Below are 72,089 nucleotides of genomic sequence, written 5' to 3'. Positions count from 1 at the left end.
AGCATGCGACTAAAAGTTTCCATTTGCTACAGAAATTCGTATAGACACCACAGTAGCTCTTCTACAATTTCTGTTAATTAGTAGGTAATGACGAGCACAATTACTGTAATTATGGATTAATGATGGACAGGACACTTGCATACAGGGTGCAGGTAGAAACGCGGCCTCTGGACCAAGGTGCGGGGGGAGTGCGAGGGGAGTTTCAGGGGCACGGCCGAGGCTGAGGTCGAGCAGGGCTTGGTAGAGGCTGAGGGCAGCTTATTTGTTACAATTATGGAGGACCAAGACACTACATGAGAGACTACCCAAACCCGACGTGACTGTAATGCCGCTATTGTACTCAGTTTTACAAAGCGACTGAGGATTCCCATATATTTTTGGCTAAGATTTGCGAAAAGGGGGCGCAAGATTCACAACCGACATAGAATATCCAGATGATGAGGGTTGAGTCTCGCGAGGAATACCCTAAGGTAAACATTATGCTGTGAAGTGGAACGACGACTGGTGAGGATAAAGGGAAGCAACCTGCAGAATGTGAGTGGGTCCGTAAAGCACTAGAAAAGGAGACTGGGCTTGATCTAGAGCACGAAAAAGAAACATTTATGGAAGAAAAGAAAAGCTTCACTGAGGCCTCTACCTTAGGAAGTCAGGAGAAACCAGTTGAAGAAATGGACCCATCCATGATTACAACTTTCTTGGAGACCTGCACGAAACTACTCCGCAATAGTAAGGATGTGAAGGACCTGTAGGAATGGATCAATCGGTGCATTGGCAAGGATAGCACTATTGGCGAACTACGCATAGTCAGAAAGCTTGGTAACCATAAGGCAAGGATGGGACATGAGATGAGACTCACCGCACAGATAGGAGAATATGAGGATCAAGTTATTTTGGATCTAAGGTTAGACGCGAATGTTCTACCTAAGAAGACATGGGAGCAGATAAGGAGACCTATGCTGGAGTTGTCTCCGATTCAGTTAAGAATGGAAAATCAATAGAAGATCATCCCCATGGGACGATTGCAGGGAGTAACTATAGATATTGAAGGCACAAGTTCATTGGCTAAGTTTGAAGTAATAGAAATTGTAGATGACAACAACCCCTACCCTGCACTCCTTAGGATTGATTGGGTTGCTGACATGGATGGGATGATCAACCTGAAGAAGAAAAAGATGATATTTGAAAAGGAATTGCTTCACGTAGTAGTACCCCTGGATCTTGTAGAAGGACTGCGCTATACTGGACCAGTCCATGATTACGAAAGAGATGACGATTTGGACCGTATATATAAGATGACATCATGAGATTAAGATCAGATGAATCCAACAGTGGATGGCCGTATTTCATGGGACTGTGAAAGTTCCTCCACATCATACTCAGATGAAGAATTAGAGCACTGGCCGAATCGATTACATGAAGTATCTCCACTGCGCTATGTATCATCAGAGGTAAGGAATATGCTTTCTTATGATGGGTTGACTGAATTGGATGCATTTGAAAGGGAAGTGCCAGGAATTCATCGCTTCCAAGCTGGATTGGGCACTGTGCGCTACACTTGCAAGATGGTGGGGTACCATAAGGGTAGTTTCGATGATTGGCACGAATATAGGAGGATGATGAGAATACACTTTGGACAATCGAAAGTACAGATGACAGATAAGTATGACGAGAGGGATGATCTGCGTTGTCACTTGCCCAAATGGACTAAAGCTTATCGAGTAGAGCCTCAGCCTGAATAGGTGCATATGTTTTGTCATACCAATGAATTGGTACCTGGAGATAGAGCTCCACCATGGCACTGAATAATGGGATATTTTGTGCCAATGGTTTGTAATGACATTCATCTTTGAATATGGGTTTGACTGTATTGAAAAAGCACTACAAGAGGTTAACGCAATGATCTTTAGCATACCACAGGATATTTTAGATCTGATTGAACATGATTGGGCCACTCAACTGAGCCACGGGTTGGAATGTTATAACATGACCGTTGAAGAAGAAGACGAGGATCCCAGGAAAATTAATATTCCAGAAACTGAAGGTCACCCTGAAGTAGAAGGACCGCAGATAGAAAACCCAGACATAAATACACCTCTCAAAACTACACAGGTGAATATTGGCACAGAAGCAGAGCTGAAGTTTGCAAAGATTGGGGACTATTGGGACGACGCGACAGTAGATAAGGTTGCCAAACTACTCTTCGAATATCAAGATTTGTTCCCCACGAAGTTTTGCTGACCTAAATGGAATAATAGGAGACCTAGGTGCCATGAGGATCACCCTGAAACCGAATGCAAAACCTATGAAACAAAGACCTTACCTCCTCAATCCGAAGTATAAGGAAAGGGTCCGCATTGAGTTAGATAAGATGCTTGCGGAAGGTATTATTGAACCGGTAGAAGAATTTGATTGGGTAAGCCCAAAAGTGGTTTAGGAAAAGAAATAGAAGGAATAAATAATGATATGCATATATATTGGGAAATTGAATGATGCTTGCGTGCATGATCCTTTCCCGACCCTGTTCGCCGATGAGGTCCTAGATAATGTAGGCAGCCAAGAATCATACACTTTCACTGATGGGTTCTCTGGGTACCATCAGATCAGAATCGCGCTTGAGAATATAAGAAAGATGACCTTCACGATTGAATGGGGATGTTTTCAATACACTGTAATGCGCCAGCGATATTTCATGCGTAGTGATTACGACATTCAAATACTTCATTCATAAATTTTTGGAGGTATAATTTGACGACTAGAAAGTGTTTGGATTGGTCAAACGCCATGTGACAAGTCTGCGCTTGATGCTAAATACATGTAGGAGATACCAGGTCGCGCTCAATCTGAAGAAGTGTTTGTTTTGTGTCTCTTTTGGGATCTTGCTAGGTCATGTGGTACGCAGACAAGGATTGATGGTAGATCATGCGAAGATCATGGTGATAATCAACTTGGAGGTGCCGAGGAGTGTGAAATAGCTGTCCATAACTATGGGGCACACCAGATACTATAGGAATTTCATCAAGAGCTATGCCCAGATCACCACGCCTATGGAGAAATTTTTGAAAAAGGATACTATGTTTTGTTGGAATGATGAATGTCAGAAGAGATTGGATATGCTGAAACAGAAAATGGTCACCTCGTCGATCCTAGTCTTCCCAAATTGGAAGAAGGAATTTCATGTGCGCGTGGATGCATCATGTATTGCACTGGGAGCCGTACTGACACAAGATAGTGAGGGGGAACTGGATCATCCTATAGCATTCGCAAGTAGGAAGCTCTCTAAAGTGGAGAAAGATTATTCCACGACAGAGCGTGAAGGATTAGCTATGGTGTACGTGCTCCAAAAGCTCAGACACTATTTGTTGGGCGGACATTTTAAGATGTATACGGATCATTCCACATTAAAGTACCTGGTCAACAAGCCTGTGTTGGGGAGAAAAATATGTAGGTGGTGGCTGTTGTTCCAGGAGTACGACTTCGAAGTTATTGTGAATCCAGGATGACTGAATGCGAGACCTGATCATCTGTCGAGCATCAAAACTGGAGAGGAATCTACTAATTTAGAGGAAGGACTGCATGATGCGTAGATATTTGTAGTACGAGTCATGAACAGTCATTTTGAAGATATTATCCACTTCTTGATGACACAAACGACTTCGGAAGGTTATACAAGTCAACAGAAGAAGGAACTTGTAGTGTGCGCAACAAACCTTTCTATCATTGCAGGGCACTTGTACAAAATGTGATCAGACAACATATTGTAACATTATGTGCCTGAGTTTGAACGAAGCAGCATCCTTGTTGAGGCTCATGGAGAAGCCACGGGAGGACACTATGCAGGGAAAGAAACAACGTAGAAGATTCTACACATTAGGTTGTGGTAGCTGACCCTACATAAGGATTCAAAAGCATACTGTAGGGCATATGATGTGTTGTAGCATTTTTTGGTTTTGGTAAATTAGCATTAATTAGTCCAAAAAAAATAAAAAAATGAAAATATATTTAAAGAAAATGTTAAGTTATGATATGGACAAAAAGAATAAAGAAACAAAAATGTTAGGAATATTTTGATGAATAAGTCCATATCAAATCAAATGTTAGAATAGATGCCCTAAAAAAGGAAGGAAAAAAATAAAATGTTATATTATAAATAAAAGAAAAAATAAGAAATTTTGAAAGTGTTTCACATCCAAATTCCACTACTCTTAGTCAAATACATTTCTTCAAATAAAGTTGTGTGTAGATTGTTTAAATGCCACACTAGTTCATACAATCCAATCGTATAGTTTAATCATGATTGGATTAGATTTAAATTGTTTTTTAATAGCTAGAAAATAAAATTGGCTCAACAGTTTAATTTGAGGCAATGGAAGCAATAAGGGATAGAAGTAGATTAATCATTAAAAGGGAAATGTTGAGTTGCTAGTCTAAATGCACTTGGGTGACTAAGATTGCAAAAAATGTTAGGAAAGTTAAGGGTAGGTAGAGAAATAAAATGAAATTGGAGCATGATAGGACTTTTATCCTAAGTTAAAAAATTGGATATATGTGCATATAACAAATGGTTTTAATTAACCATAATTTGCTAAATCTCAATGTTATTTTATAATATTCACGCTTTATCCATTGATTCACTAAGAAAACCCACACCTGTCACGTCCATCATATCTATTTCGACCCCACCATCACCTTCCACCTCACTTCATTGAACTCCCTCCATTTTCCTTTCATCCTTCACATATCCCTCCAATCTGATGACCTGTATTGCTCCTCGGCCCTCCCTTGCCCTCCAAACGTTATCAATAGAGGGGGGGTCTGAAGTCAACAGTTTTAGAAACCACCCTCCGAAACTACCAACCTTCTCTACTAGTTGTTCGGGACTTAAAATCCCAAACTGCTTACCGCCCAAACTCACCCCTGAACGCGGTTTTCGGCCTCCTCCATCACCGCCACTCCCACATCATTGTCCACGTCAACACCCACGTCACTTCCTCTGTCCCATCATCCTTACGTGGACCAATCTTCTGCCTGTCTGCCCATTATCCATTTAATTCTCCACCCATTGCAAATGAATATTCCATCAATACGTTTTTCAGTCCCATTGGAGAGTTAATACGAATTTTGTCATTGATTAAGAGACTTGCTCCATTTTATGCCTTATAAACCATGTTCTTTACTAAAAATTGTTACACAGTGCATTCCTGTAACTCAATTGATCATTGGATACTTGTAGCTTACAGTCAAAATGACAAATTCACCATTCAAGCAAATTTTATGTCCTGTTCACAAGCAAGTCAACATTTAGGTTCACTCAATCTATTTCAATTAAACTGTTTTTCTGTTATCACTGTATTTTAGCCGAAACCTTCCCATTTATGTCACTTTCAATTTGTAATCCAATCACCAGAATGCCTCCTAAGGGGAAGGAAGTTTCAAAAACCCCAACTCCTATAATTCATCCACAAGTTGATTTCCATCATACTCCCTTAGCTGACAGAGACTGTAAAATCCATGAGTCCTTTTTCGAATTTGACTTGTTTGAGATCTATTGCTAGATGGAGGACCAATTCGTTGATTAAACAAATGAAATTGGACTTTGGTACTCCCATATTCATCATTACATCTTCCCTCAGATCCACAGAGCACCTAAATTTGTTAGAAAATTTCATGCATCTTATGACCCCAGTCAAAGATCTATTATCTCACTGATAGGAAAAATCCCATGCTCCATCAATGCCTAGTCCATTGACCAAATGTTGCAGGCCCCAACTATTTTTCCAACCACTCCTTTTTCTCATGAAAGCCTAATAGAAGCCTATCAGAAGGTGGATTTAACTAAAAGATCTCAAACCCTAGAAATTTTCCTAGTTGTAGGTAACCCTCTGCCTAAAAGAAACCCTCCCTATGATTCATCTATATTCCCAAACAAAACCAAGCAAATTATCACCATTCTCTCTTATCCCCTTGGTTGCTATTCTGATTAATATGTAGATGAAGTCGTCTTTGATTTCTTGTCTATATTTTAAGCTGGTTCCAAACCCATTGTTCTTTTTAACTTTAGTCAATTTATAGCTGAGGCCATTCATGAACAATTTGTCCAGTTCAATACTGAAGAGGTATTCAAGTATGCTTCATTACTTTTATATATTTTTATCTATTTTCAGGGGGCAAGTTTCCATTCACTTTGCAGAAGCTAGATGAAGAAGGGAACCAACAATTAGTTATCTTTTGGACTTCTATGGGAATGAAGGAGAAAGAAGAATTTTCATATAAACAGTTCATAGAATTTTTTGTTCATCCAACCATTAATATTCTGAGCAGCACTCCAAAACCAAGAATTAGTGATGAAATTGTAAAATTTTTGCAGCTAGTTGACGAAGCCACAACCAGAGATTGGTACCTTTACCAAAATTATATAGAGATCAGAGTCTATGGCTATGAACTTACACCTTAAAAGCTTCCTAAGTACCTCCCTATGATAATTTTTGCATTAGAATATATTAGGCAGATGCTCAATACAGATGAAATGCATTTTGTTGCTGCAAGGAAGTAATCATAGTTTAATCTAAAAAGTCAGGTTGGTCCATTCATTTGTAACACTAGAGAAGTAGGAGAAGAAGCATACATGTTATTGAAAGAGATGAAGTTTTGCCTCATCTTTACATGGTCTTATGACCTAATGGTAGTGATTTCAAAACTTAGAGTAGAAAATATATTTACTCCATATCATCACACAACCAGGCCTGAGATTGAGCAATATAAAAGTCTATTAGAATGGAAGGAAAACACCCTTCAAGAAGCTAAAGAACAAGCAGTCTCTACTTCAAATATACAAAATCCACTTGTACAGGAAAATACAACCAAACGAGGAAGGGAAGAATAGTCATCCCCTACAACTGAAGTATCAAGTAAAGGCTTTATAATTGTGCACAAAAAGAAGAGACCTAGGCTATCTTTGAAGGTCAGTGCAACTAATGAGTCACAGAAAGGAACATTTGACAAACTTGGAGAGGCATTTGTTTTCACATAGTCTAGTGGAAAGTCTACTCAGTCTCCCACTCATTCCAGCACATCTCATGAACAATAGGTGATTCAGATCAGTGAAGGCAGTCAGAAGGATTAAAACAAAGAAGATGATAGTTTCCATGTTTTCAATGAAATTAAGAATAAGAATGAGGATTTAAAGTTGAGCACTTATATTCAATTCTAGAAACATTCTTCCAGTTCTCAAGCCAGACTTCTTTTAATGTTTGACTCTGAAAAGGGTAAAATGCAAATGGATTTCTTACAAGCTCAGATTCCACAACCCATAACTATTGCACATTACTAGAAGAAAACTTCCTTTGAATTTAATGTTAAAGATGTACATCCAATTGACCAAATTGAGATGCATAAATAGAATGGCCAAATGATCTGTTCTACTTTAACTAACACTGCCATGAGTCTGTCAAAGTTGCAGGTCACCTTGGCTAATACATAGTCACAACTCAAGTTTGAAAAAGTTTCCTCATTGGCAAAAGACACCAAGAACAAAGCTTTGGAAGATATGGTGTTCAAGATTGGATATGATCCCTCCAATATAAATGTTGCAGAAGGAATTGTCAAGAAGAAAAATGATGAGATTTTAGCATTAAGGAAGCAACTCAAATTTCCAGCTTCAAAGGACCCAATGACTAAAGAAATTGAAGAAATTGAGGCTCAGAAATCAGACATGATGAAACTCATTATCGAACAAAATTTGCAAATAAAATAGATGGAGGAACAAATGGAAAAAATTGTCAAAGAGAAAGAGGAAGCTCTGAAAAAGGCCAATATTTCAATGGATGTAGTTCCTCTTGCAGCAATCCCTATAACTACAGTTTCTGCCTCAGGCACAGCAGAAACCACAGGTACAACAGAAGCAACTGAACAACTTGCTGAAGTTGTTCAGAACCTATCTATTTAGACAGAGGAAATTAAGAAATTGCAGGATCAACTAAAGACATTACAACACCTGAAAGCAGTTGCAGAGAGCTCACATGTAGTTGAGTTGCAAGGGGCAAGAGGTCAAATTGAGAGATTGCAGAAAGAAGTCAAAGACTCTTACCTTGGAAATACACTAGGTTTAGTAAAGGAGATTATATGGGGAGAGATTATTGAATCAATCAAAGATATCTGGCCTTATATCAGAGTAATTTTTGATCAAAAAGACTAGTTGGAAAAATCTCAAGAAGCTATTGAAACTATCTTAAATGAACTTGACGACAAGCCAGAAACAACCATTGAAATAATCAAGTTTCTGAATTCTAAAGACAACTATGAGCTTGAAAAATTGGGTATTGATGATAGGACAACAACCATAGTAGAAGTTAAGAAATTTATTACAAATAAAAATCACACTCTTCTGTTGGAGGAAAAGTGCAACAATGTCAATGTCATAGTTCAACTTTTTTCAACAGGCTGGAACCCTTGACCAGCAAGGGTTTTCCCTCCATATTTGTGATAAATGATAAGTTAATTCCTAATGAAGACTATATCCACAAACTCAGAGAGGTGGTAGCCAGCACAACTACAATTTCAAATATAAAGGGTACAACAACACCAAGTCTTGTGCTGAACGCACTCCGAGATACCTTTTTCATCCTTAATGAAGTAAAACACATATTTTTAGTAAAACCTACTTTTACTAAATATATAGAAATGGATGAGGTTTATCGAAGGGTAATTAAGTTATCTATCCCAGATGAAAAACGTTGGGAATAGTTAACTGATTTACTCGACTGAAAGAAGGATCAACAACATTCAGAATTTTGGGGAACAATCATCAATAGATCAACAACATTTAGAATTTTTGGGAACATTCATCAACAAATAAACAACAAAATAGTGACAGATCAACTATCAGTTATTTTTTTTAATTTTGTATTAAGCTACTTTTTGTAAACTTGTTTAAGATATTTTATTAACACTAAACTTGTATAAATAACTCTCTTTCACGAGTTATTAAGGGTTGCACCCTTGAAGAAACATTTGTAAGCACTAAATGTGCTCAGATTTTTCTGAATCACTAATAGTAGAGCAAAGGATTCTGAATTTAGATTCATACAGTTTTGCATTCCTTATAAGTTTTTCCATTTTTCGTTCACTGTGTTTTCTTCATATTCTTAAATTTTACAAAGATAACAAGGTGGGAGTAGTTGTGTCTCAATTACTCCTAGAAACTCTCTGAAGTGATCATCTTTAAAGAGAATGAATTACAAAAACTGTTTGTTTAAGTCTCTTTGTAATCTTGGGCATATTTTGTTAAACTTTCTGAACATTGTTTGAAGGTTTTTCTTACTTATGGTTATTTGATTTTCTATTTGAAAACTGTAATAGTCATATCATCTTTCTATTTCTACTCATCACCAGATAAGCTTAATCACTGTGTGGATTTTAATAGTAGCCTTTTGTTTAAATATTAGTATTATTCAAAAAGGTTAGGCATCATTGTTTTAAATATGTTTCACACATTGGTCCTCCAAAATTAAAACAAAACATCCAAAACATTTTAGATGCCCTGGCATGATAATTGACCATTATCATCTCAGAGATACAACATCAATCTGGTGTCATTGTCGGGGACTCGAATATGATTAGTTTTCTTGGGACAATGATATAAATCCTATTCCTTTAAGGGTGACTAAAGGTCTAGATAGGTCAAAATCCTTCACTTGGTGACTCCACTATGCCAAACTGGCACCTTTTAAGCACACTAGATCTCATTCTAAATCTGACATAGTTAATCCTCTGTCAGATCCAGAAAAACTTGTGAGAAGGGCCAATTCTAAAAGAAGACATCAACCATCTTCTTCTTCTTCAGCCTTGCAGTCTGAAGATATATTACCATTTGATCCCTATAGTAACATTCCATCCAATCCAGATTTGACACAATTATCACCTAGGGTTTCTGAACTCTTAGATAGGGGAGTTGATTTCAAATCAGCTTTCCTCATTCACTCATTTGAAACGTGTCAAGAACCCCCACTACCATTAGGATCACCTAAATCTGAGTCTGACTTGGGTGTTCATTTACTTGAATACAAACCTACAGACTTCATATCCCCCACTACTTATTCATTTCCTTCCACTTCTGAACAACCTAAAGGGACCTTTTCTATATATTCAAATCCACTCTTTGAAACAAAAGAGGATATTCATTCTTAGGTCCAGAAGTTAGTTATTAAGACTCCCTTAAAGTCATTCAGGACGTCTCCTCCTTCTTTATCCCCTCCTTCTTCACCTCCACATAGTCATACACCCTCTCTATCACCATCCTCTTCTTCTTCTTCTTCATCCACACAAACACCTCATACACCACCTTCTACTATGGCATTCCAACCTATTGTACAGGCTAGATATGCAACTTTAGTCTTACCTCAAAACCTTGATGCATTCCCTCTTGGATATTTAAAACACCTTCCAAGGTATCATGGAGAAATTGGTTCCTCAGTTGAGGACCATCTTCAAGAATTTCTATATTTTGCAAATAATATGAATATTGAGAAAGAAAATGTTTATATGAGATTTTTCTTTCAATCTCTTGAAGGAAATGTGAGAACCTGGTTTAGGCAGTTACCTGCGAATTCCATTAGGTCTTGGGAAGAGTTAAAAAATATATTCAAAAACCAATGGAGTGTGAAGAAATATGCTCTTTACTTTTTGACTAAGTTTGAAGAACTTAAAAGAAACTTTGGAGAACATGTATCTGATTTTATTAAAAGGTTCAACAAACTTTATCATAAGATGCCCCTTGATTGCAAACCCCCTATAGCAGCAACCAAATCTAGGTTTTCAAAAGCTTTTGAAGATGATTTTTTTGTAATGTTAAGAGAAAGAACTTCTAGGAATCTTGAAGACATGAAAACTAATGCTATAGAGGTGGAAGAAAATAGGGTTGCCTCAACCACTTTAAAAGTTAAAGAGAAAAAGGCCCAAAGAAAGCTGAAATCTAGTCAAGAGGCCTCTACTTCATCAAAGACTAAAATGAAGATTCTAAAATAGATGAGATAACTTCACTTCTTGGACATCTATCCAATAGAATTTTCAAGATTGAGATTCACCCTAGAATAGTTCAATAGACGGTCACTCGACCTCAAAATCAGAATCAATGTAAATACAAAAGAACTCCACAATTACAAATTCTTCAAATACCTAGTAATGATCAACAAGTTCGAACTCCTTTACTGATAGATTATCAACAACCTAATGACAATACCATGACTATCACTGAAGATATTAACAACATGCATACCTCTTCTGGTCAGACAACTATTATTCCTCTTTCACAACATGATCAAGTTCAACAAGATCAAGAATCCTCACAGGTTTCCAAATACCATGCCTTTTCTGAATTCTTAATTGCAGAGCTAAACAAAAGATATGATCTTAGACCTAGACCTGGCACTGGAAGACCTCCTAAGGAAACTCCAACAATTGAACCTCATACCAAAGCTATTGAAACTTAGACAAATACTATTTGACCATTAAATCAACCAAATGATATAGCTCAAATTGAAAAAATTGTCTTAACTGCATTTAATATTGAAAAGGAGTTAGAAAGAGTTAAAATACCTATACCACTTTCAAAACTTTCCAAAAAACCTGGATATAAAAATCAAGTTTCGAAATGGATATAAAACACCTATATTGATGCTGAAAGTGATGTTATTAGCCTTCAATATGAAAAACTAGCAGTTGTCTTTGGCCCTAGCTCAGATATGATAGATGAAATAGTACCCGCTTTTTGTGTGACATTAAAGACAAATGATTCCATGCTATACAATTGTATGCTTGATTCTAGAGCATCACATAATCTCATGCCAAAAACCATCATGGATCATTTAAATCTTGACATAACTATATCATATCATGATTTGTACACCTTTGATTGCAAAAGGGTACCTTGTCTAGGACTGATTAAGGATTTAGTAGTCACTCTTTCCCAAATCCCAATAAAGAGCATAGTTTTAGATATAGTTGTCACTGATATCCCTCCCAAATTTAGAATGCTCCTTTCAAGGTCTTGTTGTGCCAAATTAGGGGTAACTCTTCAGATGGACATGTCTTATGCCACTATTCCAGTTTATGGGGGAGAACAACTTAGGTTGTATAGAGAGGTAATATTTGTGCACACTATATGCAAAACAGATCAACCAAGGAACCATCCCATTTATGCAATTGATCAAGATTTTGGCTATTTTCAACTCTCTTCAAATAAAATACATGAATCCCAAGTAAAAATTGAAGATGTAATTGAAAACCCTATACCAAATCAAATTGATGTATGGAAGCTATTCTTTGATGACTCTTGTACAAAGGATGGAGCAGGGGCTAGGGTAGTACTAATCTCACCAGAAAAATAAAACATTACACAATCATGTAAACTTGATTTTGAAGTTACCAATAATGTAGCAGAATATGAGGTTTTCCTTCTAGGACTACAGTTAGCTAAGAGTTTAAAGGTACACATCCTGAGTGTTTTCACTAACTCAGAGCTCATTGTAAAACAAGTTAGAAATCTTTGCCAAACAAAACATCCTAGGCTTAGATCTTATCGAAATGAGGTTTTGGATTCAATTGAAAATTTATTTAATGCTTTTAACTTGACTTATATCCCAAGAGATGAGAATATTCATGCAGATTCCCTAGTTGTCTCTGCTAATTCATTTAAAATTCCTGATCAAACAAATGTGCTCTATCAAATACAAGTCAAATACAGGCTATCCATCCTAGATAATCTAAAATACTGGCAGATATTGGAAGATGATGAACAACTAAAATCTTTTATGTAGGTTGTAGATGAATTTTCAGTTCTACAAATTGATGAAGATAGAACAAAAACAAATGAAAAGACAAATGAAAATGATAGTTCAAATTTCAATTCAAAAATTTCCAATCATCATATCATTCAATTGTCTAACAATTTTATTCCCAAAGGTCTCATTCCTTTAGAGAAATTATTTGATCAAAATGATGTCCCTAGAAACCCATAGTCAATCTCTCCACAAGATGACATAGAGGAAGTAGATATTGGAACAAATGATGAGATTAAGAACATCAAAATCTGTGCATCCTTAGATCCTGAAATCAAAGCTCAATACCTTAAGTTGCTTGAAAAATATAAGGATGTTTATGCCTGGACCTACGCTGATTTAAAGACTTATGATACATCACCTATGTAGCATAAGATTCCTTTAAAACCAGAAGCTAAGCCTTATCAACATAAAATTACGAGGATTAATCCAGTTCTTCTACCAACTGTAGAAAAGGAACTTAAGAAAATGCTAGATGCCCAGATTATTGTGCCTTAAGATACTCTGATTGGGTTGCCAGTCTAGTTCCTATTAGAAAGAAGAATGGGGAAATCAAATTTTGTGTGGACTTTAGGAATTCAAATAGAGCATCATTAAAAGATAACTATCCTTTACCCAAAATGGATCAGTTACTTCAGATGGTTTCAGGAGCAAAAAGACTTTCCATGCTTGATGTCTTTTAAGGTTACAATCAAATAATGGTTGATTCTAGGATGCCCTTTGGCTTATCCAATGCTGGAGGAACATTTTAGAGAGCCATGTACATAGCTTTTGTGGGTCAAGTAAACAAATTTGTAGTCATTTATCTTGATGAAATCATTGTTTTTTCTAATTTTGATCAAAAACATCTAAAGCACTTGATGAAGGTTTTTGATAGGTGTAGGAAATTCAGAATATCCCTGAATCCTAAAATTCCTTTGTTTGCTATCCAAGAGGGAAAACTTCTAGGCCATATAATCTCAAAATAAGGAGTGGTGATTGATCCCAAACATGTATCTGCCATACAAACATTGTCATTACCTAGAAATAAGAAAGAGATTCAAGATTTTCTAGGCAAGATTAATTTTTTAAGAAGGTTCATCCTTAATTATGCTAAATTTGTAAAAGACATAACTGATATGCTCCGAAAGGATCATGAAGTTAAATGGATTGTCTCTTCCAAACATGCATTTGATCAAATCAAGAAAGCTATCTCTGAAGCTCCAACCTTGGCCAGTCCTGATTATACCAAACCATTCAGTATCTTTTCCTTTGCCACTAAAACAATCCTTGCTATTGTTTTATTACAAAAAAATGAAGATTCCCATGACCAACCTATAGCCTTTTTTAGTAAGGCTATGAGAGATGTCGAGCTTAAGTATGACATAATTGAGAAACAAGCTTATGCCCTCATATAAGCCCTTAAGTAATTCAGGATGTATTTCCTACATTCACCTATTACTGCTTACATTACTAATAGTGTTGTAAAAATTGTTTTAATCCAACCAATCACTGATGGGAAGAGAGGTATATGGATCACTCAAATACTGGAGTATGATTTAACTATCAAAACCACAAAGCTAGTAAAGGGTCAAGGATTAGCTAAGATTCTAGCTGAATCCAACTATAAAGTGCTAGGCATCAACTCTATTTTGGAAATATAAGGGGAGAATCCACAAGAACCTTCCCAAAATTCAAATAAGAAGAATCCACAAGAACCTTCCCAGCATCCTGAAGAAAAGAATCCCAAGAACCTTTACCTTCAGATCAGATCATTTCTATACACATTGCTGAGAAATTTCTTTTATCAAATTGGCATCAAGATATTGTAAATTTCTTGATCCATTTTGAATGTCCAGCATCATTCTCCAAAATTCAATGTAAAACTCTCAAATTGAAAGCAGTCAGGTATTGTATCATAAATTAAAATCTATAGTGGAAGGACCCACTTAATATCTTGTTATTATGTTTAAAAGAATTAGGGACTGAATGGATCATTGATCAGTTTCAGACATGATTTTGTGGAGGACATTATGCTTGGAGAGAAACAACATATAAGATATTAAGGGCAGGATTTTTTTGGCCAACATTTTTTTTACAAGTAGGAACAAAAGTCAGAAATTGTGTCCCTTGTCAGATGTTTGCTAGTAAGAAAAAAACTAGCAGCTCTTTCACTGATTCCAACAATAGTCTCAACACCTTTTCTCCAATGGGGATTAGATTTTATTGGAGAGATTCATCCTACTTCAATAAATTAGCATAGATGGATCGTCACTTGAACATACTACTTTAATAAATGGGTGGAAGCAGTTCCAGTAAGAAATGGTACTGATTAAGTAGTAATCAAATTCATTGAAGAAAACATTTTATCTAGGTTTTGTTGCCCAACCAAAATTGTTACTAACAATGCCACAACATTTTCCCGTGTTAAAATGATGGAGTTCTGCCAGAAATATCAGATTCTGCTACATCATTCAACTCCATATTATCCTCAAGGTAATGGTATTGCAAAATCATCCAATAAAAGTCTGGTAAAGGTTATCAGAAAAACTTTAGAAAATCATAAAAAGAGCTGGGACACTCATCTAATTTATGCAGTCTATGAAAACATGATTACTCCAAAGAGATCTATTGGAAAATCTCCTTTTCAGTTAGTTTATGGGAAAGATAAAATTTTCCCTACAAACTTGGCCTTCCCTGTTTTAAAGTTTTTGCAGGATTCAACTGATGAACCTGATGATTTTCAAGGAGGATAAGTCAAATTGTTGAACTGAATGAGAATAGAGATGAAGTTCAATACAAATTGAAAATGTATCAAAATAAGATGAAGAGCCTGTTTGACAGAAGAGCCAGGGAAAGGGACTTTAAGGAAGGTGATTTAGTTCTAAGATGGGATTCCATAAGAGAAGATAAGGGAAAGCACGGAAACTTTGAAAACCTATGGTTTGGACCTTTAGCTATTGCTGAAGTAAAGGGAAAAAAACTTTTGTGCTACAAAATCTAGAGGGACTATATTCCACATATCCTGTTAATGGAAGATTTCTCAAGCATTACATTCAATACTGAGAAGTTGAAGTAGATTTCACTACTACCATTGTAAAAAGTCCGGTTTATTTTACTTTTTCAACTGTCAGTGTGATTTTTTCATTGCTAAGACTCCATAACCTATGGAGAAAGCACATGGATCTACAAGTTCTCTACATTCTACAGGAGAAAGCAGTCCCCAGTTGGAGTCGATCTTGTGGTATGGTCTGTGGTATGGTCTCGGTTTGGGGTCCCTCAGGCTATCGTCACGGATCACGGAAAGCATTTCCGTAATCACATGATGACGGAACTAACGACCCAATTAGGCTTGTGTCAAGATAGTTCGACGCCGTACTACCCTCAATCCAATGGCCAAGTTGAAGCTGTGAACAAAGTTTTGATCACAATGCTCCAACGTACCGTTGGTACACACAATTCTAATTGGCATCTAATGCTATTCCCCGCCTTGTGGGGTTACCGGACCTGTTACACAGTAATTTGTCACTGTCTCCCTGTCAGTCTCCCTACTGTGTCATGAAATCAAATCCATCATGCTCATGCTCTCTAAACTGGCCAAATGACCCTCTTTGCCAAAGTTTATTTCATCATCGCGACTGTTATTAAAATAACCGCACTAACTGGCGCTGATAGTGCAACTGATGCGCCGCCAGCGCGGAAGCACACGGGTTTTCTGCGCTGGTCGAATTTCATGAGCCAGCGCATCCTATGATTGTATTAAGTCACGCTGACATAGCCTGCTCCGTTATTAAGATGCGACGTCAGCGCTCCAGTCCAGTTACACACCCGCGCTGATCCAGTTTGGGCGAGTTTGTTCTAACAGCCAGCCTTCCAGATGCCTCCAGACCTGGTTGTTAGCCTTGTGAATGTCGCCCTCCCTTCTATGGCATGTCTGTTCATCATTTGAGCCACCTTCCTTGGGGCTAAGCTCATCCTTCCACCATTCATGGAGACTCCTTCTCCTATATAAACCTCTACCATTGCCATGAGCAGCTAGTTTTTGGAGATAGTTTTTGACAGTGTGGAATTCATAGTGCTTTTAGTGCTGCTGCTAGTAGGTAGTTGGTGTGATAAGTGTGGATTGCTATAGAGCTTGAGGAAGGTTGTGAAGTCTTGTTTTCTTGTGTGAGGGAGAGTTGTTTGTCTTGGGAGATCTACCTCCAAGGGTGAATGCTTATGAGACTTGCTGGTTGGACCCTCTTGAGAAGGACTCAATGTCAGAACTTTGGTTGTACTCTTCTCTATTATTGATTAATAATAGATGACTACTGTTATGGTTCCATTCTCATTTGTCTTTGTAATAGTCAATGTGAATTACATCCTTTCTGACTGATGTATAATTGCTTTTATTAGATTTCACGCTTGTATTTGTGTTTCTCTTTGTATGTGCAGGTGTCTTTCCACGAGGATTGTGGAGGATCGTGACCGGCTGGAGCAAAGGAGTGAGAGCGACATCTCTTCATCAAACAAAAGTGCTGGAATCCAAGTAGGTGTTCATTGCCTATCTTTTATTTGCAATTAGGAACTTGCATAGTAGCATTGACTGATTGTTGCTAGACCCTTTCTGGGCTAGTAGGGATCACCTCTATCCGTAGAGGCGATTTACCTCTCCAACAATTTGGCGACTCCACTGGGGCTGTTAGAACAAACTCGCCCAAACTGGATCAGCGTGGGTGTATAACTAGACTGGAGCACTGACGTCACATCTTAATAATGGAGCAGGCTATGTCAGCGTGACTTAATACAATTATAGGATGCGCTGGCTCATGAAATTCGACCAGCGTGGAAAACCCATGTGCTTCTGCGCTGACGGCGCATTAGTTGCACTATTAGCCGCCAGTCAGCGCGGTTATTTTAATAACAGTCGCGATGATGAAATAAACTTTGGCAAAGAGGGTCATTTGGCCATTTTAGAGAGCATGAGCATGATGGATTTGATTTCATGACACAGTAGGGAGACTGACAGGGAGACAGTGACAAATTACTATGTAAAAGATGCCCCCTAAAGCATGAAGCCCGAGAGAGTGGGAAGGGTGAAATGCTTTACAAAACTGTGCTGAACTGGAACACCACCAGGAAGAATCTGCATGTATGTACAACTGATATCTCTATCACATATAGTCCAGGCATGGGCGCAGCCATCCAAAAGACATACGAAGGAGGTCTGTGGTATGGACGCAGCCACCCAGCTGAAGAGATCCCTCAGGCTATCGTCACGGATCACGGAAAGCATTTCCGTAATCACATGATGACGGAACTAACAACCCAATTAGGCTTGCGTCAAGATAGTTCGATGCCGTACTACCCTCAATCCAATGGCCAAGTTGAAGCTGTGAACAAAGTTTTGATCACAATGCTCCAATGTACCATTGGTACACACAAGTCTAATTGGCATCTAATGCTGTTCCCCGCCTTGTGGGCTTACCGGACCTCTGTGAAGGACACCACCGGTTTCACTCCTTTTCAGCTAGTTTATGGACTGGAGGCCACCCTTCCTGTTGAGTGTGAGATTCCTTTGTTAAAGTTAGCTGTCGAGTTGCTTCCCAACACCACTCCGGTGGAGGAACGGCTTCTTTATTTAGAACGGCTAGACGAGACCCGTCGCTTAGCTTCTCTAGCTATTGAAGCGCAGAAGAAGAGAGTTAAGGCTCACTTCGACCATAACATTCAACCTCGTTCCTTTGTTGAGGGAGATCTAGTACTGCTCTATGATCAGGCTAAGGATAAGCTAGGGGCAGGCAAACTCGAATCCATGTGGCTAGGCCCCTATATTGTGAAGAGAGTTTTGCAAAAGGGGGCATATGAGCTGATCGATTACGAAGGAAATCCTCTCGATAAGCCCCGTAACGGGCTTTATTTGAAGAAATACTATGCATGATGTCATGCACCTAGTTTGTACATACATGTGTCTTTAGCAAGTGTGTCATGTGTGTATGATTTTCGTGTTTTGCTTTGGTGTGAAGGCGTGTTTGCCTCTTATTGTGTTTTCTGCTTCTTGTGCATATGTCTAGTGCACCCTATGTTGGTTTCGCTGATGGTGCCTGCCGTAGCACGTGCAACTTGTCTTCTGCGGCGTGGTCAATCTATGAACCTCACGGCGAGTTGCTAGACCTTCAAGGCGTGTGCTTGGGTCGTACCACTAACAATGTTGCCGAATACAGCGCCGTAATTGAGTTATTAGCCGAAGCAGTCGATCTCGGCATTCGTGCATTGGTGGTGAACCTGGACTCCCAACTTGTCGTCCATCAACTCAACGGGCGATATTCCGTCAGAGACCAACGCATTCTAAGGTTGTACCTACGTGTAAGATTGTTAGAAAGGAATTTTGATTACATCACATATCAACACATTCCGAGACGATTAAATACGTTAACTGATGCATTGGCAAACCATGTGTTAGACAGACATTTGCGTAATAGATAAACATCATACAAGAAGACATAGACAGCATAATAAGACCATAGATAAGCATGTGTATATAAATTATTTTCCAAGCATAGTTTGCATGTGTGTGTGCTTTTAAGCTTGTAAAAAATAATAAAATATGTGGATCGTATGTTGTGCAACTGATACATTAGATCACATTTGTGTTAAACATTTGCATAGCATATAAAAAACATCATCATATGTAAAAGATCCATCCAAAAAACAGCATATATATATAGCGTGTGGCGCACCAAGGCGCTCAAAAATAAGTGTATATGTCCAAACATAATCGATGTCCTCAGTACATCTGAGACATGTATCTCTCAAAAAACATCAGTGGGAAACAAAACCTAGATGACTACTATGGGTTATGCTCTCTGTAGCATACAACTGCCTGTGCCACCCCCCTCAAAAGGCGGTGCATCCTGGGTTCCACCCCCACTGTGTGGATCTGAGAGGCCATGGGAACCTCCTCAATCCCCTGGTAATCTGGTACCCCCACTAGCAAGCCATCAAGGTTCTGCATCACAGTCTCTGGCGTGTTGACTCCTGGTGGAGCCAACGCCAAGGCTCCAACACCTTCTGCATCTCTCCGTGCCTCCGGGGCCAGACCAAGGGGTCTCGCTGGTCCTACATCTGTATACCATAGCGTTCATCGTAAAGACATGTACATGAAAAATTAAGAAACATTACAAAAAACAAAAAACTGAAAAGAGATCAAGTGGTTTACCTCCATCATCCCAATGCTCTCCCGCAGGCAGTGGCATGTCTGGGTCACCGCGGAAGTCCATACTGGCATATGGCCAGTCCTCTACAAAGATAACCTGGCGATCTAGCCACTCTTGAAAATAAACACCCCATGCCACTAGGCGGCTGCCACCTCCACGCGGCATGACACGGGCCCATCGACTGGCCCTCATCTCTCGTGGACCTTTAGGTGGATCCACGACCATATCCTGTAACTGTAAGGCCGGCACCCACTCCAGCATGAGCGGAAGTAAGAGCGACCCATAATCGAACTGCTTCGACTCTCCGCGTCGACAGTTGCTCAGTTGCCTCTTCATGCTAATCGTTACAGCGGCTGCCCAGTTGAATATGGTGGGCTGTAAACACTCGAGAGCTAATAGTAGATGGGTCTTTGAGGCCTCGTGATTGGCCAAGCACCCCGCTGCCCGAGTCACCATAAAGAGGATGGTGCGAAGGACGATGTCATCCGCCGTTGGAATGCTCACCTTTCCACTCCATGATTTATTTGCTTGTGGACACACTCGAGCCATGAGCTGGTCAAGAGTCTCACCGCTGGGCCGTTGCCCCTCCAGAATGGGCATCGCGCCCCGGCGTGACAACCCAGTCAAAAAATAAATATCCGTGTGGTCAAACTCAATGTCACGGCCTCGGATTGTGAATTTTCTGTCAACTGGGTTCCAAGCTCTGATTAAAAACTCAAGGAGATCAGGTTGTGCTCTTAAGCGCGGAGTGAGGAAAAATTTAAGGAAACTGCATGCCCGCATTGCATTTCGGCACTCCGCATTGGCATAAGCTGCTATATCTTCGTTATCATGAGCCCTCTCTTGCCACACAAACGCCATTGCGTCCTGCATGACCACAGAAAAATATTAGGGCCCTGACCGTTGAAGTTTGTACGTTAAAAATCTTAAAAATAAAATTTCACGGCGCCAGTGCGGCTGTTTTTAAAACAGTCGCGTTGATCATGGCGCCCCTTTGTTTTTTCCTTGGGTCAGCGCGGAAGCACACGTGTTTTCCGCGCTGACCCGGGAGGTGGTGTGTGTAAATTTAATCGATCAGTGCAGACCTGAAGAGCGAATCCGCGCTGACCGAGAGCGCATCAACGCTCAAAAAATTCGCCCAAATGGCCAAATCCCACCGTGGGAATGCTCCAAAAAAGACTCAAAATGAAGCACAGGGAGAGGGGGACCTACCTGGAACAAGCTGCCGGATGGATGGTGTCCGCACGGGGTGAAATTCGCTCCGTCAACCTCGCAGCTCCACGACGTTCTCCACGGCTCAAAATGGTAACAATGGTAAAAAATGTCTTTTACCCCCTATTTATGGTTAAAAAATTTAATTGACTATGGTTTTTTATCAATGTGGGTTTTTGTCATGTTTTTACCATGGATTTAGTGCTAATGTCGCTATATTATGCCTTTATGCATGTTTTACTATGTTTTTTAACATGTCGAACAAGTTTTACTCGGGTGGTGTTCTTGTGCAGGTTCTCGAAACCGGCAGGGTCACAACGGTTCTATATACAATTGGTCCCAAAAACGTCGTCTTTAAGCTCTTTTCCGACATAAAGCAAGAAAATATGGCCGAGCTCCCTTTCAGCTCATTAAAAGGAACAAGAGGCAGTCACTTTTAAAGCTCTTTTTTCGACCGTTTAACTCAAAAAAGATTGCCGGGTGTTTGTCGTTTCGCACTCGTTATTGGCTCCAAAACGATGTGCTTCTGACCGCTTTTTTACTTTTTCGGGTCGAAGTCACTACTCACGAAAAGTACTCCTCGATCATTTTGGTCGGGCGGTTCTTTCGAGCATCGTTTTATACTTTTTCGGGCTCGAGAGACACAACTTTACGAAAAAGGACCCCCCTGGAGTTTTCTTTTCCGCTATCTTTTCAGACTCTCTAAACAGGAAAAGACGCCGAGTTCTTCCTTTGTTAGACTCGTTAAAACTTAATGACATCAGGCGCCATCGAAATGACACTTTTTCAAGCATATGTTATCCCTGTCAAGCTTGTCATCCAAAAATAATTGGGGTACTTGCCAAAAATGGTGGGGAAAATGGAACTATAATAATTGTCGTGTCGGCAGTATGTCGCTCTTGAACATGGCACTTCTTTGCTTTCGTGTCTGGGTGGGAACATCTCATCTTGCTTTTCACTGGCCTCCGTGGGTTTGGGTTATCCTATTTGACCTCTCATCTGCTCATTGCCTTGTCACCATGACCTCTGCTCATTTGACGTCAGATACTGCCAAATCCGTTGTCGTGCCGCCGATATGTTCAAGAGAAGTTGACCTCTGCGAATTTCCAACCCCCTTCTGATGTCTCACACAAAATATTTTATCCTTCTCTGTCTCGTGTCGATGATGCGGGAAACATTATGGCCCGCCTTCGATCAAGGTTACCTACTGTCGACTTCAGCACATTATCCAGGAAAGGTGACTTAGAGACTCCCTTCAGGTGCCTTAGAGCCTGCATGCCTCAATGGTAGGTTCTTCGTGTTCGACGTGAGGTTTTCATCAATGGCCTCCGATCAAATGATTCCGCGGGTGTTCGACGCCAGCTTATTGATTCGCACGTCGTGGATTGTACCTATAGTACCTTGAGGGCCATTGTCATTATTGGTGGCCCCTCTTGCGTATGTTAACAGTTTTCACCATTGACTGGTAATCAGACGATGTTCTTGCATGTTCGACTTCAACTCATGTATTCACATGCTTGAACTTGTACTTTTTTTCGGATCGAGATGGAGCGCAAGACCCTGGTTTTTATGTCTGTTACAAACCAGGTTGTGATTTTGTGGACTATTATTACATGACTCATTGATGGATGGCTGCGCCCATACCTGAGTCTTTTGGGATGGCTGCGACCATACCTTATTATCATCATGGTCTCTTCAGCTGGGTGGCTGCGTCCATACCACATACCTCCTTCGTATGTATTTTGGATGGTTGCGCCCATGCCTGGACTATATGTGATAGAGATATCAGTTGTACATACATGCAGATTCTTCTTGGTGGTGTTCCAGTTCAGCACAGTTTTGTAAAGCATTTCACCCCTCCCACTCTCTCGGGCTTCATGCTTTAGGGGGCATCTGTTACACAGTAATTTGTCACTGTCTCCTTGTCAGTATCCCTACTGTGTCATGAAATCAAATCCATCATGCTCATGCTCTCTAAACTGGCCAAATGACCCTCTTTGCCAAAGTTTATTTCATCATCGCGACTGTTATTAAAATAACCGCGCTGATTGGCGGCTGATAGTGCAACTGATGCGCCGCTAGCGCGGAAGCACACGGGTTTTCCACGCTGGTCGAATTTCATGAGCCAGCGCATCCTATGATTGTATTAAGTCACGCTGACAGAGCCTGCTCCGTTATTAAGATGCGACGTCAGCGCTCCAGTCCAGTTATACACCCGCGCTGATCCAGTTTGGGCGAGTTTGTTCTAACAGCCAGCCTTCCATATGCCTCCAGACCTGGTTGTTAGCCTTGTGAATGTCGCCCTCCCTTCTATGGCATGTCTGTTCGTCATTTGAGCCACCTTCCTTGGGGCTAAGCTCATCCTTCCACCATTCATGGAGACTCCTTCTCCTATATAAACCTCTACCATTGCCATGAGCAGCTAGTTTTTGGAGATAGTTTTTGACAGTGTGGAATTCATAGTGCTTTTAGTGCTGCTGCTAGTAGGTGGTTGGTGTGATAAGTGTGGATTGCTATAGAGCTTGAGGAAGGTTGTGAAGTCTTGTTTTCTTGTGTGAGGGAGAGTTGTTTGTCTTGGGAGATCTACCTCCAAGGGTGAATGCTTATGAGACTTACTGGCTGGACCCTCTTGAGAAGGACTCAACGTCAGAACTTTGGTTGTACTCTTCTCTGTTATTGATTAATAATAGATGACTACTGTTATGGTTCCATTCTCATTTGTCTTTGTAATAGTCAATGTGAATTACATCCTTTCTGACTGATGTATAATTTCTTTTATTAGATTCCACACTTGTATTTGTGTTTCTCTTTGTATGTGCAGGTGTCTTTCCACAAGGATTGTGGAGGATCGTGACCGGCCGGAGCAAAGGAGCGAGAGAGGCATCTCTTCATCAAACAAAAGCGCTGGAATCCAAGTAGGTGTTCATTGCCTATCTTTTATTTGCAATTAGGAACTTGCATAGTAGCATTGACTGATTGTTGCTAGACCCTTTCTGGGCTAGTAGGGATCGCCTTTATCCGTAGAGGGGATTTACCTCTCCAACATTCCACATATCCTGTTAATGGAAGATTTCTCAAGCATTACATTCAATACTGAGAAGTTGAAGTAGATTTCACTACTACCATTGTAAAAAGTCCGGTTTATTTTACTTTTTCAACTGTCAGTGTGATTTTTTCATTGCTAAGACTCCATAACCTAAGGAGAAAGCACATGGATCTACAAGTTCTTTGCATTCTATAGGAGAAAGCAGTCCCCAATTGGAGTCGATCTTGAAGCATTTTCTGGTTTTGTTAAGTTAGCATTAATTAGTCCAAAAAAAAAATTGAAAATATATTTTAAGAAAATGTTAAGTTAGGATATGGACAAAAAGAATAAAGAAACAAAAATGTTAGGAATATTTTGATGAATATAAAATGTTAGAATAGTTGCCCTAAAAAAAGAAAGGCAAAAGTTAAAACGTTAGATTAGAAATAAAAGAAAAAATAATAAATTCTGAAAGTGTTGCACATCCAAATGCCACTACTCTTAGTCAATTTTATTTTTGTAAATAAAGTTGTGTGCAAATTGTTTAAATGCAACACTAGTTCATACAATCCAATCGTACAATTTAATCATGATTGGATTAGATTTAAATTGTTTGTTAATAGGTAGCAAATAAAATTGGCTCAACAATTTAATTTGAGCCAATGGAAGCAATAAGGGATAGAAGTAGATTAATCATTAAAAGGAAAATGTTGAGTTGCTAGTCTAAATGCACTCGGGTGACTAAGATTGCAAAAAATGTTAGGAAAGTTAAGGGTAGGTAGAGAAATAAAATGAAATTGGAGCATGATAGGATTTTTATCCTAAGTTAAAACATTGGATATATGTGCATATAATGAATGGTTTTAATTAACCATAATTTGCTAAATCTCAATGTTATTTTATAATATTCACACTTTATCCATTGATTCACCAAGAAACCCCACACCTATCACATCCATCATATATGTTTTGACCCCACCATCACCTTCCACCTCACTTCATTAAAATCCCTCCATTTTCCTTTCATCCCTCACATCTCCCTCCGATTTGACGGCCTATATTGCTCCTCGGCCCTCCCTTTCCATTTGAACGTTATCTGCAGAGGGGGGGTCTGAAGTCGGCAGTTTTAGAAACCTCCCTCTGAAACTGCCAACCTCTGCTCCTAGTTGTTCGGGACATATAATCCAAAACTTCTTACCACCCAAACTCACCCTTGAATGCGATTTTTGGCCTCCTCCATCCGTGTCGCTCCCATGTCATTGTCTATTTTAACACGCACGTCACTTCCTTTGTCCCATCATCCTTACGTGGACTAATCTTCCGCCTCTCTACCCATTATCCATTTAATTCGCAACCCCCTGGAAATGAATATTGCATCAACCCATTTCTCAGTCCCATTGGAGAGTTAATACGAATTTAGTCGTTGATTAAGAGACCTGCTCCATTTTATGTTGTATAAACCCTGTTATTTCATAAAAAATGTTACACAGTGCATTCCCGTAACTCAATTGATCACTAAATACCTGTAGCTTACAGTTAAAACGACAAATTCACCATTCAAGAAAAATTTTTGTCTTGTTTACAAGGTTCACTCAATTTGTTTCAATTATACTTCTTTTCTGTTATGGTTATATTTCAGCCGAATGCTTTCCATTTATGTCACTTTTAGTTTGTAATCCAATCATCAGAATGCCTCCTAAGGGGAAGGAAGTTGCAAATACCTCAAATTCTCTCATTCATCCACAAGTTGATTTCCATCATATTCCCTTGGCTAATAGAGACTGTAAAATCCATGAGTCCTTGTCCGAATTTGAATTGTTTGAGATCTATTGCTGGATGGAGGACAAATTTGTCGATCAAACAGACAAAATTGGACTTTGGGACTCTCATCTTCCTCATTACATCTTCCCTCAGACCCACAGAGCACATGAATTTCTCAGAAAATGTCATGCATCTTATGACCCTAGTCAAAGAGCTATTATCTCATGTACATGAGAAACCTTGTGCTCCATCAATGTCCAGTCCATTGACTAGATGTTGCAGGCCCCAACTATTATGCCAACCACTCCTTGTTCTCATGAAAGCCTAATAGCAGCCTATCAGAAGCTGGATTTCACTAAAAGAGCTCAAACCCTAGAACTTTTCCTAGTTATAGATAGCCCTCTACCTAAAAGAAACCCTCCATATGATTCATCTATATTCCTAGATAGAACCAAGAAAATTATCACCATTCTCTCTTATCTCCTTAGTTACTATTCTGATCAATATGTAGATGAAGTCATCATTGGTTTCTTGTCTATCTTTTATGCTGGTTCCAAACCCACTATTCCTTTTAACTTTAGTCAATTTCTAGTTGAGGCCATTCATGAACAATTTGTCTAGTTCAATACTGAAGAGGTATTCAAGTATGCTTCAGTACTTGTATATATTTTTATCTATTTTTAGGGAGACAAGTTTCCATTCACTTTGGTGAAGCTAGATGAAGAATGGAACCAATAATAAGTCATCTTTTGGACTTCTATGGGAATGAAGGAGAAAGAAGAATTTTCATATAAACAGTTCATAGAATTGTTTGTTCATCTAGCCATTCTTCTCAGCAGCACTCCAAAACGAAGAATTAGTGTTGAAATTGTAAAAGTTTTGCAACTAGTTGACCAAGCCACAACAGGAGATTGGTACCTTTACCAAAATTATACAGAGATCAGAGTCTTTGGCTATGTGATCTGAGTTGACTCAACTCCTAGATTTAACCAAGATCTTTTGCTTTCGTGATGTGATTAGAATTTCATTTAAAATAGCATAAAGGAACATAGATGCATTTTGTAAAGAAGAAAGAACATGACAAGAATCAACAACATAAAACACAAGATGTTGATAATAGAGTTCATCCAGGAGGGACTACGTCTCTGGGCCTCGGTGTCAAGATGCTGTAGGCTACTACATTAACTACTGGAAAGCGTGATGATGTACATGCATGTGTTTTCTCTATCACACAAGGAATATGCCCTCACACAAGAGTGGCTCCTAGAGATGTTCTGATGTAGGAACTCTCATTGAAAAAAAGGACTCCTATTAGCGTGACATAATTACACGTATGTTAATAATGAGCATCCCGCCAACATGGCATAAAAGGGATCTTAATTCAAACATACATGGCGACATATGAGTATCCCATCAACATGACGACAAAGGGATCTTAATAAAAACATGACAATCAGTACATCTCACATCAAGAACAAACAAGATCCCACATCAAACATCGAACAAGGATCTATACAGCATAATGCATCTCAAGCAAAGTGACAAAGAGGTACATGATCACACTGCATATACTTCACATCAAGGAGTTATCTGAAGAAGAGGATGATAAACTGCTGGATCTGGCTATACCCTCAGTCTCGTGGCGTCGAATCTCATGGAAATGACTGCTCACACATCGAATGCTAACACCTACACTCCACTTTGAAAAGTGGCTGAAAATGAAATGATCAAATGAAAAATCTAATTGCACCATCATATTTGTGGCGTTGAATAGTCTAAAATTGACTGTCAAATTTCTGAATTCTGACAAAGTGGAAATCTAGGGCTACAGGAATATTTTAGATTCCCCCTAGATTCCTAAAAGATTCCCTCCTCTGGGTCATTTGAAGATTTTTTTCTCATATCAAAACTTTTTCTGCGCCATTAGGTTCGTGCCGCTGAGAGGTGTACGATAGACATAAAATTTGTCAAATTTGGACACTGGAAAAATTTCTCCCTCTAGAAAATTTGGTTCAATCATGGTTCCGCCTGCCTGTTCTCTAGGCTCATGGTTCCACCTGCAAAAATTAATTAAAAAATCTCCTCAAACTCCATTCCGCGTTCTACCTCCATCCTCTAGGTGCACTGTGGAAATGTGGGTTTATAATAAAGTTTGTGGGCAGATTTTCCAAAGAAGCATTGTGACTTGCTGGTGAAGGCAGATATATTGGGCGTGCAGAGGTCGGGGGATCAAATCCCGACCCCTCCAAACTTATGCATTGTTTTGGTGCATTGGTTGTGTTTTGGTAACCATGCGCATTTATGGTGGAGTGTTGGTTTAAATATGGGCGCATTGAACCGTGTCATGGTAACATGTTGTAGCCGTTACATATTAATGGGGTTTGGTGTGAGCATTTGAGTTATGTTTGGTTGGGCCGCCCATGGAGCGGGCTAGCCACATGGCCAGGCAGGTTCGATTCCCACTGGCCCACAACTATTTCATATTATGTTATGTTTTGTTTGGTGTGGTGGGGCGTGGTTCAAGTCCACCGGCAGTGGCCCACCCACCACCGTCACCATGTAATACATATTTTGAGTGTTGAATGGGGGGGTCAACGGGGGTCATGGCCTGCTACCTCATAAAATATTTTTATTTAACAACAACCACATTTTTCGATTTTGTCTAATATAGGGGATATTAGACAAATTAACTATCCAACAAATTTTCCTGCTTTTGGGAGCTAGGTTTCATGCCCTGGGATCAGTAAAATTGTAGGATAGTTAAACCTAGCCCACAGCCCAACTTTGAATACAACTTTGACTCGCTCTTTCTCCCTCATACGAGTGCAAATTTGAGTGACATTCGCCAAGTTGGAATCCAAGCAACGAGCACTTCGATCTGGTGCTAGTTTGGGAACAATCTGGCCACTTTGAATTTTTCCCCTTTCTAAGTCCTCTTGGACTTTTGCCTGTGTCTAGAGCCACCTAGATCAATCCTCCCCACTGAGGAGATTTTGTTCCTCCAAAAGCATGAAAATAATTTGCCACTTCTTTGTACCTTGTCTTCACATACAAATGCCTGATAAGTCACCCTTCCTTCTTCTTCACCTTTGTCCTTCGGAGCCATAAGCGATGAGCCGAAACTTGCAACCTCTGCAAACCTATAGCACATTATTTTTTGCATTACATGCTTGACTTACATGACCAACTAATGACCAAAGAATTCCATACTTGCCACAACTTTATAACACATACTCGGTGGTCAAGTTTACATCAAAATGGAAACAATACCCTAGCTATGAAAACAAAGCAAACATATCATTGTTGCTTCAACAAGTGATGGAAAACACATCATCACTGCAACACATGATTTACAAAAATAAGGCCAAACACTGTTTTTGTTTTGACAAGTGATGGAAGCACAACATCACTTTCAGAGTGTAAAATGCAACACAAAATAAGACTAGACATCATTGTTGCTTAGCAAGTGATGGAAAACACATCATCAATTTTACATTTTAAAATGCAACACATGATTGGAAAAAAATTAGACCATGACATTCTATCACACCTAGAAGAACCATTTCTCACTTATCAATGTGAATGGGTCGTTTCCTTGTGGCGAATTCGTTGGTCAAACAACCATCTCATCTGGTTCATACACTTACACTTTTTCTTTAAGGCACTGCTTTGGATGGAGCCTCAAACAAGTTGCTCTTTGATGGCCACCTCTATTGCAATGACTGCAATACATCCTCTTCCTCTAGATTTGCTTAACATGTTTCTTTACCTGCTATTGAGAGGGTCTTTCATGTCTCCTCCTTTTGTGTGATTCTATTCTTTTCCACCACTCAACAAATGTATGGTTATGTAATCCAAAAAAGGTACATGTTTTTCGATGCCTTGATTTATGTTCATCTTTAACAACATGATTATAATCGAAATGAACATTCGGATATCGAGACTGGTTATACCTTTCCTTGATGCCTCTAGTGTCATTATGGTGATGAGAGCTTGCCTCATCTCTTTCCCTGCAATGGGCACTGCCATGGGATGATGGTGATGTGTTCCTATCATTCTCTTTCCTCGACGATTTTGACGATGTCTCGGAAGAATCTCACACCTTCGAGCATTCTCCTTCGGTGTATCTCAAGCCTGCATATCGAGGTCTCTACACAACCTCCAATGGATGAGTAATGCCTTGGTTATTAACACCAATTTCTTTTTCCTCCTTATCCCTCATCCTGGTAAGGAGCCTCATGTTTTTCCCTGTAATTGGTATCTCCACATCTCCAACAGAAATCATACTATGTGAAGATGAAACTGAAGGGAAATCAACATCCTTTACCTCCATTATCGAGTTGGAAAGAACTAATGAGGGCTTCTCATCATACGTTGTTGGTGGTTCACTGGTTGTCTTGGCACATTCCCCAACTTCCTTTCTGACATACCCAAGTCCCGTTCGACAGGGTAATACCTCTACTTTGATAGGGTTGACAATGCCTCAGCCATTAATGCCCAAGCCTTTTCCTTCATACCCCATTTTCTTCAACAGTTTGGAGCCAATTCCTATGGTATGATTTTAAAAAATAGTGAAATCATCATCAGGACACATATATGAATTCAGAGAATTACTTTTTACCTCACATGGGTCACACTGCAGTTTTTCCAAAGCCTCGTCCTTAGCTTGCAGCTATAGTAGAAAACTATGTTTCTCCTCTTTCTCTTCCTGTAGAAGCATCTTCAATTCAACATTATCTTCTTGAAGACTTTGGTTGTTGTGCTTCAGTTCTTCCAGGGCCTCTTCTGTGGCTCGCAACTGAAGCTGCAATCACTCCTTTTCCTCTATTTCGTTTTGTAGAGCTTCATACACTATTTCCACCTTTTGGAAAATTTTGAGCGTGGACTCGTACATCGCTTTTTCATCCTCCATCATTGCATGTTCCATTGTTCATTCTCACAATTCACTTCCATGCATAGACCACTCTGACATGAAACTTGATCTAAGTTGAATCAACTCCTGGATTTAACCAAGATCTTTTTCTTTCGTGATGTGATTAGAATTTCATTTAAAATAGCATAAAGGAACATAGATGTATGCTGTAAATAAGAAGGAACATGACAAGAATCAACAACATAAAACACAAGACATTGATAACAGAGTTCGTCCAGGAGGGACTACGTCTTTGGGCCTAAGTTTCAAGATGGTGTAGGCTGCTGCACTAAGTGCTGGAAAGAGTGATGATGTACATGCATGTGTTTTCTCTATCATTCAAGGAATATTCCCTCACACAAGAGTGGCTCCCAAAGATGTTCCACTGTAAGAGCTCTCATTCAAAAAAAGGACTCCTATCAGCATGACATAATTACACGTAAGTTAATAATTAGCATCCCGCCAACATGGCATCAAAGGGATATTAATTAAAACATACATGACGACATATGAGTAGCCTATCAACATGAAGACAAAGGGATCTCAATCAAAACATGACAATAAGTACATCTCACATCAAGAACTAAACAAGATCCCACATCAAACATCAAACAGGGATCTATACAGCACAAAGCATCTCAAGCAAAGAGACAAAGAAGTACATGATCACACTGCATATAACTCACATCAAGGTGTTATCTGAAGAAGAGGATGATAAATTGCCAGATCTGGCTGCACCATCAGTCTCGTGGTGTCGAATCTCATGGAAATGATTGCTCACACATCAAATGATGACACCTGCACTCCACTTTGAAAAGTGGCCAAAAAATGGAATGATCAAATGAAAAATCTATTTGCATCATCAGATTCATGGCATCAAATAGTGTAGAATCGACTGTCAAATTTCTGAATTCTGACAAAGTGGAAATCTAGGGCTACGGGAATCTTTTAAATCCTGCCTAGATTCCTCAAATATTCCCTCCTCCGGGTCATTTGAAGATCTGCTGCTTAGATCAAAATTCTGTCTACGCCATCAAGTTCGTGTCACTGAGAGGTGTAGGATAGACATAAAATTTGTCCAATTTGGACACGAGCAAAATTTTGCCCTCCTGAAAATTTGGCTCAATCATGGTTCTGCCTACCTCTTCTCCGGGCTCTTGGTTCCACCTACAAAAATTAATTAAAAAATTGCCTCGAACTCCGTGCCACTTTTTGCCTCCATCCTCTAGGTGCATTGCAGAAATGTGGGTTTATAATAAAGTTTGTGGGTGGATTTTCCAAAGAATCCATTGTCGCCAGTTAGTTAAGGCAGATAGAGGTTGGGGATCAAATACCGACCCCTCCAAACTTATGCATTGTTTTGGCGTGTTGGTTGTGTTTTGGTAACCGTGCGCATTTATGGTTGAGTGTTTGTTTAAATATGGGCACATTTAACCATGTGATGGTAATTTGTTGTAGTAGTTACATATTAATGGGGTTTGGTGTGAGAGTTTGAGTTGTGTTTGGTTGGGTCACCCTTGGAGCGGGCTGGTCACGTGGCCGGGCAGGTTCGATTCCCACCAGCCCATAATTGTTTCATATTATGTTATGTTTTGTTTGGTGTGGTGGGGCATGGGTTGGGTCCATCGGTAGGGATCATGGCCTGTCGGCCATTTAATAATGTTATTTTCTAATTAACACTATATGTAGTTCGGAAGGGAGGTGGCGGGGGTCATGGCCCACCACCTCATAATATATATATATATATATATATATATATATATATATATATATATATATATATATATATATTTAATTTAACAACAACCACATTTTTTGATTTTGTCTAATATAAGGGATATTAGAGAAATTAAGTATCCAACAAATTTTCCCGCTTTCGGGAGCTAGGTTTCATGCTCCGAGGTCGGTCAAATTGTAGGACACTTAAACCTAGCCCACAACCCAACTTTGACTATAAGTTTGACTAGCTCTTTCTCCCTCATATGATATTGGATTTGAGTGACGTTCATACCGTTGGAATCAGAGCGACAAGCACTTCTATCAATTGCTGGTTTGGGAACAATCTGGCCACTTTGAATTTTTCCCCTTTCTGAGTCCTCTTGGACTTCTTCCTGTGTCTGGAGCCACTTGGATCACTGTGAGCTTCCACCCTACAAGCTACCTAAGTACCTCCTTATGAGAATTTTTTCATTAGAATATGTTAGGCAGATGCTCAATGCAGATGAAGTGCATTTTTTGGCCGCAAAGAAGAAATCACAATTTAAGCTAAAAACTCAGGTTGGTCCATTCATCTGTAATACTAGAGAAGCAGGAGAAGAAGTAGACAGGTTATTGAAAGAGATGAAGTTTGACCTCAGCTTTACTTGGTCTTATGACCCAATGGGAGTGATTTCAAAACTTAGAGTAGAAAATAAATTACTCCATATCATCACACAGCTAGGCCTGAGATTGAACAACATAAAAATCTGTTAGAATGTAAGGAAAACACCCTTCAAGAAGCTGAAGAATAGGCAATCTCTACTTCAAATAAACAAACTCCATTTGTGCGGGAAAATACAACCAAACAAAGAAGGGAAGAAAATTCATCCCCTACAACTAAAGTATTAAGTAAAGGCTTTAGAATTGTGCACAGAAAGAAGAGACCTAGGCTCTCTTTGAAGGTTAGTGCAACTAATGAGTCACAAAAAGGAACATTTGACAAACTTGGAGAGACATATGTTTTCACATAGTCTGGTGGATAGTCTAATCAGTCTCCCACTCATTCCACCACATCTCATGAACAACAGGCGATTCAGACTAGCGAAGGCAATGAGAAGGATAAAAACGAAGAAGATGATATTTTTCATGTTTTTAGTGAAATTAAGAAGAAGAATGAGGATTTAAAGTTGAGCACTTATACTCAATTCTGGAAACATTCTTCCAGTTATCAAGCCATACTTTTTTCAATGTTTGACTCTGAAAAGTGTAAAATGCATATGGCTTTCTTACAAGCTCAGATTCCACAACCTAGAACTGTTGCACATTACTAGAAGCAAACTTCCTTTGAATTTAATGTTAAAGATGGACATCCAATTGACCAAATTGAGATGCACAAACAGACTAGCCAAATGATATCTTCTACTTTAACTAACACTGCCATGTGTCTATCAAAGTTGCAGGTCACCTTGGCTAATACATAGTCACAACTCAAGATTGAAAATTTTCCTCATTGGAAAAAGACACCAAGATGAAAGCTTTGGAAGATCTAGTGCTGAAGATTGGATATGATCCCTCCAATATAAATGTTGCAGAAGAAATTATCAAGAAGAAAAATGTTGAGATTTTAGCATTAAGGAAGCAACTAAAATTGCCAGCTTCAAAGGACCCAATGACTAAAGAAATTGAAGAAACCGAGGCTCAGAAATCAGACATGTGAAACTCATTATGAAACAAAATTTGCAAATAAAACAGATGGAGCAACAAATGGAAAAACTTGTCAAAGAGAAAGAGGAAGCTCTGAAAAAGGCCAATATTCCAATGGATGTAGTTCCTCTTGCAATAGTCCCTATAGCTATAGTTTCTGCCTCAGGCACAACAACAACCACAGGTATAGTAGAAGCAGCTGAACAAATTGTTGAAGATGTTCAAAACCTGTCTATTCAGACAGAGGAAATTAAGAAATTGTAGGATCAGCTGAAGACACTACAACACCTGAAAGCAGTTGTAGAGAGCTCACATGCAGTTGAGTTGCAGAGGGAAAGAGGTCAAATTGAGATTGCAGAAAGAAGTCAAAGACTCTTACCTTGTAAATACACTGGGTTTAGTAAATAAGATTATATGGGGAGATATTATTGAAGCAATCAAATATATCTAGCCTTATATTAGAATACTTTTTGATCAAAAAGGCTTGCTGGAAGAATCTCAAGAAGTTATTGAAACTATCTCAAATGAACTTGAGGACAAGCCAGAAACAACCACTGAAGTAATCAGGTTTCTAAATTCTAAAGACAACTATGAGCTTGAAGAATTGGGTATTAATGATAGGACAATGACCATACTGGAAGTGAAGAAAGTTATTACAAAGAAAAATCTCACTCTTCAGTTGGAGGAAAAGTGCAGCAGTGTCAATGTCATAGCTCAACGTTTTTTCAGCAGGCTGGAACCCTTGACCAGCAAGGGTTTTCCCTTCATATTTCTAATAAATGATAAGTTAATGCCTATTGAAGACTATATATGCAAGCTCAGAGAGGTGGCAACTAGTGTAGATATAGTTTCAAATATAAAGGGTACAGCAACACCGAGTCTTGTGCTGAATGCACTCTAAGATACATTTTTCATCCTTAATGAAGTAAAACACATATTTTTAGTAAACCCTACATTTACTAAATATACAGAAATGGATGAGTTTTATCGAAGGGTAATTAAGTTATCTATCCCAGATGAAAAATGTTGGGAATAGTTAACTGATTTACTCGACTGAAAGAAGGATCAACAACATTCAGAATTTTGGGGAACAGTCATCAACAAATCAACAACATTCAGAATTTTGGGGAACAGTCATCAACAGTTCAACAACAAAATAGTGACAGATCGACTATCAGTTCATTTTTCTGATTTTGTATTAAGATATTTTTGTAAATTTGTTTAATATATTTTCTTAACACTAAACTTGTATAAATAACTCTCTTTCATGAGTTATTAAGTGTTGCACCCTTGAAGAAACATTTGTAAGCACTAAATGTGCTCAGACTTTTCTGAATCACTAATAGCAAAGCAAAGGATTCTAGATTTTGATTCATACAGTTTCGTATTCCTTGTAAGTTTTTCCAGTTTTCATTCACCGTGTTTTCTTCATATTCTTAAGTTTTACAAAGATAACTAGGTGGGAGCAGTTGTGTCTCAATTACTCCTAGAAACTCTCTGAAGTGATCATCTTTAAAGAGGTTGAATTACAGAAACTGTTTGTTTAAGTAATTCCCTCTAAATCATAAAATTATTGGTCTCTTGTAGGTTTTAACCCCGTACAGAAATTATCTGCATACAAATTCTAAAACACAAAAAATAAACAATGTGAGAGCATAACGCATAAAAGACATATACACAGAGATTTTCCCTTGGATCCCAAAACTGGGACTACCAGCTTGATTTTTCATTATATTCCTTTCAATGTTACAATACATATTTATACATGCTGGAGCATCCAATATAGTGTCCAAATTTTTTTTCCCTGGGGTGTTGCCATTGACCTCGTAGAGGGGGGATAACCATCCCCCTCAAACCCCCTATGAGCCCCCCATTGTGCAATCAGTGCAACGAAGGGGGAGCTCCACCCCCCCTCTAACCCCCCCGTAAAATACATGGAAAGAATATAACACAACCTTACATTATCCCACTTGTTGTTTTCTTTTGATAGGGGACCACAGGAGAGCTTAGTCATTTATCCAACCCTGAAACACCCATTGTTTCTCTACACCAAGAGAACTTCTTAGAGCTCACAGATTTTGTTAATGCATTTTCAGTATTCTTCAAAGTGTCCACCTTTACCAGCAACACCTTTTTATCTTCTATCATATCCTGCACAAAAGTGATACTGAACATCAATGTGTTTTGGACATGGAATCTTCCCCACAGCATGTTTTGGGGCTTAAAGCCCAAGTTTTGAATTGTTATTATTGTAAAAACGTCGTGAATTGCGGGAGGAGAACGCAAATTGTATGTTAGAGTCATAGGGTTGTTTGCCCTAAGTTTTGAATGTAGTGTCAGCCTACCCATGGTCCACGGACCATGAGATTGTATAAATAGAGCGAGGCTCTAAGTTGTAAAGAAGGGAGAGTGAACCAACAGATGGAGTCTATAAGATAGCAGGCATAGAGTAAGAATCTAAGTGTCTTGGGTTGTAGTAGTAGGAAAAGGCTCTGCAACTGAGTGCGCAAAGGCCTAGTAGAGTCCGCAGCTGAGTGCGTGGACCCCTGCAGCTGAGTGCGCAGGGTAGAATCGAGTATGTAACCAGAGAAGGAGATAATAAAGAGAAGTTTGATTCCAAATCTTGTGTATCTATTTTGAATTATTATATGGTTGATATCTTCTGCAATTATACTATTTGATTTATTGTGCGCACTTGTATAAATGCTGAACACTGTTAAGTATAACTAACCACGTACATATAAGCTAAATTGATCAACTAATATCGGGTTAATAGTGAGGATTTGGGTAATAACATTGTTTGGGCCCCGAATAGGGCTGCGCTAGGGCAGCATCGTAGGTTGCGAGGTACTGATAGGGCGTAGCAACATGCATGCAGGGTCAAACTGTGAACCACTTGAAATCATCAAACATCTTTACGGTGTGGAAACCTGGTTCTAGCACCCTCCCATACTACTTCGGGTGAGACCTCAGTCTGCGCTCTACGGACTGTTGTTGAAAGGGCAGTAGTACTGGGATTTGTTTGGCTAAATCACCTCTAAACCTAGTTCAGTCCCCTACAAACCAACAAATGGTTCTATTGCCAGGATCGGGATCTGCATAAGGGATGTCTTATGTCGTTTCATTGGAATCTAACAAAGAAATAAATTGAAGGGTGGTTGGACAAGAAGATTCACGAGTTCGTGGTAGACACGACAGTCAGCTACAGTGAGGTGGAACATCATTTCCTTAAGGGACCGTGAGGTAAGTACATTAAATCTTTGAATACCTGGATTAAAATGCTACTATGTGAAAAGCGGGTTATGCGAATAAATTAATGTTTGGGACTACGCGAAGTGGGAAGATCTATAGAAATGGAAGTAGTGAAGAATTAGAAATTAGCCCCTTAATTTCACCCTCGTGGGAGAGTGAGGAGGATCTCGCGAAAGTTTCTCTGAGAAGGATGATTAGTGTGATAAGGCAACAAATTCCATGCTTACCACCTCCACCTACACCCCCACCGGTCTCACCATCTTCACCTCCATCTCTGCCCACCCCACCTCCGCCACCTCCAGAGTTCAATATGGCAAGCGCGATCAAATTTTCAATATTTAGAGTAAGGAACGAATATCTCGACTAATTTTGGTTTGTAGTAAGGGCCGTATGGGAAGCACAAGGAGTCGTGGATGAAAATATAAAGAAGGCTACACTGGTAAGCATGTTGCAGGATTATGCACTAACGTGGTATATTAAGCATTCTAATGACCATCCAAATGCAGGAATCATAGATATCTAGGCCACGTTGAACAGGGAATTTAGCAGACCAAAATTAGAGACACAATCGATTATCGGGTTTAAGGAAATCATGATGCTTCCAAGCGAGATCCCATGGGTTCTGGATCAAAGACTGAAGAGTATGATACGTGAAGCCAACCTGACCTTGACAGATGGGAAACTTCGTGCATGATTTGTAGCATCACTAACACTGCATTTAAGGACAGTGCTGTCACAACAAAAGCTAACCAACCAAGCCAAAGCTTCGGAGATTGCAATGAGATTGCACAAGACCACTGTACAAGATCCTAGTCTAGGAGTCCAACAAATCCACTCGCAAATGAAAAATTTGTGTCTAGAAATGCAGATTTTGAAACAGGATAGGACACCTCGGCCAGAGGCGCGCAAGGAGGCATGGTGCATAAAATGCAAAGGCGAGGGGCATGACAAGGACCATTGTCCAGTTTTCACGAATTACATGGTGGGAGGAGGGACGATGTCGTTAAGACCAAAGGAACAAGTAGGACCAAGCGCAGTGCCTGCATTGTGGTGTGCGATATGTCAGATAATAGGAATACACACTACAGATAATTGTCATCAATTGCAGAAGTATACGCAGACGTCCCAAAAATTGTTTTGTAAATTCTGTAAGTTGGTAGGCCATGATGAGCACACCTACAGAAGTTACGAGCTAATAATTGATCACACCCCTGCCTATAGAGTGTAGACCAAAATGCGAGCCCTCGATCCAAATGCATGGATGGTGCGCACTAGATTTCAAGGGCACGGACGAGGTCGAGGTGGAATGGGACCAGGAAGGGGTCGCGGACAACTAATTTGTTACAATTGTGGAGGGCCACGGCACTATGCCCACGATTGTACGAATCCGACGAGAACATCATGTTTATACTGTACTCAGTTTGATCATGAGGCAGAAGACTACCCTACACTAATAGCAAGGCTATGTGAGAAAGGGGTACTCCAGCCTCCCCTGACTCAAAATTTGCAAATGATGAGGTCTGAGCCGCGCGAAGTGGACTCGAATGTAAGCATAGTGCTCAGAAGCGGTATCACAATCGGAGATGACAAAGGTAAGCAGCCAGAAGAAAGTGCATGGTTTCACAAGGCTACTACAAAGGAACTTGAATTTGATTTGGAGTGCACGAAGGATACATTCATGGAAGCTAAGAAGAGCTTCACGGAGGCCTCCACTTTAGGTAGTAAGGATCAACTAGAACTAGGGATGGATCGTTCAATGCTCACTACCTTTCTGGAGACAAGCATGAAACTGCTGTGTGACAGCAAAGCTGTAAAAGGACTATAGGAACTTATCACTAGGTGCACGGAGTCAGGAGAATCACGCATAGTCCGGAAACTTGGAAAGTATGCATTGCGAACAGGAAGGGAATGAGATTGATTGCGCAAATCGAAGAGTACGAAATGGATCAGGTAATCCTGGATATCAGATCGAACACAAATGTATTGCCGAAACAAACATGGGAACGCACGGGTAGGCCCGCGCTACAATGGTCTCCTATTCAATTGTGAATGGCGAACCAGCAAAAGATCTTACCCATGGGAAGATTGAAAGGGGTAACGATGGATATTGAAGATGCGAGCACGCTGGAAAATTTCGAAGTGATAGAGATTGTCGATGATAGCAATCCCTATCCCATGCTACTGGGCATAGACTGGGCCACTGATATGAACAGAGTCATAAATCTAAAGAAGTGCAAAATGATTTTTGAGAAAAAGTCACTACGCGTAGTAGTACCACTAGATCCTGCCGAAGGAGTGTGATACATTGAACCAGTGTGCGACGATGATAGTGATGATGATCTCGATTGTATTTATAAGATAACGACGTGAGAAAATTATTGGGTGAATCCAACAATAGATGGTAGGATTTCATGGGAGCACGAAAGCTCCTGCACTTTGGATTTGGATGAAGAAATAGAACGATGGCAAAACCGGTTACATGAGGTAACCACACTCAATTGTAACATGATGATTAGATCATTGCGCTGCATAACAATGGAGATAAGGGATGTGCCTAGGTACAACGGGTTGATAGTGGTGGATGAATTCCTGAAAAAAATTGAAAGTACAGTGCTGGAATAGCAGCAGTTCGATGCTCTGAAATGGGCATTGCACGTGATGCTCGCAAGGTGGTGGGGTACGCATTAGAGAACTATTGAGGACTGGAATAGATGCAGAAGGATGATGCACCTACGATTTGGGAAACTGTAGATGTTGCTAGTAGACAAGTATGACAGATGGGATAATCCACGTACATACCTTGCGAAATGGACCAAGGTCTACGGGGAAGAGCCACAGCCTAAATGGATACATTTATTCTGTCATACCCTGGATGTCATACCCATGAATTGGTATACTTAGGCGGAGCTCCGCCATGGTACAAGTGGATGGGATATATTGCATGAGGGATTTCTATTAACTTTCACGTTTGAAGATTGTTGGTGGGATACTATTGACGATGCGCTACAGGCAGTAAAAGTAGCTACCTTCAAAACACCCCAGGAGCCCATGGAAGTACTCCAGCCAGAATGGGCGACACAGTTGAGCTGTGTGCTAGAGTGTTACAACGTAAATTTTCAGGAATATGATGAGGACCCACGAAATATCAACATTCTAGAAATGGAAGGTTGTCACGAGGTTCGAGGACCATTGATTGAGGATCCTGACATCACCGTGTTGCTAAAAACAAAGCAGGTAAACATTGGAACGGAGGCGGAGTTGAAGTACACAATGCTTGGGGACTATTAGGATGATGCCATGGTGAATAAGGTCACTGAGTTACTCCGCCAATACCAAGATTTGTTCCCGACCAAAATTAAAGACTTAAAAGGGATCATTAGCGACTTAGGGACGATGAAGATCACCTTGAAACATGACACAAAGTTGGTTAATCAATGGCCTTACTGCTTGAATATGAAATATAAGGAAAAGGTCCGCAAAGAATTAGAAAAAATGCTTACAACAAGAGTTATTGAGCCAGTGGAAGAATCCGACTGGGTGATTCCTATGGTAGTCCAGGAGAAAAAGCAGAAGGGTGAAATAAGAATATGTGTGGACATCAGGAAGTTGAACAATGCTTATGTACACGATCCATTCCTGACACCGTTCAAAAATAAAGTACTGGAGAATGTTGGTGGCCATGAAGCATACTCATTCACAGATGGGTTCTCAGGGTACCATCAGATCAAGATTGCACTGGAAGACAGGAGAAAAATGACCTTCTTAACATAATGGGATTGCATTCAATACACCGTTATGCCGTTTGGACTGAAGAACGTGCTAGCCATCTTTTCGCACATCATTGTGGCTGTGTTCAATGAATACGTCCACAAGTTCTTGGAGATCTATTTGGATGATTGGGCTGTCTTTGGATTAGTTAAGCACCATGTAGTGAGCTTACACTTGATGTTGGATACTTGTCGCCGACACTAGATTGCACTGAACCTTAAGAAGTGCACATTTCGTGTCCCCTTTGGAAACCTAATAGGACATGTGCTCTACAAACAAGGACTGATGGTGGACCCTGCAAAGATTGTCATTATTTTAAATTTGGAAGCACCACAAAGTGTTAAATAGCTATGCGTTACCTTGGGGAATACAGGGTACTATAGGAAGTTCATCAAAAGCTATGCCCAAATAACAACGCCAATGGAAAAGCTATTAAAAAAGGATGTTACATAGTGCTGGAATGATGATTGCATGAAGCGTTTGGATGTCCTGAAGGGGAAATTGCCCTCCACTCCAATCCTGGTCTTCCCAAAATGGGATGTGGAATTTCATGTACATGTTGATGCGTCATGTATTGCGTTGGGAGCAGTACTCACACATGAGGGCGCGGAGGGTGTGGATCACCTGATCGTGTTTGCAAGTCGAAGATTGTCCAAAGCAAAAAAGAACTATTCCACCACTGAGGGCGATGGGTTAGCGATGGTGTACACACTCAAAAAGTACCGACACTATTTACTCGGAGGACATTTCAAGATGTATATCGACCATTCCGCACTGAAATACCTGGTCAATAAGCCTGTGTTGGGGGGGCGCATATGTAGGTGGCTCTTATTGTTCTAGGAATATGATTTTGAGGTCATATTCAAGCTGGGACGCCTGAACGCAGGACCAGATCACTTGTCGCGAATTGAGACGGGCAAGGAACCCACTAATTTGGAAGAGGGACTACCTGATGCACAGTTCTTTGCGGTGCACATCGCGGATGGACACTTCAAAGATATAATCCATTTTCTGACAACAGGGATAGAGCCAAAGGAATATTTCATCCAACAGTAGAACGAATTGGTGGTGCGCGCGACAGATTTTTCTGTCATCGTGGGGAACATATACAAAATGGGAAATGATGAGATATTGCGAAGATATGTACCTTAGTTTGAACGAAGCCAGATCCTCGTGGAAGCACATGGGGGCGCTGCAGGAGGACACTATGCCGGACGCGTCACCGCACAGAAGATTCTTCGTGAAGGGTTATGGTGGCCAACCCTACACCAGTATTCGAAAGCACACTGTAAGGCCTATGATATTTTTAAAAGGACGGGAAAATCATTGCGGATGGACGAGATGCCGTTACATCCACAAATGACACTGTAGCCATTTGAGAAATGGGCAATTGACTTTGTCAGACTGATCAAACCTCACAGAAAGACAGGAGCATGCTACATCATCACTGCAACAGAGTACCTGACACAATGGGTGGAAGGACAGCCAGTCAAAGACTACACAGCTACCTCGGCTGCGAAGTTTTTGATCGAAAAAGTGTTGACCCAATTTGGTTGTTTGAAAATATTAATGAGTGATCAAGGAACACATTTCTTGAATGAAACCATCAGTGCATTCACAGAATATTTCCAGGTGTATCATCAGAAAAGTACACTGTACCATCCACAAGCTAACGGGACAGTAGAGGAATTCAACAAAATACTGGAGACTGTGCTGACCAAAGTATGCAACGCATAGCGAAATAACTGGGACATACACGTACTTGTTGTGCTATGGGCTTATAGAACAACGCGCAAGAAATTGAATGGATAGACACCTTTCCGGTTAATTTATGGTGTGGAAGCTGTCATGCTGATGGAATATATCGTACCTAGTCTGTGAATAGCAGCAATTACAAGCATGTTAGACCGCGAAGCTCTGGAAGAGAGGCTCGCGCAATTAGAAGAACTCGTGGAATAATGGTTTTTGGCTAGATTTCATCAGTAGGTACAAAATCAGCATGAAAAATCCTAGCATGACTGCCATATGAAGTTGCGCACCTTCAAGGTAAACAACTTAGTGCTGTTGTATGACAGTAAGTTTGAAAAATTTCCGGGAAAATTTAGAATGCACTGGCTGGGACCATACATGGTTAAGGAGGTCACAGATGGAGGTGTGGTCTAGTTAGTCAAACTAAATGGAGAACCCTTCCCAGGTAAATTAAACGGAAGCTGCTTGAAGCCCTACACGCGGTTAGGCCGACTATCTAATTAATCGGCCAAAGTACAGTCTTCCCGACCCAAGGAATCAAAAAAGTGTGTGAGACTATAAACATACACAACAGATGCCAGTACAAATGTAAGGACACAATTCAAACATGGAGGAACGAATGCAACAAGTTCAACAAGCAGCAGCTCAGTGCGCTGCAGACATAAAGACCGTTTAGGACCAGCTGGAGGGGCTCCGTGCCAAGATCACCGTGCCGAAAGAGTGACTTGAGGGTGAGTCATGATGTTTGTGTTGGGGGCTTGCTGTCCATGGAATCCCCCCCAAAGCATGTTTTGGGGCTTAAAGCCCAAGTTTTGAGTTGTTATTATTGTAAAAACACTGCGAATTGCAGGCGTGGAGCGTGAATTGTATGTTAGAGTCATAGGGTTGTCTGCCCTAAGTTTTGAATATATTGTCGACCTACCCATTGTCTGCAAACCATGGGATTGTATAAATAGAGTGAGGCTCTAAGTTGTAAAGAAGGGAGAGTGAACCAACGGATGGAGTCTGTAAGATAGCGAGCATAGAATAAGAATCTAAGTGTCATGGGTTGTAGTAGTAGAAAGAGGCTCTGTAGCTGAGTGCGCAGAGGCCTAGTAGAGTCCGTAGCTAAGTGCGCGGACCCCTATAGCTGAGCGCGCAGGGTAGAATAGAGTCTGTAACTAGAGAAGGAGATAATAAAGATAAGTTTGATTCCAAATTTTGTTATTTGTTTTGAATTATTATATGGTTGATATCTTCTACAATTACACTGTTTTATTTATTGCGTACACTTGTATAAATGTTGAACATTGTTAAGTATAACTAACCATGTATAGATAAGCTAAATTGATCAACTAATATCAGGTTAATAGTGAGGATATGGGTAATAACACTGTTTGGGCCTTGAATAGGGCTGCCTGAGGGTAGCATCATAGGTTGCGAGGTATTGATAGGTGCACGTAGCGATGTGTGCATAGGGTCAAACCGTGAACCACTTGAAATCCTTAGACATCTCTAGGGTGTGGAAACCTGGTTCTAGCACCCTCCCTTACTACCTTAGGTGAGGCCTCAGTCTGTGCTCTGCAGAGTGTTGCCAAAACGGCCAATAGTACCAGGATTTGTTTGGCTGAATCACCTCTGAACCTGGGTCAGGCCCCTAAGAGCCAAGAATGTGCTTTGTCTTTGAATGATAAGTATGGTTCTTTGCTAAGAAAATTGCACTTTGGCTGTCACTGTCTATCCTTATAGATCCCTGTACTAAACCCATACTTGAACACAATCTCTGCAACCAAACTACTTCCTTGCTTGCATGAGTGGTTGCCATGTATTCTGCCTTTGTAGTTAATAATGCCACTACAGATTGTTTCATACTCATCCAGCTAAATGCACATCCAAATAGGTTAAACACATACCCACTTGTAGATCTTCCTTGATCTAGATCTCTAGCCTAGTCTGCATCAACAAAGCCATGGATATCCAAAACTCTGTCCAATCTTGGTCTTCCTTGGTAACACAAACCATAATCACTAGTGCCACACAAATACCTGAAAACCCACTTCACTGTTGTCCAATGCTCCTTTCACAGTTTTGATATAAACCTGCTCAATACTCCCATTGCATTTGGAATGTCTGGTCTAGTACAGACCATCGCATACATCATGCTACCGACTGCACTTCCATATGGAACATGAGACATCCTCTTCCTCTTCTTGTGTCTTGGGACACTATTTAGCAGATAACTTTACACCAACAGGAATAGGAGCCTTCACCGGTTTATTATCCTGCATATTAAACCTCTGCAGTATTGTCTCGACATACTTCCTCTAGTTTAACCAGAGATTCCTCTTTTCCCGATCTCTTTTAATTTCCATGCCCAAAATATAGTTTGCAGCACCAAGATCTTTCATGTTGAATTTGGAGGACAATTGGGTCTTCAAATCCTGGATAATTTCTTTGTCATTTCCAACCAGCAACATATCATCCACATACAAGACCAGATAAATAACATGGTCACCAATTAATTTAAAATACACACAGTCTTTGGTTCTGGTGAAGCCAAGTGCCCGTATAAATGTATCAAATTTCTGGTACCACATCCTTGGTGACTGTTTTAACCTATATAGAGACTTTTTTAACTTGCATACCAATCATTTCTTACCCTTCACCACAAAGCCTTCAAGTTGCTTCATGTAGATCTCTTCTTCCAGATCCCCATGAAGAAATATTGTCTTCACATCCATCTGTTCTACCTCAACATCAAAAGCAGTAGCAACAGATAAAAGTAATCTAATATAAGCTACCTTGGCAATAGTAGAAAAAATATCACCAAAATAAATTCCCGGCATGTGCGAATAACCTTTTGCTACCAACTGAGCTTTGTATTTCTCCACCTTTCCTTCTGCATTTGTCTTCTTCTTGAACACCCATTTGCTACCAATGGGTTTCCTTCCAGCCGGAAAATCCACCAGATCCCAAGCCTCATTTTTGTGCAAAGATGCCATTTCATCAACCATGACCTCTTTCCAGAGTTTTCCATCCTCTGAATTTACTGTTTCCTTCACAGTTTTGGGATCGTCATCAATAATAGATAAATAAAATTTTGAATAGAAAGAAGATGGACTATACCTTTCTAGCTTCCTTCTTTCTTGAACTAATCTTCTTATAGCCGGAGTTTGTGGCTCTTCATCTTCTGATTCCTCTTCTGCTGTATGTTGAAATATGGCAACAAGAATATTCCAATTTAATTTTTCCTTGAATTAAATTGTGAATTAAAATTGAATTTAGTCTTATGTTGGGCATCGGATCCCCCCACAACATGTTTTAGGGCTCAAAGCCCAAGTTTTGGTCAAATGTCTTGTAAGACTCCGCAAATTGCGTGCACGGAGCGCAAAGTATAGGTTGAGTCATAGGGTTTTCCACCCTAAGTTTTGTAATGTAATGTAATGTCATGTTGGCCTACCCATGGTCTACGGACCATGGGATTGTATAAATAGAGTGAGGCTCTAAGTTGTAAAGAGGGCGAACTGGAGAAGGATGAATACGAATGGTTTGAGCATAGAGTAAGGGTCTAAGTGTATTGGGTCGTAGTAGTAGGAAGAGGCTCTGTAGCTGAGTGCGTAGAGGCCTAGTAGAGTCCACAGCTGAGTGCGTGGATCCCTGCAGCTGAGTGCACAAGGTGGTGTTAATTTTGTAACCTTGAACGAAGAATAATAAAGAGAAGTTGATTCTAAATTTTTGTGCATCTTCTTGTATATTGCATTCTATATATTTATACCATTTTATTTATCGTGTACAATTATATGAATATGGAACACTGTTAAGTATAATTGGGCTCATACAGATAATTTAAGTAATCAGATAATATCGGGCTAAGAACTTGGGTAATAACACAGGTTGCATCTCGAATAGAGCTGCACGAAGGTAGCATTGGAGGATGTGAGGTACCAATAGGTGCGCGTAGCAACGTGCGCACAGGGTCAAACCACGGACCACCGAAAAACCATCAGACATATCTAGGGTGCAGAGACCTGGTCCTAGCACCCTCCCATACTACTTCGAGTGAGACCTCAGTCCGCGCTCCGCGGACTGTTGCTGAAAGGGCTAGTAGTACCGGGATTTGTTTGGCTAAATCACCTATGAACCTGGGTCAGGCCCATACAAGCCAACAAATGGTTCCATTGCCAGGACTGGGATCTACATAAGGGATGTCTGATGTCGTGCCACTGGAATCCAACAAAGAAAGAAATTGAAGGGTGGTTGGACAAGAAGATTCACGAGTTCATGACACATGAAAATAGAAATCTACGAGTATCTAAGGAATAGTGGTTGGAGCACTACTTGTATATGGAAATCCATGAAATTTTCTTTGCATCCTTTCCCTTTGAGCTATATGAGTGGATCGCGAAGCTAGAAGACAGTCATGGAAGGTGTAGGCTTGACAAACCAATCATGTGTACTCTGGAATTAGTGCACAGACTAGAAGCGTCAGGAGATAAGATCACGCGAGCTGTGGACCATTGGCTCGATCAAATTATAGGAGGATTTATCACTAAGTTTGCAGTAGACACGACCGTCCACTACAGTGAGCCAGAGTGATGTTTCCTCAAGGGGCCGCAAGGTAAGTATATCAAATCTTTGAACACTTGGATTAAGATGCTATTGTGTGAAAAGTTGGTTATGCGAATAAATTAATGTTTGGGACTATGCAAAGTAGGAAGATCTACAGAAGTGGAAGTAGTGAAGAATTGGAAACCAGTCCCTTAATTTCACCCTCGCGGGAAAGCGAGGAAGAGCTCGCGAAAGTCTCTATAAGAAGTGCGGTTAGTCTGATAAGGCAGCGAATTCTGCACTTACCACCTCCACCTACACTGCCACCTGTCTCACCCTCCTCACCTCCATCTCCACCCACCCCACCTCCGCCACCACCACAGTTCAGTATGGCAAGTGTGATCAAACTACCAGTATTCAGAGGAGTAGGGAATGAAGATTCAGACCAATTCTGGTTCATGGTAAGAGCGGTATGGGAAGCACAAGGAGTCGTGGATGACAATATAAAAAAGGCTATGCTGGTAAGCACATTGCAGGATCGCGCATTAACATGGTACATCAAGCATTCTAATGACCATCCAAACGCATGAATCACATAAATTCAGACCACACTAAACAAAGAATTTAGCAGGCCAAAGTCAGAAACACAAGCATTCATCGGGTTTAAGGAGATCGCGATGCTCCCGGGTGAGACCTCCTGGGATTTGGACCAAAGACTGAAGGGTATGATTCGCAAAGCCAACATGTTGTTGACGGATGGATAGCACTGTGCATGGTTTGTAGTGTCACTAACACCGCACTTAAGGATGACGCTGTCACAACAAAAAATTTCCACCTAGGGCGAAGCTTTGGAGATGGCAATGAGATTGCATGAGACCCATATACAAGACCCTAGTCTGGGAGTCTAACAAATCCAAACACAACTACAGAATCTATGTCTGGAGATGTATAGTTTGAAATAGGATAGGACACCTTGGCCAGAGGCGCGCGAGGAGGTATGGTGCATAAAATGCAAAGGCTAGGGGCATGATAAGGACCACTGTCCAGTGTTCGCAAATTACTTGGAAGGAGGAGGGTCAATGCTGTTAAGACCTGAGGCATAGGAAGGACCAAGCGTGGTGCCTTCCTTATGGTGCACAATATGTCAGATAGGAGGAAAACACACAACGGATAATTGTCATCTATTGCAGAAGTATACGCAGATGTCCCAACAATTCTTTTGTAATTTCTACAGGTCAGTAGGCCATGATGAGCTCACCTGCAGAAGCTACGAACTAATGATGGATTAGACTCCTACTTATAGGGTGCAGATCGAAATGCGAGCCCTCGACCCAATTGTAGGAATGGGGCGCACTAGATTTCAGGGGTGCGGTTGAGGTCGAGGTGGAATGGGACCATGAAGGGGTCGTGGAAAACTAATTTGTTACAATTGCGGAGGGCCAGGACACTATGCCCGTGATTGTACAAACCCGACAAGGAAATCATGTTTGTACTGTACTCAGTTTGATCATGAGGTAGAAGACTGCCCTACACTGATAGTGAGACTGCGCGAAAAAGGAGTACTTCAGCCCCCTCTAACTCAGAATTTGAAGATGATGAGGTCTAAGTCACACGAAGAAGACCCAAATGTAAACATGATGCTCAGGAGCGGTATGACCACTGGCGATGATAAAAGTAATAAGTCAAAAGAAAGTGCGTGGGTTCGCAAGGCTCCTAAACAGGAACCCAAACTTGATTTAGAACGCATGAAGGAGACATTCATGGAAGCTAAGAAGAGATTCATGGAGGCCTACAGTTCAAGTAGTAAGGATCAACTAGAACCAGGGATGGATTCTTCAATGCTCACTACCTTTCTGGAGACATGCATGAAACTGCTACATGACAACAAGGCAGTAAAAGGACTACAAGAACTTATCACTAGGTGTGTAGGGTCAGAAGAACCGCGCATGGTCCGGAAACTTGGAAAGCATGCATTGCGCATAGGAAAGGAAATGAGATTGACTTCTCAAATCAGTGAGTATGAAATGGATCAAGTAATCCTAGATCTCAGATCGGACGCGAATGTACTACTAAAACAAACATGGGAACGCATGGGTAGTCCCGTGCTACAGTGGTCTCCTATTCAGTTACGAATGGCGAACCAACAAAAGATCTTGCCCATGGGAAGATTGCAAGGGGTAACAGTAGATATTGAAGGTGCGAGCGTGTAGACGGATTTTGAAGTGATAGAGATTGTCGATGATAGTAATCCCTATCCCATGCTACTAGGAATAGACTAGGCCACCGATATGAATAGAGTCATAAATCTGAAGAAGCACAAAATGATTTTGAAAAAAAGTCACAACGCGTAGTAGTACCACTAGATCCAACCAAAGGAGCGTGATACACTGAACCGGTGCACAATGATGATAGTGATGACGATATCGATTTTATTTACAAGATAATTGTGCGAGAAGAGGATTGGGTGAATCCAACTACATATGGAAGGATTTCGTGGGAGCATGAAAGCTCCTGCACTTCGGATTCAAATGAAGAGATAGAGCGATGGCAGAATCGACTGCATGAAGTAACAACTCTTAATTGCAACATGATGGGTAGATCATTGTGCTGCGTGAACATAGAGGTAAGGGATCTGACTACATATGATGGGTTGACAGCGGTGGATGAATTCCTTAACAAATTTGAAAGTGCAGTACTAGAAAAGCAACGGTTTGATGCTTTGAAATGGGCACTGCACGCAATGCCCGCACAATGGTGGGGTACACATCAAGGAAGTTTTGAGGAATGGCACGGATATAGAAGGATGATGTGCCTATGATTTGGAAAACCCCAGCTCAGGATGAGAGCTAGTCACCAAGGGTGGCACAAATTGCATGCCCACCTTTCTCGATGGGTCCAGATATATGCTGTAGAGCCCGCACAAGCACACACGACTCCCAAAATAGAGAATCGGGACAAAACACAGTAGCAGGAAAGGTGATGCACGCTACCAATTATCCACAAAGAAGCATTTGATAGGGTGTGCGGAGTGCGGAACAGGGTTCACCAGGCGAGATGCACTAACTGGGACTTGCACGTACCAGCAGTTCAATGGGCTTATAGGACCATGTGTAAAACATTGACCCCAGAAAATATTCCAAAGGTGCAGAACAGAGTAGGGACCGTAATTTCTAAAGAGAATGCAAATAGGAATCCACACGTAATAGTGCCCATAGGGGTGATAGTGCACGAAGCCCAGGACGATGAAAACACACAGCTACACAAAGCAGAATGTAGAAGACTTCAAAAAGAAATTCGACAGGGAAACTATAGACTTCGCAAGCTTGAATCGGACCGGGTACAGTTAAGGAAGAAAGGCATTTTAATGGACATAGAGGTCAAGAGGCTGGAAAACGAAATAAAGGGAGCATTTCTCGTCAATAGACCAAGGATAGCAAGGCAAGATGCGTACAATCATTCGAACAGTTTAGAAGACTATCACCGAGAATTAGTTAGTCTGCTGCCATGGCTAGGTCTGCATATCACCAAACGCAATAGCCAAGGGAACGCACTACGTAAATAAGAGCATGCGACCCCAACTTCCATAAGGATAAATGGAGATTTTCTGCGAACTGTACTAGAGGGTGAAAGGGAGGCCTACACAAGTGGTGCGACCACCTGACTAGCTGTAGGAAGCACAATCTTAGCGCTCCAGGCAGTTGAAAGGAAGCGCGGGGCTATAAAATATTCTGCCACGGGGCTGCATGCTCTGGGAAATACGCACAGTAATAGGATTTCACAGGGTTCGCTACCGTGCATGAGGGATAGCGCTGCCGTGTGGATAAGCTGGAAAGTGACCGTTGGTGTCACTTTTCATGACGAGATGTCCAATTTAATGCCAAATGGAGTGGGTGGTGGGCATTTAAGACGTGAATTATGGGAAAGATTTGGGACAATATGCCACGAAGAAAACATTGATGGCCCGGAATTGGGGGGAATGATTGAATTTGAATTCAAAAGGCGCTATAAAACTCTAGGGGCTAGCCACGAGACAACACTTGTTCACTTGATATTTGAGCAATTGATTAGAGCACAGAGTGTTGAACACCAAGTGATATTCGAGCCCGTAAGTTCGCGATAGACCACATATAGTTCAAACAACATGGCGGCTACCAAGAGAGGTTTGGGATTTGTAGAAGGAACTAGGGTTGTGCCAAAAATCCAGAAATCACCTCAGACGACGAGACTGAAAAAAGATAAGCAGGCAGTGGAACCAGTCTGCATGTTCCTGAGGAATCCGCGGTTTGGTAAGCTCTCAATGGAATAAAAGGGCAAGTCTGTCACCATTGAGATAGACAAAGAGGAGGAGGACCTACAGGCTTTGATTGTCAAGGTAGAGGAAGCATAGGATGTCGAGGAAGATATCCAGCCGGTGCGCTCTGCAGTGAAATTGCCTGAGTATGTCCCTTCGCGAAAAGGGAAAACCAAGATCCAAAGGATCTGGGTGCCATAAAGATCACACTCCAGACCCCGCTCCTCCCTGATGGAATTGTGTTTAAGGGCTTGCACCTAGGCCAAGTGCCCACAATGAAGTTTGAAGATTGGGACCTCACGGACAGCGAGAAGTTCCCACACTTAGAAATGGCAGGCCTCATGAAACAGAACACGGAGGGTCCATTAATCACGTTAGAGCCGTGAAAATGGTTGCGTGGTGTGGAGAAGGTCAAGTTGCTGCATCTGCTATGGATACCACACTTTCACCATGCGCCCATCACTATTTTTGTCATCAGGCAGCTGCTTTTCCTAGTGCATGATCAATACTTATGGCTGGAGGAGCCTATTCCCATCACGGTGGATCTCATCCACATAATTTCTCAGCTTCCCTGTAAGGGAAAGGACCCCGCAACGGTAGCAGGAAAAAGAGATGATTTTCCCCTCATGGAAGCTATGAAGGCCAAATATAAACTTGAAATGAAAAAGAGGGGTTATGCCATCACTGGTATAAAGGATAAGGGGGTGCACGTAGCCACCCAACTCTTGGTTGGCAAGGTAATGAGAAAATGCCATGCCAATGAAGTACTAGCACCGGTGATAAAGTTGGTCGAACAATGCGCGAAGGGGGTCCAGTTCAACTGGGTCGAGTTCCTCTGTGAAGAATTTTTGATCAATTGCAAGGAAGCCCAGGAGCAAGGTAAGACCTTCCACTATGCGTGGTTGCTCTTGTCCATCTTGTTGGTCGCAGGTGAACTACCGGAGGACAGTCAACTCTCGGACATTGAGCGTGACATACCCAAGGCCGCGAAGTACACGTCGCTCTAGGCTACCAAGGATGCGAAGCAGATTCACGATATAAAGTTTTTCTGGGTGCTAATGGAGGCAAGCATCCGCATGTGGATCAATAGGAGGCCACACCTATCCCCTACAGTGCACAACAATTTGCAGAGTTTTATAGCCTTCAAATCGGACATGCACAATATCTACATCAGGGCATGGAAAGATCTGGCACAAGAGCGAACCAAGCTCCCATTCATCGCCACTGATGATGCAATTTTTACAGTGTTAGAGACATGGCCTTGTTGTGGGGAAAAATGCCTATGCAGGACGATCCTATCCACCTAAGGTGTGACAGTGCCTTAGCAACAAACAGAGACAGCTATTCAAGTATTTCTTCCTTTATGAATTTAGAAAGAAGAGAGATCAATGGACTTACCGATGTCTTCCGTTTGTCCCTCGATCTAGATCGTCTTCTCTTTGGGTGTTCACAGCTACTTGCCTCCTCGCTTTCCCAGCTTCAAGAGAACAGCTACTTGATTCCTGCGAGATCATAAGAGAACAGCTACTTGCGACAAGAGAAGAACACAACACAAAGATAGATATTCATATTCATAAATGATTCAGGATTAGAAATAAATCAAATACACTAATGCAATCATACATCAAGAAAACATCAGCATATAGGAGAAAACAAGATAGCTTTATTGATGAATAACAAGGTTCAGGAAGAGATACAACCCAAAGGGCTCCAATCCAGCGCCTCTTCCCAGCAAATGAAATTCCTATCGTCACCCCCTTCAAAGCATTAAGCACCCAATGATTCAAATCTCAAACTAGCAGCAATTCTTTGCAATCACCACATTCCATCCCCCAAGATCTCATGGAGGAGAGATCCATATATAGATATTTGGAGAGAGGATGAGTCAGCTTGAGATCTGACTAGTGTCCTCTCCCTCTGTCAGTTCTTGATTCCACTTGGAGATTTGGAACCTCTTACTCATCACCAGTCGAATTCCCTGAGGCAAGTGTCATTTTGGAAGCTTCCTGGGTTTTGACACCTTGAGGAATGAGCCTGCCACATGTCCAATCTCGCTCAGTGCAGGTAGCCAGTGTTCCCTTTGACATTCAACGCAGGTAGCCAGTGTTGTAGTTGACATTCAGCGCAGATGGTCAGTGGAGCCATTGACATGATCCTGATTTGACTTGTTTTTGATCAGTTTTTGGTGGAGAACTTCTGTGAATTGCTGTAGTTTGTTAGCCTTGTTCCTCTAGGGGTAGGAACAACATGTTTAGGGACTTTGGATCCCTTATATTATGGACATTTCATGCTCAATGCTGTAAGGCAAAAAAATGTCTATAACAGTTGCCCCCTAAAGTATGAGGCTGTTTATCGGGCGAAATGCTTTATCAGGGGGATCTGAAGTTCATTCATTGCCAGGAGGAGACCTGTAATACAATACAATACAATACATTATTTTTCATACTGCTTTCATGATCTAGCTGAGTCGGGCATTCCCATGCTCAGCTTTATAAATTCATTTTTCTGTACATAGAACAGACAATCGTCTGATGGTAGACTGATGATTTTGATGAAATCATCATCCTTTTCTGTAGGATGATTATCTGCTACAATGCTGTACATGTCAATGTCTTTATTTCCTGAATATATATCGCAGCCCAGATGGATGAAACTAGATCCGGGGTCTTCAATCTCGTCCGATCTTCACTCGATGTACAATTCGATCCATGTGAGAATTTTCTGAAGTCGAACATGGAAAGACATCGCTTGATTACTAGTCAATGATGTAAACTGTTAACAAGCGCGAGAGGAATCACCGATAAGGATGATGACCCTCAAGGTACTGCAGTACAATTCACGTGGTGTGAATAAAGGACTTGGCGTCGAACACCATGCAAAATCTTTCGGTCGAAGGTCATTGATGTATACCTGTCGCCGGAAGTGAGAAACTTGCCATTGAGGCATGCAAGCTTCAAAGTACTGAAGGGGTTGTTCCTAGATCAACTTCTTGGATAATGAGCTGATGTCGACAAGAAGCGATCCATCAAAGGAGGGCCTTAATGAATCCCACATCAATGACATGGAACGGAGCTAATGATTTTGATGAGGTGAAAACGATCTGTGACATATGATTCAGGGTGGTGGTCATGAAAGGATGAAGGATAATGTATGGCAGTGGATGGGACACGGTTGACTCTTCTGAACGACTTCTCTTGAACATATGGCGACACTGATGCGATGGATCGGTAGCATTACCCCAATATGTGGATGGTATGGTGAGACCATGGTGATGTGACCGGTGAATGAAACAACCCAACCCGATTGTGGTATGGAGGAAAAGTGTCATGTTCATGAGCGACCTGCTACCATCAAAGTTTTCTTGTTTCTCCCAATTTTTCCCCAGTCATTGCTGACCAGTACCTCTTTATTTTTGTCAAGCTGGAGGAGGATAACATATGCTTGTTCTATAACCTGCCCTTCGGGCAAGCCCATCGCTATGTTTTAACGAGCCTAGTGATAGGGAAACTCATTCTCGTCTAAAGACAAGTTTGTCGCTATTTAATGTATTTAACGAGTCTAACGACAAAGATAACTCAGTCCTTTTCAATTTTAGAGAGTCTAAAAAGGTACATAAAGTTAACTCCAAGTTCCTTTTTCGTCATCTAATCCCTTAAGTCCGAAAAAGTATAAAACAATACAGAAGGGATGAATTTTCGATAGTTTTAACGAGCCGAACTAAACAAGCGCTCGATCTTTTTGTGCAATAATCCCTCAGGTCCAAAAAGATTAAAATCTAGAGGAGGGATAGCTCTTCCGGTCGTTTAACGAGCTGGTAGGCCAAAACTCGGCAATCTTTTCATATTTTTCGAGTCAGTTGAAAAGAGCTTAAAGAAGACTCGTCTCTTGAGGAATGAGTGATAAACAGGGCAGCAACAGATTCCAGGTATGGCTTGGAATATTCCAATCACGGCAGTGTCACAAGGATGGCTTAGTGAAATCACTCTTCGCAGCTGTTCCTCAAAATGGGTAAACAATCAAATGGAGGTGAATGATCGGCCAATAGAAAAGTGGAGGTGACGGTGCAAACACGACCAAGGCTTTAATGGCTGATAATTTTACTTTCGCAGTGGTTATTTACCAGATAGTTCATTTTTTAACGAGCTTAAACACGGGTTGAAACACTTGCTCGATCTTATGTTTATTTTTTAACGAGCATGAACTATGCACTAAAACTGCTCGGATCTTTGCGTTTATTTTTTAACGAGCATGAATTGTGTGCTAAAACTGCTCGATTATACCAGTCATATGATAAGAATGTCTCTTGTAAGATTCCATTTTTTATGGAGCTTGCGCCTTACCAAAGCTATGCCCCGAATCCTTTCGTTATGCAAGTTCGAAAACGGTTAATCGTACGAGTTTAAAGGGTTAGACCTACGGGTTTAAAGGGAGGACCTAAAAATTTAAAAAATAAATAGTCGTCCCTTGCTTGCACTCCAAAAGGTTTGCATGCCCCCAGGTATAAAGTACGATTTCAAAGTTACCTCTCAATTTGCAGGCAAAACATTTGTTTTACCGAGAAAGGCCTACCTCTTTCAGGTTACCCAAAGATTGTCTCATTTGCGCAGCAAACAAAACACTTCTTCGGCAATGTCTACTAATCTTTCAAATAGAACAAAGGTGAGTGACGAGACCCACCCTCTCACATAACTTTGACAAGAGAATCTTATTCTAGAACAACCCCTCTTCCAATCACGAACGGGGTACGGACTAGTCATATTCTCCCGCGAAAACCTACTCTATACCCAAAGTTTTCTCTGCCGAAAGCAGACCAGGATGCATGCCCCCTGGGTTCCAGTCACATCTTTCCGAATCACTCGTGCTCATCGGGAAGAAGGACTGGGGGTGGAGACATTTCTTGCATGAACAGACCATTTAGGGTTGTTATATGACTATTTGCGATGCGTGATCCCGGAAATGAAAGTTGGTCTACGAGCTTGACCATTCTTCCTTCGTGTGGAAAACACATTACTCTAAAGAGTGAGGAGACGATGGCTCCCTTGCAATATATATAGTCTCGTCCAAGGAGTAGGTTATAATCCAAGGGTCCTTGAACGACCATGACGTTCAGATGAACAGTCTTCTTCCTCAATGTTAGAGGCACATTGGGGAGGATCCCTAAAGGTCGACTGGTTCCTTTATCGAAGCCTGATAGATTTCTCATCTCAGGAAAAAGCACTGGCGAACCAAGTGCTTTCCAAGCAATAGAGGAAAGGATACTCACAGATGCCCCCTCATCAATGATGGTGCCAGCCATAACCATTCTGTATATTTGGACGATAATTCTGAATGGTATGCTTGCTGGCAAGCGGGGTCTGCCTAGTTGGTTCCAGTCAAAGGACACAACCAGGTTTCTTGGTTGTGGGACCGAATAGACGGCCGGATATCGCTCTGACGAACTTCCTTCCTGCGATAAAGGAATGGGAGGGTTGCCCCCTTGTTTGTCAGAGTCTATGTTGATGAAAAGAATCTGGATGGTGTCATCCTTTTTCTCTTCAGTGATGGAATCATTTGAAGATGAATCCTCTGAAGGCAATACCGGGTCAACTGCCGTTTCAACCTTTTGACTTTCATCAGGTATGGATTCAGTAGGTTCATTTTCAATGACTGATGCTTCAGCTAACCACTTGAGCGGGCCAGCTGGATTTTCAACTAACGAAGGACTTGGCACAAGTTTTTTGTATCCAGGAGGAAGTCGTAACGGTGAAACCGGACGATCTTCCAAAACTCTCTTCGCCTCGTCTAAGAAGGGACAACGGTGGATGGCGTGATCGCCTTCACACAGTCTGCAGGGAGATCTAGCTCTCCCTCTCTGTCCTTCACTCTCGCTAGTTGACGGTATGCATTCAACATGGCTATCAGAGGTTGATGCTACCGGATTGTGCAATCGAGGGGACCAATCCCTTAGTATCCGGGGAATACAGGGACAATCTCGATGGAAGTGGTCTCCTTTCCATATGACACATGGCGATTTAGGCTTGGTCAGTGCTGTGTGTGGATTTTTTCTAGATGACTCATATTTGCCCCCAGTCACTTTTGGCTCCTTCTTCTTCTTCTCTTTCTTCTTCTTCTCCTTCTTCTCCTTAGGAACTTGGTTTTTTGCTTTACCAGTTCCCTCAAGCGAAGAGGAAGGAGGAGAGGAAGAGTTGGAAGAGGTAGAAGGCTGGTGGGTAACCTTAGACTCATCTAGCTGTCGATTCGACTATTCAGGAATGGTGGTGTTCTGAACTACATTGGTCGAGAAGAGCCAGACCGGCAGGCCAATTGTCAGTCCTGGAAGCGACAATGTGGCCATGTGGGGCGCACCAACATCTCCCCAAGAGGAGAAGGGACTAGGATTTCCACCAAGGGGAACTCCTTGGTTGGTGTGCTCCATTTTCTCAACCGAAAGATCAATGCAGGAATAGGAGGTGATTTTGTTCCGTTTAAAATAAATTTTTTAACGACGCTTTTAGACACAACTTGCTTTTTCAGTTTTAAAGACTCGAGAAAAAGCTAAATATGACTCTAGTCTCCTTCGATGTTTTAACGAGCCTGAAGTGACAAATGCTCGGATGGACTTTTTCCGTTATAGAGTCTGAAAAAGGCCAAAAGGAACTGCTCTGGAGTTCTAGGTAGAGGGTGTGCCAAACTTTTCGCAAAACCGCAGAATACTTTTTAAGGTACGGGCGGTCAATCTTCCCGAATGCTATATTCAGTGCATTGCGATCAGTAGGGCGGCCAACACGGCTTCCTATGGATAAAGGCTTTATTCCTATAGGGGTCTCCCAATATATACGCGACGGTACGTGGGAGCACAATCCGTACTGATACTTATCGCTTCACCGTGGAGGAATCACCCAACCACTCAACTGTAAGATACCAGGTTTTACAACACCGGAACACGTCTCTAGCCTAGACCTCTATGTTGTGCGTTATGTTACAAAGTGTTGTTAAGTTCATTCAATTTATTTTAGGTTGATCTTGTTTAGAAGTTTTCCTTTATGGATCACCACGAGATGTATGATACAACTTCCTAAATGCAGTCTAAAGATGATAAGCAAGCTTTATATATCTTTTCAACAGATGAAAATCCTAACTACAAAGGGAAAAGAAAGACATCATCTTTTCTCAATGAGAAATCAGCACACTCTAATGCACTTTTCCTAAATCAGACATGCAAACTATCAAGATGCAAAATGCACAATGCAGGTGTTTGTTTTCCGCTTTCTTAGTATTGATGCCTACAAAGAAAGCTTTTTGTACAACTTTGAATTTGCTTTTAAATGACCAATACAAACAAGTTTACTTTTTATAAATCAGAGAGGGTAGAAGAGATTACAACACTTAACGATTTTCGAAATGAATACTTGTTTTGACACTTAAAAGAGACAAAATCAAACCACAAGAAAAAGAAAATGTATAATCAATCTGCAAACAGCCAATGAACTCTCTCCTAAGATCACAATCAACAGATCTGAATCAAGGGCTACAGGATGACTATTTCACTCTTGCAAAGGAAAACTTTGAATGACGCCACAAACACATAAAAACACTCAAAGTATTTTTGCACAAAAGGAGGCGGAATGCAAGCAGAGAAAAGGAGTTTTCAGACTTGTACCTATGCTGGTTAAAGGCTGCAAAAAACAGAGATCAAAACAGGGCAACAGAGAGCAGAGAACCCCAGCAGCACAAGGTCAAACTGGATCAACACACCCTCAACATAGGGGTTTTGACATTCAGCGCAAGTGTCCCACTCGGGAACTGCATTGAAATGTAGAATCCCTTCACTGGGTCTGCGCTGAAGGAGAAACTCTCGTTTCTCTCAGGTTCTGGGTCACAGATTGCTCAATAATCAATGGTTTCAGGCCAAATCAGAAACACAAGCAAGGTATAATCAAAGGGATGCTTTGAGGGGGTACTAAGATCTATCACAAAGGATCATCAAATCATTTGTGAGTCCATTGTTCAGATCATAGACAAAATCTAGTGAAGGATCAAGGCAGCAACTATTTACTTTGCATTCGAGAATGCAGTTCGATTGTTGCTGTTGAGTCTATGAAACAAACAATGACAGAAACACAAATAAAATGACTAAAACAATTTTTCCCCAGCGGAGTCGCCAATTTGTTGTGGGGAAAAATGCCTATGCAGGACGATCCTATCCACCTAAGGTGTGACAGTGCCTTAGCAACAAACAGAGACAGCTATTCAAGTATTTCTTCCTTTATGAATTTAGAAAGAAGAGAGATCAATGGACTTACCGATGTCTTCCATTTGTCCCTCGATCTAGATCCTCTTCTCTTTGGGTGTTCACAGCTACTTGCCTCCTCGCTTGCCCAGCTTCAAGAGAACAACTACTTGATTCCTATGAGATCACAAGAGAACAGCTACTTGCGACAAGAGAAGAACACAACACAAAGATAGATATTCATATTCATAAATGATTCAGGATTAGAAATAAATCAAATACACTAATGCAATCATACATCAAGAAAACAAGATAGCTTTATTGATGAATAACAAGGTTCGGGAAGAGATACAACCCAAAGGGCTCCAATCCAGTGCCTCTTCCCAGCAAATGAAATTCCTATCTTCACCACCTTCAAAGCATTAAGCACCCAATGATTCAAATCTCAAACTAGCAGCAATTCTTTGCAATCACCACATTCCAGCCCCCTAGATCTCATGGAGGAGAGATCCATATATAGATATTTGGAGAGAGGATGAGTCAGCTTGAGATCTGACTAGTGTCCTCTCCCTCTGTCAGTTCTTGATTCCACTTGGAGGTTCTTGCTTCCACTTGGAGATTTGGAACCTCTTACTCATCACCAGTCGAATTCCCTGAGGCAAGTGTCATTTTGGAAGCTTCCTGGGTTTTGACACCTTGAGGAATGAGCCTGCCACATGTCCAATGTCGCTCAGCGCAGGTAGGCAGTGTTCCCTTTGACATTCAACGCAGGTAGCCAGTGTTGCAGTTGACATTCAGCGCAGATGGTCAGTGGAGCCATTGACATGATCCTGATTTGAGTTGTTTTTGATCAGTTTTTGGTGGAGAACTTCTGTGAATTGCTGTAGTTTGTTAGCCTTGTTCCTCTAGGGGTAGGAACAACATGTTTAGGGACTTTGGATCCCTTATATTATGGACATTTCATGCTCAATGTTGTAAGGCACAAAAATGTCTATAACAGGCCTCCTGAGTGGCGTGCCCCAGATTTAGAAGAATTGGAAAAGGTGGCAGCATAGAAAAGAAAGGAGGAGGCCAAGCTACGCATCACACAGCTAGCCAAGAAGAGGCACAACGAAAAAGTGGCAGCAGAGGTAAGGGCTGTCCACGAGGCAGCATAGGGAGTCACAGAGCAGAAAAAGGTTGTCAAAGCAGCAGCAGCAATGCAGATAACAGGGGCCACAACAATGCAGGTAGAGGAGGCCAGGAATTGTCTACAGGACAGGAGGCAGAGGACATAGACCTTGCAGAAGAGGGTGTGGACCCAGGCACAACTTCCACCCAGCTCAAAAGGAAGTGTGTCACAGAGAGATTGGGTCCACAGAAAAAGGTCAAGGCCTCGAAATTGGCCATCGACCTGATCACATTAACGGAGGGTGACCTCTACGACATTGGCGAGACGATTCACGATGTCACCAAGGAAGTGGTCTAAGAAGTCATGTTGGAGTAGCAAACTGTGTTGGGGGCCATAAGGGCGTAGCTACAGGAACTACAGGTGTGGCCCCCATATGAAGGAACAGTAGCCACCTACGTCGCAGCAGGCACATCAGCAGCAGAACAGATGCTACGCGTAAGGATGGAAAATACCATAATGCTACTGGAAGGGGTGCTAGCAACAGAGAGACATAGACGCGTTAGCAAGATCAAGGGACTTGGCCTTAACTTGGCTTCCCTTTCGTGAGACACACTATACCAACTGCAAGATGGAGTAACTGCAGAACTCTGCACTAGGGAGGGTTGCACGATACAGGTGCTAAGTGAGCAAAACATCAACATCGAACAACTCAGACTGCAGTGTGATGAACTAGTGTCACAGAACTAGTAGTTAGTGCAGATAGTTGATGAAGCATGCCAGCATGTCCCAAAGTTATCCATCATCGCAGACCTATCAACAGAAGTATGGATTCATTGTTTGGCAAGTGGAATTTGAAATGCACACGAGGAAACAATGCGAGTGCAGCTGGAGCTGAATCTCTAGATTGTCGAGTTATGGTTGAAGGCACAGCCTTCCACTCCTCCAAAAGTTAGAGAGTAGCGTGTTATCACTATCCAAACAGGGTTGGAATAAATTGGACGGGCAATGCAGGACTGTATCGGTATGTTGGACCAAGCCTTTGGTGTCCTCACTTCCTTGCAGGAGGACCCCAATATACAACGCCTAGAAATAGAGGTGTACAAACTTTAGGAGAAGTACGACAGTGTCCAAGGAACTACACAGAAAGTTTTCCTCACTCAACGACTCTCGAAGATGTAGCAAGCAAGGGCACTAAAAGAGAAGGTGGATGCCGCAAGACAAAAAGAGGCACTTCTCAAAGCACGCATCCAGCCATGGATTAATGAGGCTTTCACCATTACGGCAGATATTGAGGGCAAGCTCGCATAGATGCAGGAGCTCTACACACTAAGGTAGGGATTTGATCCTCACAAAGAAGCATCAGAAGAGCACATGCAACAAGTCCAACAAACCGCAAAACAGTGCGTTGCAGACCTCCGAGTAGCGCAGGACTAGTTGGAGGGACTCCATGCCAAGATCGCCACACCAACTGAGTGACTCCGGGACGAGTTATGATGTTTGTGCTGGGGGCCTATTGGGCATCGGATCCCCCCACAACATGTTTTGGGGCTCAAAGCGCACGTTTTAGTCAAACGTATCGTAAGACTCCGCGAATTGTGGCCGCGAAGCGTGAAGTATAGGTTGAGTCATAGGGTTGTCCACCCTAAGTTTTGTAATGTAATGTAATGTCATGTAATAGAGAGAGGATCTAAGTTTTAAAGACGGCAAACTGGAGATAGATTAATACGAATGGTTCGAGCATAGAGTAAGAGTGTAAGTGTATTGGGTCATAGTGGTAGGAAGAGGCTCTGCATCTAAGTGCATAGAGGCCTAGTAGAGTTCGTAGTTGAGTGCATGGACCCCTACAACTGAGTGCGTAGGGTGGTGTCGAGTCTGGAACCTTGAACGAAGAATAATAAAGAGAAGTTGATTCCAAATTTCTGTGCATATGCTTGTATATTGCATTCTATACATTTATACTATTTTATTTATCGCGCGCACTTATATGAATATGGAACATTGTTAAGTATAAATGGGCTCATACATATAAGTTAAGTAATTGGATAATATCGGACAAAGAACTTGGGTAATAACACAGATCGCATCTCGAACAGAGCTGCGTGAAGGCAACATTGTAGGCTACGAGGTACTGATAGGTACGTGTAGCGATGTGCATGTAGGGTCAAACCGCGGACCACCGACAAACCATCATACATCTCTAGGGTGTAGAAACTTGGTTCTAGCACCCTCCCATACTACTTCGGGTGAGACCTTAGTCCGCGCTCCATGGACTATTGCCGAAAGGGCTAGTAGTACCTGGATTTGTTTCGCTAAATCACCTCTGAACCTTGGTCAGGCCCATACAAGCCAACATCTTAACAGCTACCTGGTGTTATCACTCAAGTTGTTCCCTACCTCCAGAAGGGAATACGGCCAAGGTAACCACTAACCAGTCTTTTAACTGCAGATTCTAGCCAACCTGCAACCAAAGAGGGCTCTCTCTTTGTAATTTAGCTTTGTTTTGAAGTATTTTAGGCTAGTTATGATGCACAGAGTTTGATTTTAAATTTGTTGGATGGTGATCTTAAATAGAGCTAGGATGAAAGTCTAAAACAATGTATACCATTGGGCAAATGGGGTCAATGGGGACGAACTGCTGAGAGTGTTTTCTTTGATAAAGGGCAATGCTACAGAGCAAGATAGTAGATCTTGGAACAATTTTGAAATCTGGAAATTGGTGGAATGGAAGCCAGTGGATGAAGGGCAGTCAAGAATCCTTCATCATGCTGGCAGAGGGAAGGTGCTTGAATATTATCAAGGAGTAGTAAAGGATTCCTAGGTAATAATCAAAATGAAAGGATCAGTGGAAACAGGAGCAGCTAAGAATTCCTGTTTATGATTAATCCTGAAGAAAACATAATTAATACCAGAGATTGAACACAGAGTGTATTTAAACAAATTCTGGGCTATTCTTTTTCTCTGTTACTAAGATTATGAAACATATATGAAATTTGCAAACACAGAAAACACAAAACACAGTTTAGAACAACTTATTGATCCATAGAAAGACACGGGAATTCTGTAGCAGGTCCCAGAATCATCAAATCCACATTCAGACGGTCCAGCAATAGTGAACTTCAACAGCCTTTGTATTAGACAGTCTCAGAATTACAGCGCAGTCCAGAAAGTAAATCACCAACCCCAAATACATATTATGGGGAGGTATTTATACAAAAAGGAGATACAAAATATCATGTGGATAAGTTCTCAAGCAATAACTTTCTTCACCAACTCTTCAGAAGAAGTAAATGAGAGAAATGAATGCTGCAGTAAATGTTGGTGTGCTGGCTGTTTAATTTGTCAGAGATTTTTGACTTTTGGACTGAGTGAGTCGGCTGGTAGTTGCGTCTTTACTCTGCATTCCTGCATTTGCTGCCTTGCTGTTTTGCTGTGTTGCTGTCCTGGCCTTGTCATCGGTGCTTGGTCTTGCATTAATGAGCTGCAGTCACAATCTGACTTCCTCTTTCTGCTGTCTTCATTCTTTGACAAGTGGCTTGTGTATTTGAATTTGCTCACCTGTAGCTGATCAAAAAATGAAAAAGAACCGAAATTACCTCGGTAAAACCTCTAGCATTCCCTGCCACCATTCTTCTGTTGGCAACTGATGTCTTTGTATTTTTATTAGTGTTTCATCAACTTCAGTATATCTATAGAAGTTGGGCTGGACCTCAAAAAGGTGATTTATCTCATGTTCAATGTAGAACAGATTTTCTAATTTGTCATAAAGACTCTGTCCAGAGGGAGGCCCTGTGTCTTCTGACATGCTTGATGAAGCTGTAATTTGATTAGAAACATAGGTGTTTACCCTGTTGGCATACTGTTCATGTGTTAGCAGTCTTCCACTGCTGGTTAATAAACTGGGTAACCCTTTGCTCTGCAATGTTGCAAACTTTAGTTTGAAGGCATTTATTTCTACCTGCATTTCTTGGCACTTTCTTTCTAAAGTCTATACAAAATTCCTCAGGGTCAGCACCTTTTTCACTATCAAAATGGTGTCTATCCTGTTCCTGATATCTAGAGCTGCCAGCTGCTCTTTGGTATGAGTGTTCAAAAATTGAATCATTCTATTGGCTTGCTCAGGCATATTTCCCAATGATGCTCTAGCCTTTTGAGTCTCAAATTGAGCTATGCCTATCAATTCTATTTGCTCATGTATAGTCTGAATTGATTGCCATTGGTCAGTGATAGACTGGCCAATTTTGGCCCACAAAATTTTCTTGATTTCAGCCAAAGTTTTATGAAGAGTAAGCTCTTTTTCCAAGGATTTTATTTTGTTGTCCAAGGCCTTTATTTCTCTTGTTTTTTCAACCATTGTTATCTTGGACTTGTCATAGCTTACTTCCATCTTGGCCAACTTTTATTTGGCCTCTTTCAGCTCTGTCATCTGAACTTCTAGCTCTTTTACTGCTTTCATCATTTCTTCCATATTCATGCTAGATTCTGGTGTTGTTGTTGCTGCTACTGCTGAAGCATCTGTAGTTTATGTACCTGTTGTTGATGCTAGGGTGATAGGAGGGATTGTTGCTGCTACTATGGGAAGGGCAGTGGGGACTGTTGGAGCTATTTCAGGTGGCTGGGAGGTCGACTCTCCCTGCTTGCCTTGCAATGCTTTCTCCAATTCTTTCTCCATTTGAATTATTCTTTGATTCATCCTCATCAGAAAATCCATTGTATCTCCTTCTGCCTTCTCTTCTACAAGTTCTGTAGTTTGTGGGTGCATGGTTGCAGGTAGCCTCAGTTGCTTTCTAAGTGCAACAATATCTTCTTCCTTTTTTCTTATGAGGGCTTTGATGCCCTTGGCATCCTTAGGATCATGCCCTAGCTCAACAATAATTTCCTCCAGGGTCTTTATTCTGTTGTCTTTAGCCAAGGAAGAAATTCTTTCCAAATCCAATTGGGCAGATGTATTGCTTAATGATTCCTTCAATTGGTGGGCCAGCATTGCCTTGTCTGCCAATGTAGCATAGACCATTTCACCTGTTTGCTTGTGTAGCTCAATTTGGTCCATTGGATGTATGTCCTTGGCGAGAACTTCTAGATTGGTCTTTATGTAGTCTGCAGCTGTCTGTGGTTGTTGAATCTTAGGCTTGAAATGACTTAAGATCATCTTTTCCTCCTTAAAGTCATAAGCTGCCATCAGTCTTTGTTGTTTGGAGGGTGTTGTTTTGAGGAGTTGATCATAAAGCTGTATTCTTAATAATTCATTTTGGGCCTTAATTTCCATGAATGTTCCTTTAATACCAGGTGGTTGCTTACTTTGTTGCCTTGAGGAGGATACCTCCATACCATGTTGCCTCTCTATTTCTTGTCTGTGAGAGCTGGTGGATGTTTGCTGGCTGGTTTCCCTCTCCCTCCTTGGGCTCTCCATGATTCCTTCACTAATCTCCTCTTCAATTTGAGGGTCTATTCTCTGGTTGCTGTGTTGACCCACTTGCAGGTGTGGTCTCTTCCCTGTCCCGTTTCTTGCTTCTTTCCTCATTGAGAGGAGTTTGCAATGCTGGAATCTATGGTGCCTCTGTCTGCAGTGGAGGGGCTTGCCCTTGACTCTGTTCCTTTGAGGTAGTTGGCTGGTCTGTCATTGTTTCTTGCTCTGTATCTACTACCTCCTTGCCCTTTGTTGTACCTGCTGCTGGTGTAGTCCTTTCTTGGGCAGCTTGTGAAGCTGCAGTAGTTGATGTGCCTTCTCTAACTTGTTGTGGCAGTTTGAATGACACCTGCTCAAAAGAATCCAAGTCAAGAGTCTTTTCCAAATCTTTCACATTTTGCTCCATTATTTCTTCTTGGGTGAACTCTTCAACTAGTGTGCCTTCCACCCACTCATCTTGGTTGGCAAATTGTTCTATCTGTGGGATTTTGCAATGTTCATAGGCTGACAGCCTATATTTTATTTTTCTGGCATTGATAAAGCCATTTGGGTCATAAGGTACCCACCAAAAACTTATTTTTAACCTGAGTTTCTCCCCCAATATTTGATCAGCATCTTGCCATCCTTCTTTTTTGTTCATGACAAAGGGGCCTAGTTGGTCTTTGAATTTCAACTGATCCTTTTTCTTGGTGCTATGGAAATGAGTTAAATCTGAATTGATAAATTTCCTATAATATTCCAAGGCAAACAGTCTCATTGGCACATATCTTGGCACTCTGTACAGACACAGCTCACAGCCATATTTCCCGATGACAATGTGATTCTGGTAAAAGTACCAGTCACCTATTTTGTAGTTTTTTGAGAGCTGCAATATTTTCTGCATGTCATAGGATAGTCTAGGAGGAGGAGTTCTCTTTAGGAGAGAAGAGACTGGATAAAGAAACATGTCAATGAACTCACAGTAAGAGTAGGGAGAGTTGCGGACTTCATGAAAGACTGAGGTTCAAAAAATCACAGACCTCTTTTCTCCTTTAGAGTCCAATCTTTTGATGGGGCATTGGAAACAGTCTGGCTAATAATACAGGAATAGATGATAGATGTAGGATGAATACTTGAAGACTCCCTCCCTATCTAGCTTCAGTAGTTGGTCATGTATCTTATTGGCAATGAATTTGGCATAATTGTATTTGACAGCAGGGGGCTGTCCTGGGCTAAATGCAGACAACAAGACCAATATAGTTTCATCAATATGTTCACTTGTCTTGAAACCCAGAACATAAGATATCATATCAACAAGTAATTTACCCATTTCATTGAAACATACATAGAGAAAAGGAGGTGGCCCTGTAGGCTGGCGATCTGCTCTCATGAATACTTGGGCAATTCGGGCTATCTCTGAGCTGGAGAGTTTTGGACCTTCATCAAGCAAGAATTTCATAGAGAGAGGGACCAGAAGCTGACTTGGCTTGAAGTTTAGCATTTGATTGATGGAGTCAGGAGTTATATCAAAGAGGATGTTCCCAGATGGAGACTTGACTGCCCTTTGAGTTGGCTCATAGTTTTCATAGCAGAGGTGAATTATCTCAGGGAAGACATTGATGGAGGGGAGGAAATGTATGGGCAAATTTGATTCCCATATCCCATAAATATCATTGTTGTTTAGATAACTGTTCCTCAGCTCACAGAATGTCTGTAGGTGGTTTCTGTCACCAACCAAGTCTTGGATTAGGTAGTCCTTATCAGCCAAAGGTAGTGCTTCTAATTCCTTGTGGGGTGCATTGAGAGGAGTAATGTTTAAAGCCACTGGAGTCTCCATCTTTAAATTCTCTGTGTTTGTAATTTGGAATTTGGGTCTGTGCAATAACAAAACACTGAAAACTGGCTCTGAGGCTTTTGTCAGGGAATTTTCAGACCGAACCTTATATAAAAATGGCTTTACTGGGTAAACTTCACAGGAAGGACAAAGTCTGCAAAGTTAAGTTGGGAGGCTGGATGAAACAAAGGAAATGGTGCTCTTTTGCAGGGGATTTTGACAAATTAACTCAATACATGGGTAGTTTTGGAGAATTTGCTGGCGGAAATGGTCTTGAAGCGCAGTTTAATGACCAGCTTGTAGAGGAGAGCAGAGTTTGCAGGTTTTCTTAGGAGAAAGGGGTCACCCAGTGAATTAAAATGCAGTGGTTCATAGGCAGGAGCACATTTAAATTTGAATTCTAGATCCTTAGGCGATTTTAACAGAGAATTTTGGAAAAAACAGGGTTTTCGGGTGAAAAGTGGGTAAATACCTGTTTTACAGGTGATTGGTATGAATTGCAGGTACAATACTAAGCTGAGGAGGCTGAGTTTGCAGAGTGAGCTTGCCTGGGTGGCAGACAGGAGTGTTGGTGGGAAACTGGTCGTAATTCGCATGCAGAAGTCTCCACTATCGAATAAATAGAAATAACCACAAAACAATCATTTTCGTGACTTTTAACACAATTTGGGCCTTTTTGGGATTTTGGCGCTTTTTTATGATGACGTCATCATGACGTACTTTTGTCGTGTAGTGGGTACGGAGGATGACGTGGCAGCTGACGTGTTGGATGACATGGCAGATGACACGATGGCGTGGTGGTGATGTCAGCAGATGACATGGCACTGGTGCGGAGTAGTGGCGGGCGACGTGGACACAACGTCATGAGGTGACGTGGGTATGACGTTAGGGGGGAGGCAGCGGGGTGGTAAGCAGTATTCCCCACACTGCCTTTGGCCCATGGTTGTTTTGGAGGAGGGGGCTCCGATCACGCTGGGAAGCCAATGCGTGGCAGGGGTATGGCAGAAATACCGCCCATCCCCCGGACGCTAATGTTCGTCAGTTGGGGGCTTCCGATATCGCTGCCAGCCGTTAGATCTACAGCGCGGGATCCGACGGTCGACGGGTAATGCAACTGGTGGGGGTTTACCATAAGGGGGCCCGCACATTATTTAAATGTTTAATAATGTTTCGGGGGGTATAAAACTTTGGTTATGGGTTTTTTATGTGGTGTGTACAGGCGGCTATGGTTATTAGTTTAACCGAATGTCAAACTAATCCCAATACAGACATGCGCGCAGGGAGTTAACATATGGTTTAGGTGGGGGGGGGTTAATGGGGTTGTTTATTTAACTGGATGTTAAATAAACCCCAAGGTTTTGAATGCAGGGGGCTATTATTAAGGTCCCAAATGGACTAATAATTCCCGGAAGTGTGTTATAAGGCTATAGTTGCCAGGGGTGGGAATATTATGTATTTTTGGGTTTTTTATATAGTTTTTTGTAGAATAGGGGTAGGGTAGATGGTAAAGGAGCTATATAATAAAGTTAATGTTAATATGATTGTATGGATATGTAACGCTAAGTTTATAAGATAATAACTTAGGTTTTTTAGGGAAATGAAGTAAAATGGTAAGATCTTTTACACAAGAAATGTGGCTTCTTTTCACTAAGTAAACTCAAAGTTGAACTTAGCATTTATCATAAAATGAAGTGAAATGGGACTATTGGGTAGATCCCAAGGTCCTTGAGGGGGATGTTAGTAAATGATTTCTGAGGGAATGAAAGGGGAAGTTAGTCATGCTTCCACCGTTTTACAACCAAACAACTGCCATGGTACTTGTGTCATCCAGGAGATGAGTCTTTCTTGACAAGACAAAAAATGATCACAAACTTGCTTCTGCAACCTCAAACTGCCTACCCAGCCTAATACACCTAGCATTTTTTCTTCCTTTTGATTGGGTGCATTTGGACTAGCAAACCCTGATTTTCCTCTTTTTCTTTTGAATGCCTTCCTATCTAAGTCTACCCTTATCTCTTCCAAGGGCCCAGATTAAGCAGTTGGGCTCCTTTGTTTCTCTACCTATTTACTCATCTGCCAAGCTTACACTGTTTGGACAGATCTTTATTATCTATTCTAATAGACAAGTAAATTCAAACATGATCTAACCAGGATTGCACTGTCTGGCTATTCATCAACTGTGTCAAGAATCAACCATCTGTACAGAATGAAATTGCTGCAACAATGGAACAATAGTGGAATTTAAGCTATCACACTTTCTTGGTCTTTTGGGTTGGGGTTCATTTTCATCATTTTTTCTGACCAATTTACTATTTTTGCCCTTTGATTTTTCTTTTAGGGCATACACTCTTTTCATTTTTTAAATTTCTTCCTTTGTTTACAAAATATGGAACCTTTGCAGCATGCAAGGATGAACATATTTGTCCCTTCTACAGTCAATCATGAAAAATGAAACCTATTGGTATAGGAACCTAACACCTGGAAATAATTAATTAATTTATTGTAAATTAATTAGTTGGAGAAATTCAAGTTAGAAGTCTTTCTGAAGTCATGCAAGAGTTATCCCTTAAATTAAAAAGATAAGATTTAGTTATGTTTGAGTTGTAATTAGTTAACTCAATTTACTGAGTTAAGTCCAGTCAAATTAGTTCCAAACTGTTTGATGAAATAATAGTGAGTTAATATTCAGTTGATGCATTAATGCACTCAACTAGTGCTACTCCAGTTAACTAAAGATTCCCTCATCAGAAACTCATGCATGTCTATTCTGAGAAAGACATAGTTGAGATAAATGTTCAAGGACAGTGTAATATCATTTGCATGTGTTTTCTCATGGAGAAAAATCATGCATGCAGTCAAGGATTCATCCTTGAGGATTGCGCAGTTTTGAAGGCTTGGTTTTCCACTTGGTAAAAGGAAAATCATCCACAAGGAACAACGCAAGTAAATAGGAGCTTGGAGGGAAGAGAGGAAGGCTGAAGAGAATCCAATATTTCCTGTGAGCATTTGTGAGGATTGTACTGAGAGATGGCTAGCTGTGAGAGCTAAGGCTTTGTATAATTCCTATGTATTTCCACCATGTATGATAATACAATAGTGTGGGGTTTTATCTGAGGATTTCCCCAAAAGTATTTTCATGTGTATTGTGCCATTGATTCTTCTTCTTCTGGTTATATTTTTCAGCTCGATCTTTAAGCTTCCACAAATTGATATTAGAAGTAGGTTATACTATTCTTCTTTGATTTATATTGCATTATCAGGTTAACCTACACATATTTTCTACATGGTATCAGAGCTATGAACAGTATACTGAGAAGAGAATTTGAAGTTTGATGTTCAAGGTTGCAGGTGCAAATCGAATTCATATCATACTTCAAGGTTGGCCAATGGCATTCTATGGCTTGAGACTCGAGTATGCCTTGGAAGGTAGCTCGAATTACATAGCATGGAAAGATAGAATGGAGGCTTTATTAGAAGAAAATGGCTTAAAGGAATTCATTGATCAAGAAATCCCAAAGTCAACTTCAACTAATGCACAAGAGTTGGCTGAGTGGAAGAAGTGTGTGGCGAAGGTGAGATGGATCATCCTTGAGGGAGTTTGATACCATATTGTCTCGAGTCTGCATGGGAAGGATACTCTATTTTCAA

Source organism: Pinus tabuliformis, chromosome 3_2 (assembly GCF_031772625.1).
Source record: "Pinus tabuliformis cultivar Carrire ecotype Pingquan chromosome 3_2, CPIR1, whole genome shotgun sequence".
Lineage (NCBI taxonomy): Eukaryota > Viridiplantae > Streptophyta > Pinopsida > Pinales > Pinaceae > Pinus > Pinus tabuliformis.
The sequence above is the reverse complement of the archived record's forward strand: the minus strand, read 5'-3'. Positions refer to the sequence as shown.